We start from the raw sequence: 72,089 nt of genomic DNA, 5'->3' as shown, positions 1-72,089 counted from the left end.
GGTTCCAATAATGATGTAAAGAAGAAATAAAGCAATTTATCATTTAAGAGTAAGTATTTCAAAATGTAAATATTCAGACATCACTGAAGAACTAATAAAGTAATTGGAAGCTTACAGCTTACCAATAATGAATGTTTGGTTTAAGAAATAAAAGAAAATATTATAAAAATCTTAAACCAAATACATTTTATATACGAAACAGATAAAAGAGGGCATATGAAAGAAAGAACATACAATAAAATCTAGTGTTAGGAGAAGTAACAAGAAACCAAAATGTACCTGTATGCAACAAGACAAAGAAAATAACCAATAGTCCATGATAAGTTACAGACTGCCAAATTAAATTAAGATATATTATATTCTTTTGATTGATTAATAATGTCAATATACCCCTGCCAAGACTACCAGATTTTAGAATTTACTTTCAAAGTCTGTGAAGGTAATATCACTCAGAAATACATTCAGCTGCCAGTAACATCTCTGAAATAACCTTAACTTAAATCTGATAAAGGCCTCGCTCAAAAGGAATACCTAAAGTTAGAATGATCATCAGGAACCAGGCTTCTATATTTCTGCCATGCCACCTTTAACATATGGCTTTTATCCTCAAAATTGCCTCATTATTGCAAGATGATCACTGCAGATCCAACCATCAAGTCTGTGACCCAGGCATCAGGATAAAGAGAAGGGCAAGGACCAAGGTCACACATTCCAGCTGACTCAGCCTCCTTTAAAGTACTTTCCTGGAAGTCTCACCATGTGATACATGCTTACCACTCATGGACCACTCTCCTTGACTGCAAGAGAAAGGGGGAGATTCAGCTGCACATTTGGGCACATTGCTACACCCAACAATCTAGGAGTTTTACGGCTGAGGAAAAAAGGGGGAAATTCTGGGGCAAGAATAAAGAGATATCTAAAGATGAAATTTAGGAAGTTTTGCCTATGAAGAGCTAAGTAAAAAAGGGTAGTTCAAATTTTAAGACACTTTCAAGAAGACAGATAGTAAAGATCCACTTTATTTTTCAAAGCTTTTTGAATTGCTTTGTGTCTCATTTTAATATGACCAGCTCACACTGCCCTAAAGACAAGCTTCCTGTCCTGGGGCAATGATTGTCCCCCAAAAACATACAAATCAAATTCAGTTGAGAGCAATAAGATTCAAAGGCAAAGCTAAGGGGTATTTATTGTAATAGAAGGGGAAATGAACCAAAAGCAATAGTAAACAGAAAAGAAATTATACATTCTCCTCAGATAAAATTTCATACTGCGATTTCTCTCTGATTAAATCAGAAAAATGAAGATTTGGAAAATCATTTAATGAATTAGGGCTTCATATACACTCATTGGAAAAGACTCTGATGCTGGGAGGGATTGGGGGCAGGAGGAGAAGGGGACGACAGAGGATGAGATGGCTGGATGGCATCACTGACTCGAACTCTGGGAGTTGATGATGGACAGGGAGGCCTGGCGTGCTGCGATTCATGGGGTCACAAAGAGTCAGACCCGACTAAGCGACTGAACTGAACTGAACTGATACACCAAGAGTATAAGTAGTAGTTTTGGTTTGGTTTTCTGTTTTGTCATTTTTATATTGGCCTTCCTAACCCCCATCTTCTCATGCTGCCACAGGTTATCCAGGGGATGTTCCCAACCCAAGAATCGAACCTACATTTCCTGCATTGGCAGGCAGATTCTTTACCACTGAGCCACCAGGGAAGCCTGACAAAACGTCTAGTGGAAGGGACAATAAAAAGTATTTCCCTTTCTATTTAATGGATTATCACAGAGCAGAAAGAGAAAGTGAAGTTGTGTGGGCAGCAGTAGGAAGGACCTCTAGAGAGAGGAGAAAGAGCAGTAAAAGGAAGAGAAAAAAGCTCTCCAATTTCAGGCTCTGCTGTCTACCTACGTATACTTCCTGACTACTGTCTTTTCCTCGAGAAGACATCCCAGCCAATGCCTTGCCCTTTTCCCATTGAGTTTTCTATCTGGGATTTTCCACTGCTAACCAAAAATAAAAAGGAAAATTTGAGTTATACCAAAAATCCAAATGATGTGATTTTACTAGGATATTTACTCTATCTAGACTAAATATCTATTTTATCAATATAAATGCCTATATTACATTCAGTAGCATTTATTTTGTTCTAGCAAATAAGAATAATTCAGGGTTTATATTGTCTCTATAACCAGCAACATCCAACAGGTCAATTTGATTTTTCTTCACGTTCTTTGAGAAACATTCTTAGAATAAGATGGCTTATCTTTTTAATGTTTTAAATTTAAATTGTGTCTGAAAATTCCTTCCTTTAGCTCTTTACTCTAATATTTGGCATCTTCAGATTTTAGTCCCAGAGTTAGATCAGCCTGGAGAGTTTCTAATTTCTTGAACTCTCAGTTCTGGCCTGATTCCTACCCCCTGGGAAATATAATGCTACTTCTAGAATCTATCTAAACCACACAAGGACTGTTGTGTAAGGACATTTCAGTAATCAGAGTTTATGACTCAGAGCTTTAAAAAGTCTAAATTCTAGTATCTGTTCTTAAATTGTGTCCTGGTCAGAGTTTAAGCCTCCCAGTTTTCCCCCACTTCACGTTACAAAAACTAGATCCAAGAATTGATGAGACAAACTACATTTGCAAAGATAATGTTAGATTATGATAAGAAAATAGTTTACAGAAGACAAGAATAAACATAAGGGGAGAGAAAAGTTAATGAATATTTGGCAGTCATTTAGAAATTAACCCAATACTGAGTATCTACTATATGCCAAGTAATTTCACATATATTCTCCCATTTAATCATTAAAGTAACCTTGTGGCATAGGCACTATGTGACTCATTAAAAGGGAAAACTGAGGCTCAAAGTGGTTAAACACCTTGCCCAAGGGTCCCATCACTAATGAGCATTACAAGACTCTTAGTACAGAATTCTTTTCCCTGCCCACCTCTGTTGAAAAGACTAGTAATTCTACATTTGGCAATTTGTCATCTACTACCTATGATTCACTATTTAATACAAACCTTACTAAAATAAATTCATTTTTATTCTAGTACAAACAAAATATTACCTTGTCTAGAAAAGTAAAATTGCAAGGTTGTCCCTATTAGAATAGTCTAAGCAAAAACTGGGAAAGGTGGAATTTGTAGAGAGTTGATACCATTCCCTGGATTCTTTACAAACAAGAATAAACCCCTATCTAATGCAGACTACTCAATGCTGCCTCCTTTTAGTCTAAGTGGGGCCCTTTTACCGAGGAAGCTGCTAATATGGCATCAAGCTATTAATGGGAAAAGCATTTACTTTAGATTAAGAATAGTGTAAAGTAGAGCCGGGCCCTCTATGACTGACTATTAGGGATGTTAATTAAATATTTATAATGTCTAAATTAGCATAGTGAAAGCTCAATTCATCAATTTGTTCTGGTCTGTTTGTAAGGGGGAAAAAATAACTCCAAATGCCCCTGAAGAAAGATGCTATGTGAGTCAATAGGAGGATGACTGAACAATTTATTATGATTGTGGTAAACTTTTTATTTTGATTTTATTTAAAGATACTTGTTGCAGCACCTTATCTTAAAGACCATTTACCATAGTCAATATACTGGAGGGCCATGTATTATTCATTGTTATCCAATGAAAAATTTGCAAGGTGCTTCCATGCTGAATGTCTGATTGATTCATTGATTTCTTGATGGTTACTTCCAAAAAGCAAAGGCTAAGATCTTGAGAAGTGGGGCTGGAAGCCAGAAGCCCCAATTCCTTCCTTTATTACCAACTAGCCTGCTGAAAGACCTAGTTTTCCAAGCCTTTAGATGATATCTCGCTAATAGAACAGTTTTCAGGCTTCATGGTTAATAATTGAGAGGAATAGTTGGATCTTCCACTGAAAACTGCTAACTATGTGGCTGCTTCTCCTTCTGTCCGTGTAGGGAAGCCAGGAATATTAACACCTAAATGCCCATAGCCTGTGAATGCCTAATTAATGTCTTTTATGAATTCCATTCAATTAAAATTATTTTTAATCTCATTTTGTTATGAGAAAGTCCCCAAAGGAAAAGACCAACTGTCCGATCTATTTTCAACTGTAGATGAGGCTGGCTGCAGTGGAGACTTCATCACCAACATTTAAATGAAGTTGTGTGTGGCTGGCTTAAGCTCATCACCACTCACACACATTTGGGTAAATACACTTAAATATGGGTGGAAAGTTTGGAACTTTTTTTTAACAAATTCATTCTCCCCATACTGGCCCAGTAGTTAGTTCCCTGATCATACCTGATGAATGCACTTCTCCAAAACTAAAAACTAGAAAATAAAACTATTAAGACCTCATAGTTTGTTTTGGTTATAATGAACTGTTTTCCTTCTGTCTTGTAGGTTTTCTTCTCCAATTAAGAAGTGACCCGAAATACAATGTGACCCCTCTTTATATGGATGCATCTGATCACCCTCTTTCTTTCCTCCCTCAGACAAGCTGGCCTTCCCTAGAGGGTGGGCTGGAGTGAAAGGGTTAAAGGTTCTCTGGTCAAAATGACCCAACAGAAGGAGCCCGGCCCAGAGCTGAAATCTAAGTGCTAATGACCGCTGCCCTTCACCCCGCTGCTGTCCGCCGGCCGGACCTGAGGCCGGGTAGGGGCCGGGACTGGGGGTGGGCACAGTGTTCTGCATTTAACATTTGAACTTCTCCTATCCGAGGCAGCAGGCCGTTTTGTCCTGAGGTCGCTGACCCTGGCTCCCCCATCAGCTGCCCTGAAACCTTAATTGAATGACAGATGGTCATCTTCGGGGGCGCCAGAAGCTGCGGGCTGCCTGCCGCGCAGGGGCTACGGCCCCAGGCCCCAGCGGTCCTGCCCCGGCCCTGCCAACAAGGGGCGGGCAGCAGAGGCAGCAGGAGGCCCTCGGGAGCGGCGGGCTTGGTGGGTCTCGGCCAAAGGCGTGGCCCCGCGCCCCCTGAGGAAACAAGCGCCTAAGTGGTCGCACGGGCGAATAGCCGGTTCCTAGCGCCCTAACCAGCCTCCCAGGCCGAGCGCCCCAAACAGTGCAGGCCCTTATCTAGGCCTCGGGCCCCAGAAGGCAGCCGAGAAGGGACAAAACGTCTCAGTGTCGAAGGCCCGATTTCCAACAACCGCGGGCCCCAGGCGTCGAGGTCTGGAGTCCGTGCGGCCTAAGGCAAGCAGGCCAGCGTTCAAGCCCAAGATGCCCATCCCCAGGTGGGTCCACCCTCCTGAGCCGGCGAAAAGGCCCGGAAAAGACCGATCCCATACCGCGCGCGGCCTGCCCTGAGTCACCAAGAGCGCCTTCGGGCGAGCGCCATTCTCGGCCGGAGGCCACGCGAGCCGCGCCCATGTCCGAGCGCTGGTGCCCCAAAACCACCCCATTGCAAAGAGCTTTCAGGGCTCTAGGGTAATAGATGGGAGCCCCAAAAGGCTCCTGGAGGCACCAGAGTACAGCAGCGCTGCCTCAGCCGTTCGTCCGCGCCCTAGTGTCCTATTTCTTTAAAATAAAAGCTGCGAGCCCTACAATTACTGGGATTACAGTGAGCAGGTATTGATCTGCAGCCGGCATTGTAGGATCAAGCAGGCGGAGTGAGGCAAACATTGCCGCTCCCACCCCGTTGCCGCCGCCTAGGCCTGCAAAACGCTAAAAACCGTTTCTAAATGTTTGATTTCAAACGCACCATCAACACCTGCTGCAAAAGTACGACCACCACCGCCCCCCTCCCCGCCTGCACCTCACCTCCTCCCCTCCGCCCGTGGGCCTCCCAGGCCCGAGCCAACTACATCGCCACCTTAAGCCCCCTTTCCTTCCCCCCTTTCTTCCTTTATTTTTAATTACTGAGGGAAAATATACACATAAGCACACACACACACAAAAAGCCTCCCCGGCAGGCGCGAGCGGGGGTGTTGAGGAGGCAGGCGAAGGCGGTAATGCAACCCTAATGCACAGATAGCTGACATCAACTTCCGTCAGGCAGCTCCTGGAGATCGAACCTTTCGATTGTAACTGGGACAATTTGCATAGTGATTCCCTTTCAGAGCTTTCCCGGGTCCATAACAAGCCCCGGCAGCTATTCAAATGCAAGTTGCAACCCCAAATGCAAGACTTGCCGGACCAAAAAGAGCTTTCCGGCGCTCGGGAGAAGCGAGACCCGTGCTTTGGATGTCATCCTTCTCTCTTCTTTTTTCTCTCTTTCTCTTCTCGGGTTCCTGATTTAGCTGGGAGCTGTTTATTTATGGCTGCATATGTGTGCGTGAGAGAGACAGAGGGAGAATTGATCTTTTCCTGGACTTAAAGATGGAGCCGAAGGCGCTAGAGGGAATTTGGGTTTGTGCGCCTAGCTCAGACCGGGGCGCCGAAGGGGGCCGTTTGGCACGAAGCCCGAGGTCGCTCTTTTCCGCACCCCTCACCTCGCGACGTTTCAGGAATCTGAGGGGTCTTGAAGCGGCCTGGCTAACCCACCTCCCCGGGGCCGAGCTACCGAGAAAGGCTTCATGGAGGGAGCCATCCGGTCCCTGTCTTTAAAATGAGCGCAATAAAAGGTATCACCTGCGACTTGTGCGGATCACTTTTTCTTACTGACCACTGGTTCGGGGGCCGGAGCGGAGGGGAATTACAGTTTCCGGGGTGGGGGGTGGGGGGGGCTTATAGGATCCCGGGGAGGGGGGAATTAGGAGGCTAGAAGTTAGGCTCCCCAGTTTCCCGGTTTCTTTCTCGTTTGAAATTATGCAGATTGACTCTCGTTTCCTCCCTCCTAGGGGGCAAATCCTCAAACGCGAACCTGATCACTTGTCACAGAAGCAACTTGCCATGAAATCCGCTAATGCGCCGCGACTCGCCCACCCGGGTAAGCCTCTCTCACAGGCGCGTGCGGAGGTGGGTGTTGGGGACAGGCCGGGGCAGGGGCTCCAGGGGCCTGGCGTCGCTGGTCCACTGCTGAGCCTGTAGCCACGCAGACAGGGTAGGAACCGAGGGCGGAGGGCAGAAGCCGCGTCACGGTCAGGGAGCCGAGCGAGGGCGCCCCCCTCCCACCCTGCCCACCCAGCTCCGGCGCTAACAGGTCCTCCTGGCAAATGTAAAGTAGCAAATGAGGGCGGGGAGGAAGCCTCCCAAATAGGGTGTAAATATCCGGGCGTGCCAAGCGTGGCGGTGGGTACGCGAGCGCGCGTCTGCGGTCTATGAGCGGTTCTCCCGCGAAGCCGCGTGCGGCGGCAGAAATGCACCTGCATCTGTCCGAGTCGTAGAAATGGAGATAGCCAGGGTCACTGACCTGGGGAAAACCCCGAGTTAGAACTTGCCTACACTTCCCTAGGCTGGTTCCCGCTTTCTAAATCTCCCAGGTGGTTTGTTGTCTCTGCAAATCCAACACAAACCTGCTCAGGATTATCTCAGGCCACTGTCTTTGCAGCACTGACCATTATCTCGATGGAAGAACCAGCTTCTCTGGTCAGAAAGCATAAAGCGGCGGCTAAATTCGTGTTTTTCCCCACCCACCCACCCCGCCCTTTAATGGTGAGAAAATATAGGCTTCTCAAATCCGCAGAAGCAACCAAACACACATTTCCTAATGTTCTTTGTTTATATCGGTTCGGGTGCTGGAAGCTGTCTGACAACGAGCTTTTTCGTTGAGCCTGTTTTACGCAGAGCACTTGGGATATTGTTCAGTCTTGTATCTTAAATATATACATATATATAATGCTTTATGGATGGTTTTGCAATAGGTTTCTTAAGGAACAGATATGTTCCTAAGTGTTTAGGATTGAATGGTGAGAGAAGCTGCCTGGAAGGTATAAATAAACCCAATGCAAATTAAAAACACATTGAACAGAAGAAATGATTATGAATGAAGGTGAGGGCATTAACTAGTTTGGAAAAAAGCGATTTTAATGTCTGAATTTTCCAGATTTCATGGCCACAAATAACAAATTGAAAGGAATTTAGTCTATCCCTTTACTTGTGTTTTCTTCATACACAATGGAAGACCATAGGCCCCACTGGGTTTGTCTGTCAAGTGCACATTTATAAGCATTTCAATGGACAAATCAGATTTGGGATATTTTCCTACTTTTTCCGTAAACCACAACCAGTTTAGTTCTGATTGAAAACAATTTAAAATTAATTCAGGGTGTAGAAAAAAAGAAAAAATGTAAAATCCTGACAGTTAAACTATTACCAGATTCCAAGGGGTTAATTTGATATAAATAACCCACTTGCCTGTGAGCACAGAAGGTGGAAGTTAGAGGTCCTGGCAACAAAAAGACTCTGGTGGTAACAGAGCTTTGTGAGTCTGAGGGGGTCTGCAGAGGATCTCAGCCTAGCTTTGGGTTTGTTGCATCCCTCTTGCTCGCTTAAAACAGTAACTCAAGATGTAAGTAAAAGTGTTTTCATTTTTTATTGATCCCACTAACATCTTTCATTATCCAGCATGTAGCCACAGCAAATTATTGCTCATTTGATACCGAGAATTCTATTGACCATCGCTTTCGTTGGAGAGAGAATTCTAACTACTGGGCTCCTCTGTAGTCAGAGCTGAGGCTGAGAACATTCCTCGGCTAAAACCCAAGTAATTGAGCCCTCTGCCTCCAGGAATTGATGGAGATGTGTTCATTACATGAAGCCACGTGAATGTGCATAGAGATCTGCTTTTTACTCTGCCTGCCTTGCCCCCACTCATGCGAAAGGTCGGTCCCTTTGGAACAGATCTGCCTACTTGGAGAGCTGGGCATTCGTTAACCTCTCCTGGAGCCCTTCTGGCAACTTCTTTCCAACTCTGACCAGGGTTAGGGCAAGGGAAATGAGGAAACAAAAGCCTGCTCTTAAGGTCAGTCCTGTGCTTAAAACCACCCCAATGTAGACACCTATGGAAATCATTACCCACTCCCTCCCCCCAAAAATGACTCCTAAAATATCCAGATGAGTGACTTTATAGTCTGGATACAACTTTCTAAATTAAACTACCATCCCCTTCAACTCTCCTTGTCATCAAAGAGGTCTAAGTACTGGAAGAGGGAGCTCTGAGTTCAATGTCTGTTTTCTCTGGTTGGCAATGGGTGTCCAGCCCCGAGTGACAGGCCAGGCGATTCCCGTGCTCCCCGCCAGTGCACGAAGAAGGCGAACCCTGCCGCCTGAGCCCCCAAGCCCCCAGTGAAGGCCTGACCTTTGACCCTAGGGCTAGCAGCTTCGGAGTACTCATGGCTAAAGAGGGAGGAAGGTAGAGAAAAGAGGCTGGAGAGAGGGTCCGGGAGAAGAAAGGAGAGACCAGACTTGTTTCCCGAGAAGCTAGTGGCTGAATTGCCTTCACGCGGAAAGGAGTCCAGAGCTGCCCCCAAGCAAGCGCCAAGCGAGGTCTCAACCCTCGGGCTGCCTTCCCCCTTCCCAAGGTGGCTTCCTCAGATCTGCCTGTCCGGACCCAGGCACCCTTTCGGTCTCCCTTCGGGCGTCTCCATGAAAAGTGCCCCGATTCGAGGGTGCGCTGAACTGGCACCCCGGCAACGAAGAGAAAGACGTCAAGCCTGACAGCGAGCGGGGCCTGACCACCGCTAGCCCGCCGTCGGCGCCCAGCCGGGCTTGTCACATTTCCCAGTAGTACGTAATCCACGCCCGCTACACCGTAAGCCCTCCACCCCAAGAGGAGGCCAGGACGGTCTTGGAGAAGCTATGCCCGTGGGGACTCGGTAGAGGAGACGGTTTGGTTAGGTTTCATTTCCACAACCACCAGGTTTTCCACTAGGTTCCAGAACAAACGGAGAGCCAATTAATGCGTTTAAGAAATGAGTCGGCGCTTGCAGCCCGCCAAACGGCTCCAACTCCAAATCCGAAGGCGGATTTGGGGCTCTTAGGGACCGTCTAGGTAGTTATTTTCCTAATGGTGCTAAATGAGCGTAAAACTGTTCTCTCGGGGACCGCGCTCCATGAACCTTGTGCGTCTGAGAGCCACTCTTGTTCTAGAACAAGGTAGTAACGGGTTGGGAGCATGCTCTGAGCACGCGGGACTGTTGCCCAAGAGCAGCAGCCTAGAGATGAGAATAGATTCCAAGTGGGCTTTTAGGGGTTTTGAGATAGGGGAGGGGAATTTAAGCTGGGATTCATACAGTGGATTTTTTTCTTTGTTTTTCTTTTTGTTTTTAACGTAGATAGATAACCCCGGCAGTGGTGTAACCAGCGCGCGTGCCCAAAGCCGTCTTGTCCCTCGAATGCGCTCACCGCCGGCAACACTTGGAGAATCCAGCCCACAGTGGTTTCGAAAACCCCATTTTCCTGATTGCAGTTCAGACTCTGGAACCCCGAGAGCCTCCCCAAAGAGGGAGCCTGAATCGGGCCAAGTAGTGGGTCGGGGACACACACACACATACTCACGCACGCACCCACGCACGCACGCACAGGCACACAGAGGCAGAGCAGTGCTTCATAGGATCTAAGATCCAGAGTGGCTGGAAAGGGATCTGGGAGGCCACGGCTGAGGGAGCCAGCAAGGCCCTGGTGCTGCCCCTGCCAGAGCTGTGCAGCCACTGAAGCAGCCTGATCCTGATAGCTATTTTGGGGGGCGGGGGGGGGGGCGGAATCTGGAAGCCACGTTTGAGCTGAAGAAAGTAAGGGCAAGTGACAGATGATCAAGCATTTCTTTGAAATGAGGAAGAACTGAGAACTACCCAGGTGGCCTGGCATTAGGGCAAGCTGGACATTAGGAAACTACTCTCCTCAAACACAGAGAAGCACACATCCTCCGATTGCAAGCTCACCCATGCCAAGCAAGGGCCACTGCACCTCCTAACTGCTTTTTCGGCCTCCTCCAGGTTTTGCCAGGCAAATGAAACAAGAACTCAATAGTAAATTATTTTGTTGAGACCTCTGTCTTTTTATGAAAATAAAAGGCAACACTTTGTCATTTTTAATCATATAAGCAGACAATAAACCTAATCTTGATATTGATTTTTCCAGAATCAAGTGATTTTGTGCAGTGTCTGTTTTATTTCCTTTCTGAGGAAGAGGCGTTTGTTGGTAGATGGTGTGGCTCTAAGACTACACTCCAGTGGGCAGGTGCTTATCTGAAACATGTAGTTGATTGTGGACTTTGAAGCGAGATAGCTAAAATGGGGTTCTGCCTGGGTGGCAGGAAGTTTGGTTTTTGTCTAGTTATCGAGATAATGGTTTCAACCTCTGGTGCCCTAGGATAGGTTTAAGACTCAGCTGGTGCTTTTAGAAGTTATGGCCTCAGAGTTTCACTGCAATTTTTTTCAAAATAAAATCAAATAAATAAAAATAAAACCAACAACCCCAAAATCTTGATGTTATTGGTCCCAGACAGCACCGTGAGAAGCATTAGCAAGGAGAGCGCACTCTTGAAGCAGCCCCAAGTTTAGGAAAGGGGTTATGACCCTGAGCTGGCTGACCTTGGACAACTGCAAAAGCCCAGTAGAGAAGTGGCAAGGGATGCAGGTTCCTGCTAATGGGCTCAGAGACATGGATGATTTCTCTGAATTCTGGTGTTCTTTCTTTCCTTTGTCAAAAACAAAGTGATATTTGATGCGGATGCCAAATGGTGTTGGCACCTTTCATGTGAAAGTCTTGAGGTGCAGGGAGGTGGGCCTGGCCTCCACCTAGCTATAGAAGGAAGAGAAAGAGGGAGGGGATGAGGGGAGAAAGCTTCAGAGAAGAAAGGAATGAGTTGGAGAGAGGAAGGAAGAAAGGGGAAAAAAATGAAAAGAGGTGGAAAGGGAAATGAAACGGGAGGAAGAGAGTAAGATAGAAATAAAAGGGGGAAAGAGAAGTAACAAGGATGGTGAAGGAGAGGAAGAAAGGAAAAGAGGAAAAAACAGATTTCAAAAGACCTAATAAAAAAAAAAATTACCCCATCCCTCGGAGGGAATTGTTTGCTCTGTGGACTACGTGGGAATTTTCTCACAGCTCTGGGTAGTTTCTCCTCCTTCCTGAAATGCAGAACAAATTACAGTCGCCAGCATAAATTAAAATCCCCGAAACTCCCACTCCAATCCAAAAGGCTGGACTCAGGGCGCGCCGACCGCGGACCCACTGGCAATCCTACCATCCACCAACTCACCCCAGCAACCCCCTCCCCCGCCCCCTCAGTGAATGGCAGAGGTCACCACCACCCCACTCCACCACCCACCACCAATTTCCAAGGGCCTAGGACCCTGGCTAAGGGAAGGGGACTTGACGGTTCCATGCCCTGCGGAGGGGGATGGAACCTCGGGCCTTCGAGTGACCCTAAGGCTCTGACCTTTGCCGCGGTCCTCTGGGGTCAGCAGTTAACCTATCGCTCCCCGCCCTCTCCCCTTCCCGCCCTGGTCACTCAGCGGCCCCGGGCTAGGGAGAGTGCGTCAATATTTGGGACCAGCGTGGGGGAGGGAGCGGCGTCCAGGCAGGATTGCAGGAAGATGGAGCCCAAACCTGCGTGCTCATTCCGCTCCCCATACCCAGAAGACCCAGCCTCAAAGATCCCTCGCTTGCCCGGCGCTCAATGCCAAGGCCCAGCTAACCCCGTGCCTGATAAAGAACCCGCTAAGGCACGTAGGAAGAGAGTGGGCATCTTTCTCAGTTTTCCTGCCCCGTTTAGAGCAATTTATCTTCATTCAAAATGTTACACCCCCTTCAGACACCAGCCACCCACCCTTTTGCATTTGGGGAATTCAAAGAGCCTTGGGTGAGAGGGGGAGCAGTGTAGTCTTGTGTCCTCCTCAAGCCCGAAACCTTGGACTAGTCTCTGGGAGCAGCTGCCAAGAGAACTAGTGAAGAAATTGGGCCAAAGTCCATGCTACGGGGCCCAGCTGACCGCCTCACTGTCCCCTCCGGGACTACGGGAACCAGCCTAGCGCCTGCCCCATCCCACTTCCAAAAGCGCTTGCGACCGGCGCCCCTGAGGGCTCTCCCGGCGGGGACGGAGGGGAAAGCGGGCGGCAAACCGGAGGCTGCCGAGGCTGGCGGAGCGCCCCCAGCCCCCAGCTCACCGCTGCTTGGGGTTTTCGCGGTCTACCCAGCTGGAGCCGGGGCCGCCAGGAGCCGAGAGCGTTAGGTTCAAATGCATCAAGGCTCTGAAGTCATTTATCCGGTTTCATAAATAATTTTCTTATTACACTTAAGCCCGATTCCTGCCCCCTTCCCGTTTTTATTGCGGGGTTTCAGCGGCTAAAAAGTTTCTAAGTCGGGTGGGCCGTTGTTTTCCTTTTTCCATCATTAACATCATTAATATAAGCTATCAATAACCCTGTCGTTCGGAGCCGAGTTTCACGGTATTGATCCACGCGGCTATTCATCTCTGCCATGCAAGACACGGAATAATTTTCGCATTACAGTAGCTTGGATTTGCTTTTAATTCATATTTAAAGCTGCAACCGGCTCGGTGGAGCGCTCTGCGAAAGACTAGAGGCGCCTAATTAATAATAAGTTAGAAACGAAGGAAGGCACCGGCGAATAAATAATTAATACAGACATCTATGTCTCTTTGAATATTGCTCCTTTAAAAATTTAGACTTACCAGGACCATACTGTAAGTCTGCAATTTATATTGCAGGGATGATTTAAGAAAGCTATTTTTTTTTCCTTGAAATACAATACTAAATTATTTACAGTGTTTTTGCAAACCTAAGTTCCTTCATTAGCCAGCCCCTCGGGTTTGTTCCTTCCAGGTGGAAAACACCAATTTAAAAAAAAATAGTAATCAAAATAAGAATCACAATAAACTCCCAAGAACCACTGGCTATGATTAGTTTAAAGGTGGCAAGGGTGGGGGCAGATTGGCTGGAAGAGAGGCTTATGGGGTTTTCAGAGGAGCAAAGAGCTGCCTTGTGGGGGGCTTGAGGGGGAGGGGTTGTTAGAGAAAACAAAAAAATCTGAAGTCAGTGGCAGTGACTTGGGACATTCACTGGTACTGGAAGGAACAGTTTTAGGTAAACTCAGAGTTCTCAAGAGGACTCAGGAAGTGTCCCAGGTCCTCCCCCCTACAACTCCCCCTGGGAGGAGGGGGAAATAGAATTTTTAAAGAAAAACTATTGAAAGTCATTTCTGGATTCCAGGCTATCTGGGAGCTACCACTGGGCTAGGAAAGATAACAAAATTTAAGCAGGTCAAAGTGACTGAGAATCAGACAAGGGTTTGTGTGAGAGAGACTAGAATTTGTTTGCAATATTGTTAGCAATATTGATTTTTTTTTTGTTACTTGGATTAATGTATGTTAAACAGAGAAATACAGGCATTAGTCAAGTACATTGAAATCATCTATTGTTGAGAGCAACCTTTCTCAGGTGAGTGCCCGGAGACTCAGGACTGCGAAGCACTTCCAGGGGCTCAAGAGCATCCAGGTCCAGATAGGGGCATCCGGGAGCCCACAGGGGCTGTAGTGCAAAAAGAAGGCACCCTCAACCCCAGCTTGCCCTTCCTCCCGCTCCTTTTAGAATTACAGGCTTATTTAACCAACCTACTACCCAGGTATGTCAGGCTCAATCTCTAGCTGTATAGGTGACTCCAGAAATGTACACACAAGCTAAGTCACTTCAGTTGTGTCTGACTCTGCAACCTCATGAACTGCCAGGTTTCTCTGTCCATGGGATTTTCCAGGCAAGAATACTAGAGTGGGTTATCTGGAAAGGTGGAGGCATTCTTGACACCAAAAATTCTTCGCCAGCCCCAGGCATTTTCCCACAGCCTCCTAGACCGGCTCCCAGGTCTATTGGCCCTGGTGACCATCCCTACAACCCATTTGGGTTTCGACCTAAGGCTGGGAACTCCCACATCCCAGTCGGTGGCCTGAGGCCTGGCAGGGAGCACATTGGTGTTCCTATACGAGTACATACAGATGCATCCACACCAGTTAGACCTGAAAAAAAGATACAAACTGGGGAGAGAGACACCTGGAGACCTTCCCAGTCCTGGCTCTGGATCTTGGGTGCTGGCACAGCCCTGGGAAGTGTGCCTCTGAGACAGCAGACATCCCCCACATAACGGTCCCCAGTCATCCCCTCACCCCAACCCAACCGCAGGCCCACTCCCCACAGGCCCTGGCGCCTTGCCCCCTCTGCTCCCCTGCAGTTGGGGGGGAGGGGTTCTAAGACCACACACTCCGCTTTTTTTTTCTCATCCCCTCTCCTGCACCCTGGGTCACTGTATTTATGGAGCAAGACCCTGCGACATGAAGTTCCCAGCAAGTGAAGGTGAAGGTCTTTTACAAGCTGCACTCATGTTAAAGGGCTTGCAAAGGACCCCTTGGGCCTTGGATGGTTCAGAAGGGGGCAAAAGGGTTAGAGGGTAAGGAATGTAGGGGGAAAGACTTCTGGGCACTATTGTTCGGATGGTGCTGGGTCAGACACTGGCCCAGAGCCCAAGAGTCACACAGCCGAGGCTGGTTCTCCTGTCAGCCGCAAGGAGTGAGACGAAGGAATGAGAAGGGACGAAGGAATGAGAAGGCCAAAACTTGCCAGATGAACAGGGCCGGATGGGCAAAGAAAGAAGGGAACGTGTAGAAAGTGTGAAGGGGAAAGGAAAGATGAAGGTTGGGAGGGGAAAAGGCGGCTCAGCCTCAAGAAAACACATGGCCAGGCGCAACCCAGGCGGGAGGCACAGGCAAGGGATGCGGAGCCCAGAACACCAACACCGGCGTTTCATTTTTAAATCTTCTAGGTGTCTGCGGGTCAAATAAAGACAAGGGCAGTAACGATTATTCTGTTAAATCTATGGTACTTGACTTCGCAAACACTAATTGATTAGACACCAAAATGATTTGTTTAAAGAGTTTTCGTTCCCAAGTGCAGCTGCTCTCCAGTGGGTCGGCGTGATACTGCAAGGCTGCGGAGGAGCTCACCAAATGGGCCATGCTCCCGGCTGCAGAGGCTGCAATCAGCCCAGCGCTCTGGGGGCTAGTCCACACCCATCCATCTCAGATTCTGGGCTGGACTGCCATCCTCGACTTCCATCCTTCCTGTCCACCAGGTCCGAAGCTTGGTTTACCTGGAAATCATTGTGAGCCAACTTTGCCCTCTCTCCAGTCCTTTTGCTCAGAGTTGTCCTCACTTTGGGTCACTTTGATCTGCTCCAGTGAAAGGACCCCTTCTCCCTGTCCTCCCCAGTCTCCAGCCCTGTCGTTCTCTACATCAGGGGCTCATCGGCTAGCCTGGAATAGAGCCCCAGAAAGGAAGCACTGGAAGAGCAGTTACCACTGCCCCAAATCTGGTAAAGTCACTGCCACCCGCACCTGCAGCCCAGATAGGTCTCCTTTGTAATATACTTCAACAATACAAAGACTAGGAAAGAAAATCCACTGAAGGGTTGGCCAGAGAAGGTCACCTGCCCTAGAATCTGCTGGCTGCATCCATAGCAGGGTCTTGAAAACAGTATGTTCCACCTGGGAGCCTTGGACCCCATCCCAAGCCCCAGGGCATAAGGAAGCCCCTTTCTTGAAAGAGATCTTGAAAAGCCCTAGCCAAAATGGGCAGCCATTGGAATGAATTTAAGTCCAGGAAAAGCTGCCTCTGGCTTATCCAGTGGCCCAATTGCCCAAGAATGGGGAGAGGAACGTTGGACCACCTGGGCATCTCCTATAACCCAGAGTCTGCTGAGCTGGCAGGAGCTGTCAAAGAGCTCTACACCAGAGCATCTTCTCTTTGGGATTTGAAAAGTGTAGGTGGGAAATGCCACAAAGGAGAGAGTGAACTCACACTGTATATAGTGTGCAAAATATAATTTACATTACAAAGGAAAAAACTAACAACAGATGAATAAGAAGTATATGAAGGTCAAAGTTTGATGAAGAGGGCTAGAATAATTGATTAGCACTTCCTTGGCCCTCATAAAGTGGAGAGAAGCCACTGACTAAATTTTTTTAATGGTTGTCAATAGGGAATCACAGGCCACCCTCTTCTGAATTTTTCCTATTCTAAGCCAATAGCAATTTTCTGGATTAAAAAAAAAAAATTCTGCAGAGGTGGGAGGAAGACAGGAGAACCTGGCTAGAAGCACCCAGGATCAAATCCTTCACCAACAGTTATCAAGTGTCTAACTCTACCCGACACCAGAGAAATGGTTCCTCACCTAGAGTTTAATTCTAGACTTGCTACAGGCATCAGAAAGGCTGGTGAGTTACCAGCCTTGCCATGAAGCCCTGAATGAGGGAATCCACCCTGACACTCAGCTTTGCTGTTTGTGCTGTCTACAAACAGGAAGTAAACATTTAATGACTCAGAGGGGCTGGAAACAGTTCTTTGGAAAGGTACTGAAAACTGGGACTGAGTCATATGCCACATCTCTGTTACTCACAAAGAACACTAAAGTAGCAACTCTGAAACTGATAGAAGGTTCTCAAAGAACCTTGTGTGGCCAGCATTTGGAGGAAAGACTTTATTCTCATTCTCTTTTCTAAGCCTTCTGGGGTCACCAGGCAAGCTCTAGCCCACCTAGCATAGGAAGGACTTGACCTGCCTGACCACCACCAAGCAGCACTCCAACTACAAAATAAGTAGTCTGAAATCCTTGTTTCCACACTAAAAATATTGCCAGCAACAAGCATCCAGTCCATAGGCTTGTTTCCTTTTTTCCTGAATATATAAGTGTATGAAACAGAGTTGTGACTGACATTTTTTTTTTAAGTTCCTGCAGCTACTCAAAATCTAACCAACTAACAATGAGCCCTCCCCTCAAGCTTCTTGGCTATTATATAGAACTGTACACATCCTGTAATCACATACATTAAACCTATCAGGTAATTTCAAGAGACCCATCCTTGGGCTCTTTATTCCTCCATAGTGCACCGGATGGGTGCCAGGCTGGGCAGTGGGAGGTGGAAGGGCAGAGAGGGACAAAATGACAAGAAGCTATCCCAGTCCTCTGGTTCCCCCCATACACACATATGCACACGCACACACATAGATATGCATTCACCCTAACTAGGCCTAAGAGCACCCATCCCACCCAATATACATTCTTAGTAACAGGAAAGTTTTCCAAGACATTGAGTAAGAATAAAAATGTTTCTGAGAAATCACTGCAATTCAGTCAACTCCAGGAAAACGAAGGTTAAATAAAAGGCATAAATGACCAAGAAAAATTAAGGAGATTTCCTCCCCAAGCAAGTCCTGTACACACTTTAGTCCACCATATAAATACTTATCCAGATTTTTACTTTGGCTCCACCTTTAGGGACCAGCACTGAACCAGGCCACTCTTCATAAGGTGGGGGGAGGGAGAGTTAAGCTCACCTGATCCCAGCCCTCTTCAGGTAGACTCTAGAGCTTCAACCAGGAGCCTCAAAGGAGGAAAGGTTTCTAGGATCAAGTCCCTAATTAGTTACACAAAGAGAAAACCATGAACAATTTGTGCATTTGGTGGTATTTACTTCTTTCTTTTAACAAACTGCCTTTTGGGAACAGAGTTGTCATAAGGGCAAATCAATCACTTCAGGAGGATTAGAATGAAGGGGGAGAGGCAAAGGGGAGGCAAACGGTTTAGCTCAAAGTCTGCCTTCTATGTTAACCCATTGTTTGGTCTCATACGAGAGCTACATGCTCTGTGTTGTAACAAATGAGATCAGAAACATTAAGGAACCAATAATTCAGCTTGCCGCCAACATATTGTGATCCACTAGGCAGAAAATATGTTTTATGCTTGTATGTATGTATATATAAATAGACAGATGTAGATACGAGTAATTTTAAAATTAATTTTTGTTTTCTGAATTCCTTTTTGTCAGTCTGTGTTTCCCAAAGACCTTTTACCCTCTGGAGGTTTTAGATCCTAAATATTCATTGTTCAAGTTGATGCTAAGTCCACAGAGATGGACCCCCATAGGCACTGTTTGGACAAAACAGGAGTGTCTGTGGTGATGAAACCAACCAGGTTAACCTATCTCTGAACAGGACAGCTTTCAAAGAAGTCAGCTAGAGTGAACCCACTGGTCTTGACCTACCTTGATCTTCATGTTTCCTGGGCTGTGGTAGGGACCTGGGCAAAGAGGTTGGCCTGCTTATGCTTAGCTGGTGGGACGTCTCCCCACCTCCTCCCCCACCCCATGGATAGGCCAGCCCAAGCTTTTGTCTAAGGGACTCAGCCACCACCACTATCACCACCGAACCAACCTGAGCTTTCCTAGGGTCTGGGAACATTCCCAGGAGAGACACTGGTGGTGGGCTCTGATCGGAACATACGGTTGGAGTTTGGCTCTGCTCAGGTCACAAACACTTTATTTCATATCCCAACCCAGATAGACACCCAGGCTCTGAGTTGTTCCCCCATTGTGAGCACCACTCGCCCGGGGCTGAGGCTCGGCACTGACCGGGTCGTAACTGCCAAGGGCCTGACAATGGGCACATCTGTCCTTTCTCTGAGGGATGAAAGCACCTAAGCGGACACGCTCTGCCTTTTGTTACGGACTTTTTTTTCTTTCTTTTGTAAATGAAAGAAAGCCGGCATGTGGCAGCCGGGAATACGTCCCATACTGGGGGCTTCCCCACGCGTCCCCAGCCAGGCCCAAGGACCAGGTTCGATTCCGGATTGGAGCGCGATTGTGGAAAGCGAACAATTACTCCCGAAGCTGAATTGATTTTCAAATCTGGAGGCTTCTCGCAGGGACGCCGGGAAGAGTGCGTCCCTACGGGCCAAGCAGAGACCGGCGCGCCTGATCCACCCTGAGGGCGTCAGTCCTTCCGCAAGCAGCGGCCTCTGGGTGCTTTACCAGGAGAGCCATGAAGAAGCCGCAGAAACAGCACGAACCTCTGCGGCCCCATCAGAACCCACGAGTTAACATAGGAACCCATCCAGGGCACTTATCACACACACACACACACACACACACACACACACGCCAGTCATTCACGAAGCGGCGCACCGCTTATTATCAGCTGAACCGGAGAAGGACCCAGGCGGCTGAGGACGGAGAGGTATGGCCCGGCCGGGACTCTTGGCACTAAGCGCGCCTCTTCGCAGAGCATGGAAGAGGAAGGGTGGGCAAAGTATTAGGGATCACAGAGATTGTCGGCTGAACAGCCACTGGGTTAACCAAGGCCTTTAAAATATTTGCTCCCCTCCCCGGCAAAAGGTCAAACACCTGAAGCTGGGGAGAACGTGGACTCTCAGAGGCCCTCCCGGGAAACAGGCCAGGGTGGAAGAAGTGATGACACCAGCTGAGGCTCCTGGGTAACCTTCACCGGGAGGCAGCAACTGGATAGAGGGGCGATGGCTCTCTAGGCATCGTGCGCCACTCGGGATGCGAGCCCAGCAAGTGCGGCCGGGGACTGGGAGGAGAGCCCACCCAAGGCAGGGAGCCAAGGGGGACCCAAGTTTCCCGGCGCGGGGTAGCAACCCCAGGTCGCGCTCTACGTTAGACACTCGCACGCGCCCGCCGCTTCCCCGCCACCCGGCGCCGCTGGTAAGGCGTGGAGGCCCCCCACCTTCATTTGTACGGGGACGTCACCGACCGAGAGCGCGGGGACCGAGGGGGCGGGGCCGATTGGCGCGCCTGCGCGCTGCGCCCGGCTGGCGGGAGGGTGGGCCGCGGCGGCGGCGGCGGCGGCGGAACAGCGGCCACAGAGTCTGCAACAGTAACCGAGCCATGGCTGGAGCTGGCCAGCGGCACGGACAGGCAGCAGCCGCGGAAGGCGCGCGGGCTGCGTCAGGGGAGCCGGGGGCCTCACAATTCTAGGAAGGAGAGGGGCGAGAGGGGGCCAGGGGCGGGAGGGCTGGGGGCACCGCGCTCGCCCAACGGCGCAGATCCTTTTTGGAAATTAATATTTAAAAAAAAAAAAAAAGAGGACGCAGAGGGGAAGGTGGGGACAAGAGGGAAGGCGAGACACACTGAGAGGGAGACAGAGCCCCACAGTGAGAGGAAGGAAGGAAGGCAACAGTCACCAGCAGCCGATGTGAAAACCGGACTGCGTGCGCCCTTCGCCGCCTCTGCCCGGCCTCATCGATGTTGTGTCCGCCGCCCGCTCGCCCAGATCACGATGAACGCGCAGCTGACCATGGAGGCAATCGGGGAACTGCACGGGGTGAGCCATGAGCCGGTGCCGGCCCCTGCCGACTTGCTGGGCGGCAGCCCCCACGCGCGAAGCTCGGTGGCGCACCGCGGCAGCCACCTGCCCCCGGCGCACCCGCGCTCCATGGGCATGGCGTCCTTGCTGGACGGCGGCGGCGGGAGTGGCGATTACCACCACCACCACCGGGCCCCCGAGCACAGCCTGGCCGGCCCCCTGCACCCCACCATGACCATGGCCTGCGAGACTCCCCCAGGTATGAGCATGCCCACCACCTACACCACCTTAACCCCTCTGCAGCCGCTGCCGCCCATCTCCACCGTCTCGGACAAGTTCCCCCACCATCACCATCACCACCACCACCACCACCACCCGCACCACCACCAGCGCCTGGCAGGCAACGTGAGCGGTAGCTTCACACTCATGCGGGACGAGCGCGGGCTGGCCTCCATGAATAACCTCTATACCCCCTACCACAAGGACGTGGCCGGCATGGGCCAGAGCCTCTCGCCCCTTTCCGGCTCCGGTCTGGGCGGCATCCACAACTCCCAGCAAGGGCTCCCACACTATGCCCACCCGGGTGCCGCCATGCCCACCGACAAAATGCTCACCCCCAACGGCTTCGAAGCCCACCACCCGGCCATGCTCGGTCGTCACGGGGAGCAGCACCTCACGCCCACTTCGGCAGGCATGGTTCCCATCAACGGCCTTCCTCCACACCACCCCCACGCCCACCTGAACGCCCAGGGCCACGGGCAACTCCTGGGCACGGCCCGGGAGCCCAACCCTTCGGTAACCGGTGCGCAGGTCAGCAATGGAAGTAATTCAGGGCAGATGGAAGAGATCAATACCAAAGAGGTGGCGCAGCGTATCACCACCGAGCTCAAGCGCTACAGCATCCCACAGGCCATCTTCGCGCAGAGGGTGCTCTGCCGTTCCCAAGGGACCCTCTCGGACCTGCTACGCAACCCCAAACCCTGGAGCAAACTCAAGTCCGGCCGGGAGACCTTCAGGAGAATGTGGAAGTGGCTGCAGGAGCCGGAGTTCCAGCGTATGTCTGCGCTCCGCTTAGCAGGTGAGCGGCCAAGTTGTTAGGCGCGAGAGCAGATAAGGTATTGGGGAAGCTAAAGGGACCCAAGGAGGCAGGGAACGACAGCCTTCTGTGCACGCTTCATCCCGTCCTTCTTTCACCGAGAGGGGGGTTCCTAGGCCTGGAAGAGCCAGAGCGTGGCTCTCGGGAGCAGACAGCCCCTTCCAGGACTCAGTGCATTGGGCTGTGGAAGGTTCCGGGAACTGAGCGGCGCGGCCTGGGTGATTGCGGGGGCGCATTTGTGCTGGGAGACAGCGCAGGAAGCTCGAACAACCATAGGAGGAGAGAAATCCCCACACCTGGATGGATACGATTTGTGCGTCGCTTCTGGGTTTCGCACTCGGGTTCCGGGAGAGAGAGGCGAAGCGTGCGTGAAACTGCGCGCAGATGCTGCCAACCAGTATCCTTGGCACATACCTGGGCGCTGCGCTGGAGCGTGCAGGAGCTGCCTGCCAATGTTTATCTGAACTCGCTGCGTTGACTCCCCCCTCAGGCGCTCACTCTAGTGGCACGGAGAAGGGCAGGGGTCTGGGGAGTGGGGAGCGCACTCTGGGAGTTCCAGCAAATGGTTAGGGAACCGCGGCGGTGGGTGTGAGGCGCAGATGCTTCCTAACATTTAGCATGCACTTTGCGCGGGTGACCGACTGTTGAGACGGAGGCAGACCGTGCCAAGGTCCAGGTGAGGGCGGCCAAGGAACAAGGGAGCTTCTAGCTGAGCCCAGAGACCGCTTTCGTTGCCGATTCGCTTAGTACTTCTCATTTAGTTTTATTCTTCCACATGAATTTTCGTCTGAATCCCCATGCAGGGGGTGGGAGTGTGAGAGGAAAAAAAAAAAAAAAAGTCTTCGAGCAAAGGTCCCCTGGCCCCAAACCCCGAGGCACTAGTGTTTCTGAGTTGGGCGGGAAGGTCTCGGTGGCATTGCATACACACAGCGCCCAGCTCCCCCAGCCTCTCTAGGCCAAGGATACGGCGAAGGCTCTGGCCAGCCGACTGGCGGAGGGGACAAGTGACGCCAGCCTGAATCACACGGGGGACTTCAAGCAGATTCAGCCACCCTCTAGGACGGAGGACAAGCGGAGAGGTAGAGCCAAGGGGAGCCGAGGGTGGACTCGGTTTGATGAGACCGGGGCTGAGTTGATTGACTCTTGGGTACATACTGCCGCTCCCCACCCCATCTTAGCCCGGCGCCCTCGCCAGAGTCCTGGCGAAGAAAAAGGTAAAAGCCGGAATGAGGGTTTGTTAATTAACTGATCGTTCTCCATTAATTCGTCCCTGGAGTACGAGAGACAGTCAATCCGCTCAGAGCCGGGGGCACTGAGCCGTTTCACAGTCTAAAATCAAAGCGAGAGGCCAGAGCCCCCTCCCCCACATCGTGCGGGCCAATGAGAAGCTAGAGGGGAGCAGGTGCCGGCGTCCCCGCGAGCCTGCGACTAGAGCCGGAGAGGACTCAAAGCACTCCTGGCGTGTGAGCTCTTGTGGCCTGGCTAAAGCGCCTCGCCGCCTGAGCCTCTGCCCCCGCCAGGTTTTCCAGCCCAACCCCGCGCTCGTAGGCTCCAAGCAAAGTCCCCAGGAGGACTCATGTAGCCTTCGCCCAGAAGCCTGGAGAGGCTGGGGTAAGGGGACGGGAGGGCAAGAAAGAGCTTGACCGGGTACCCTCTGGGGCTCCCGCAATTCCATTCTGTAGTTGTGTGTGCAGCCACCAGATCACCCCCCTATCTCATGGGTTGACCGAGACCCCAGGACAGTTGAAGTTCTAGAAGGAATGGCCGAAAAGGCTATTCGTCTCCCTGACTGCTTCGCCTCTACGGGAGCCCGAGGTAGTGCCTTTTCACACGCGCGCACGCCAGGCCAGCCTCGAGTCGTGCTTCAGGACCTTTTACCCAGGCAGTGTACACACAAGCCTCACTTAGTGGGGTTAAGGGAATGCAAGGAGAGAAAGCCGTCCCCTCAGGAAAACTCGCTCCACACCCCCTACCTCGTGAAGGCGCTTCTTCAGGACTTCAACGACTCTCTTTCCCCAGGGCCTCCCATCTCCCCCTCGAAAGACTGACTGAGAAGTTAGGTTCAGAGACGTCCCAGAGCCCTGGCAACACGCCCTAGAGCTCTGTCCTGCAGGAGCATCCTCTGACTTCCTTGCGTGGGCAGGCCTGGGGAGGTGCGGGCGGCGTACCCACCAGGGCTCTCGGGACCCAAGTTATCGAAGGGGCCGCTGCCTGGCACCCAGCAGCCCGTGGTGAGTCGGGGCGCGTGGCCTTATCCTCGGTGAGGTGGGGGTGGGGAAGGAAAATCGGAGACTTCGGCGGAACAGGCGTTTGGCGCCAAACCCCCAGCGAACTCTGCATCCTAAGACCCGGATGGAGAGTCGTCTCTTCCATTTTCCTTTATTTAACTTCATTAAAGGGGTGGGGCTGGCTGGGATGAGCGTGCTTGCGGAGCCAGCCGGGATCAATCCAGGAAGAACCACGACTTGTTTTTAAGACACCAACTAACAGTGAACCGTCCTGTTAACATTTCTTTTACGGAAAATAAAAGGGGGGGGAGGCAGATTTCTGGGCCGTTCAAATGATCTCTTGTAGGTTCTGACTGCAGGTGACCTAAAACAGATTGCAGGACATGTTGGCCCCAGCTGTGGGACATCGCCGCCCCCCTCCCCGCTGCCAGCTGCGTCCGATGCACAGAGGAAGGTGCCACTTGCAGCTCTCCTCGCCTTTACATTCAAAGACCCCCCCGACACACACACTCGTTTCTACCCCATTCCAGGCAAGGCCCATCGAGGTCGGTTCCTTGGCTGGGTGGCGGGAGAGTCGCTTTTTCGTGCCCCTCCTGGTACCCCAGGTTCCGGGCAGGTGGCAGACTGTTTGGAGAGACGCTTTCTCTTCACGAAATTACATCGGCTAGTGGAAGACAAGAATCAGGAGGAAATTTTCACCAAATTAACTACCTTTAAAAAATCAATATATTTTTCCCCTCAATGTAGTACTTGCTGCTGCCCCATTTAAGTGCAGTGCATAGGTTCACGTTGCGTCTCCTCCCAGGTGGGGAGAGTGGGCTGGGCTGTGCGGGTGGGTGGTCGCCCGCCTCTGACGTGGTCGCCTATTAAGACGGGAGGAGATTAGTTTCCAATTAAAGATTCCAGAAGACTCTGGCCACATTAGGGGAGCTGCCAGTGCAATAAGTGGCTGCAAGTGCACACCCACCAGTGGGCAGGGCCGCCCTGAGGCACCTGTGAAGGTGGAGGTGAGGAAACCTCCAAACTGCAGCACCCGGGAGCCACACGGGTCTGCAGCACCCAGGACTGCTCCTATTTCCAGGCTGGCACTTGCCTCAGGGCCACCTGGAGAAGGGCAGGGGTGGGGGTGAGGAGGTGGCAGTCTGGCCAGAAGGTGGCCATGAGAAAAGTCTCCCCTAGGCCAACCTGGGCCATGTTTGCCATAAGTGGCCTTGCGGTCTGGTTGATTGATAACTGGCCCCCGCACAAGTCCATTTGCTTTTTGTTAATATTTATCCCAGCGGGTGACACTTCAACTGTCCCCTCATTTCCCTGGACCAGGGGAGCCAAGCAGAAGGAGTGCGGATGCTGGGCTCTGGGAACCCCACTTCCCGAATCCTCGAAGACTCTGGGCCGGGAGAAAAGCCAGGACTGGGCCTAAGGAATGCAGGAACAGAAGGGTTCCTGGGCCCAAGAGTAGGAGGAGAAGGTGCCAGATAGACTAGTTCCCCTCATGCCCGGGCCCATGTCTCAGCGCCGCGGGTCTCCGGCAGTGCAGCTGCTCCCAGCCGGCTGTGGCGCGAACAAAGGGCCCGTGGGGCGCAGAGGACCGAGTCAGCCTCGCAGCCTGGGGGCTAGGAGGGCTGGCTGCCGGGCAGGAGGGCCTCTTCCGAACCTTTCTTATAGCCTCCTCCCAGCGTGGCCTGGCGGGCAGCCAGTTATCAGGCAGAGGCAGAGTCCCCTCACCAACTCAGGCCCATCGGTCGCCTTGCTCCCGGGGAGTTGGTTTGGGACCCCCTGACACAGCCAAACAGGTCTGGCTCTGGAGTCCAATCACCAGACAGCTTTGCGTGCACCTTTCTCCCAGCCCATGTCTGAGTCCTAGAGGCCGTGTGATAATAGTTCTCCCTTGCGGTCCCCACTAGGGAGCACAAACTCCAGGGAGGAGAGGAGGGAACGCATGGAGTTAAGTGTGCATGTGGTGAAGATCACAACAGATAGTTTAACTAGCTGGTCGTTCTGTGGTGACCTGGTGTCGGGGCATTGAGCACAGCCGCCAGAGACAATAAACCCTGCAGCCTGTTCCTAGGGCGGTTGGCTCTCCCACCAGCGGGCACAGCCCCAAGTCAGAGGGCGATCAGGGTCAATAGAAACCCAATCCTGCCGTAGCTGTTTTGTACCTGACACTTGGGACGGTCTGTGCCAACAACAGCAAGGTTGTGTTATAGCAGCAGAGAGACTCAAATCCCAGGCTGCATCTTTATCTTCAAGCTTCCAGCGCTCAGTGCCAGGTGGGGAGCTGAACTCCTGCCCTCGCTGATGCCCTCGATCTGGACTCACCTTCCCCCAGTAGCTTAGGGGATCGTACTGTGCTCCAGACTGTGCTCCGGTAAGTGCGCGCGCCCCCTGCGGGCCGCAGAGCCAGGCACCCAGTAAACCTCAGTGCCTCAATCCAATGGGAAGAGAAGAGGCTTTGTTTTAGAACGCTGATGTGATTTTCAACCGATAACTGTTTTGATTGGTAGAGTGTAGTGGAGGGAGGAAAGGATACTTAGTGCATCTGTCTTGGTCCTACCCACTTCCTGGGTATGACCCCACTGGTGAGACAAAATCACCATTCCCCCAAATTATACTCCAACTCTAACCTCTCCAAACAAGATAGCATGTTTGGAATTTATATCCAAATTATACTTCTGCTGGCATGTTGAGAATATCAGGGTCACAGTAGAGAAGGTGACCCTGGCAGTCTGAAATCAGAGATTGGGGCTCAGGGTGTAGTGAAGGGAGAGTGGATTAGCGTTCCCTTTGTTTTGTTGTTTCGCCTTCCAGCTAACTGATGGGAGTTGGAAGGCTGCCCTGAGGCTTTGAGCTTGAAGCTCTTTGTTTGCTGTCTGGTGGGGTGCATGAGGGAAGCTTGGAGGCCTGGCAGCCTGAAGCCCCAGTGTGGCGTCAGGACCCTGGACAGGGCCCAGCCAGGCCTGTCGTCTGGGTTTCTCTTGCCCTTAAAAAGTGGCTAAGATGGCTTTGAAGAGTTATGGTGAGGAAACAAAAATTAATAGCTAATATTTCAAAGTTTATGAGAAGTCATGAGACCCTACCAGTAGTATCCATGAGCACAATCAAGTAATAATGGAAAAGATCAAACCTATCCTCATCAATCAGGTGGTTGATCTTTTCTTCCCTCCCCAGCAGCTTTCTGCATGCATCTGAGTGCATACACACACCTGCTTATACAATCGGAATTTAAGTCCCTATGGGTGTGACAGGGGTTGGATCATTAAGCTAAAACGTTCAATTCAGTCCCTTTGATCCGTGCTAGGGAAAATCTATAGTCATCTCTAATCTATGAGGTCTTTAAGGAGGTTGTTACATGAGCTGTTTTGATGTCATCATTTCCACACTCATGGCAAATTCAGCTAATCAAACAGATGCTGCTACCCAAAGTTCTCAGAAGAAAGAGTTCTTGCAGAGTATATCGGTAAAATTTATTCTTGATTTCCTTATAAGAAAGAAAATCCTCAAGTCTAGTGAAAGTGGGTAATTAAAAAGGAGGTTCTTGGGTGTCTTGCTCCTCAAAATACATAGTTAGAAGCCTTGCCCTTCAAGTAACAGTGCTCAGTGCTCTTTGTAAACTTCATATATTGGAATAGTTAAACACCAGTTTAATATTTTGAGTCAACCAAGGAGTTTAGATGGACAGGATGAGAAATTTCTAATTTCATTTCAGTCCCCATAAAAACAGAAGTTTCCACACTCTTGGCAAATTTGAATGGTCCTCAATCTAGGGTACCAACAGAAGGAGGGTCTTATTGAAGTCATAATAGTTAAAGTATAGATTTCCTATAACTTGGGATAAAGGATTCAACAAGTATTAATTAAATACTATTTTCATTTTGTTTGTATTTAAATAAGATGACTAAGCACCTTTGAGAGAAGTCATTTCCTGAAAAGTGTCGGCCTTATAGAGTTTAGTAAAAAGGAAAAACCTGATTTCTAATGTGAATTAATTTAATGCATAATCATACATTCCTGTCTTCTATCAATAGATTTGCATAGATTTTTACTTTAACACAAGTATGCTAATATGAATGAAGCTTAATTTTATTCTGAAATTGTAGAATTGGCTTAGATGACCAGGCCAATCACAGGACAATCTGATTATTTTGATACAAACATATAAATTTGTTTTACCACAGGGTCTGACTATAGAAACATCCACATTGTGTTCCTCCCCAAAGATGTAACATGATCATAAAGCTGAAACAAATTAGCTTCCAGAAATTTTCCTCTCCTTTAGGTGAGATAGTTTGATAAGATAACACAGAACAAGATCCTGAAGTTCAACCCACAGATTTGTCTTAGCAAGTGATAAGGAAGTCAATTGATTAGGAAGGAGTTTGTGTCCATTGTGTACCTATTATTGGTCAGGAACTCTGCTGGGCACATATGTGTTGTGCTTAGCTGCTCAGTCATGTCTGACTCTTTGTGACCCCATGGACTATAGCCCGCCAGGCTCTTCTGTCCATGGGGATTCTCCAGGCAAGAATACTGGAGTGAGTTGCCATGGGGATCTCCAGGGGATCTTCCCAGCCCAGGGATCAAACCCAGTTCTCCCATATTATAGGCAGATTCTTTACCGTCTGAGCCACCATTTAATTCTCCCTGTATGAGTGGCTCCCAAATCTTGCTATACTTTGAACTTATTTAGGGATCTTTTCAAAAATTATTCCTGGCTAAAATCTCAAATATTCAGGGTGTTAGTAGTATAGGGCATGACCTGGGCACTGTGATTTTTAAGAGCTCTGATGTGATTTTAATGTGTAGCAAAGTTTAGGAGCCACTAGTTTATGGGGTAGTTACCATTATTTTCCGGCTTCTCTGTTCAATGAGGTTGAATTACTTAACTGTGGTAACAGAGCTGGAAATCACTGAGGCCCTGTGCACAACTTTCTCAACTCAAAGCCCAGAAGCCCCTTACCCTCCACCCTGTGCCTCAGTTATAGGTTCAAGTTCACCAGGTCAGTGGACCAAGAATGTGGAAATGTCTGATCCCCTGTCATAAACACCAACCTGGAAAGTCTCTGCATAATAAAGGCCTTGAAAGTAGAGAATGTGTGTCTTCCCTCTGGGATGCTCAAAGAGAGATACTTGTGGAAACTTCTTTCTTTTTTTTATTAAGACTTATAAGAGAGATCTTTTATTGCTCCTTTGAAGAAAGGGAATGTGAGGCAGTAACAGAGCTAGCCATGGAACTCTAGTCTCCTTATCCATTTGTTCACTTAAACAATTATTGATGGGCAAGACCCATCTCATTAGATGTGTTCTGTGGGTAGGACTGGTCCACGGGGACCCAGCCTGGAGGAGGGCCCAAAGGCCCAAACCTCCCATACTTTCTGGCATTGGTGTTCTGATCCGCACTTGCACAACAATTATATTTCTTGGCTTCACATCAGTTCCTGTCTTGCTATTCCAAAGCTTGCCTGTTACTCATGTTTTAGGACTCTGCACTAAAAAATAATAAATTGACTTAAACTCTATATATATGTTGGCAGTCGTCCAGAGGGTAACTTACAGTTTCCCTCAACCACTGCGAGCTTCCAGTTATCCGAGTGTTTCTCATCTCCCTTTGCATTCGCCATAGGGTCCTCAGAATCGACAGTTTCTGAAATCGCTGCTTTCTTTTTTGCATCTGGTGATGACCTCATAGTCCCAAAGAGAGGTTATCAAAGGAACATAATAAACTCTATTCTTTTCGCTTTCTTTCCTGTTGTCTTCTAAAACAGATCAATGGGGGAAATTAAATAAATAAATGAGTGAAACGCGCCACCTAGTGAATCCTGTGCTCACTGCAGGTGAAGTGCGTGAGAGGAGTGGCTAGCGCGATTCAAGTATTGATGGAGTCACAAAAATCGTTCATTAAGGCAATTTAATCTTTGCTATTAAATGTCCTTTCAATTCATTTGGGGTAATTAAGATGCAGTTAAAGTGGTTAAATTCTAATTACTTATGCTAGACAAAGACATATTTGTCACACTAATGCGGTTAACTAAGGACTCAGAAAGAAAGTTAACATTTACTTCAAATGATGCAACTGGAAAAATCAGTTCCTCTTTTCATCATTAATCCAGTGAGCTGGGTGATTATGTAATGGCACTACAAGCTCATTAAACAGGGGAAGTGCTGATTAAAATGACTGCTGGGAGGAAAACCTGATCCAGGAGTACCAAAGTACCCTTTGGTCAGCATTCTTAGCAAAATTACTTGAAGGCCTCTCTCTTCAAGCTCCCCTCCCCCAAAGTAATAAGCAGCTCCTGAGTTTTATCCTAACATCAAAAGAGGGATGCTTCTTGGAAAGCTTTTATTGCCAGCCTGCAGACACTGTTAAACCAAAAGATATTTTCAAATGGTAAATGGATTCTTGGGGTAGAGAAGATCAAGGCAAGGGAGGTGGGGGAGAGGGGATCTCTGAAGTAAACAACTCGGGAATGAAAATTTCCACTTCAGGTTTTCAAAGCCACTACATATACACCCTTCCTACTAAGTAGTCCTTCTCCCTTCCCCAGTTGCTTTTGACTACCTCTTATGTGAGAGCAGATTCCTTTACACACACCATGCTTGTTATGCACACTCTGAAGAGCATAACAGCTGCATAACAGCTTCAGCTGCAAATTGATCTCTTTTCAGAGTTTTTCTACATCTGCATGTAAAGGCATCTAAGATTATACACCATCAGCTTACTGGGACTATATTGTATGGATATGTGTAATATCCATAAATAGGTCCTAGCCTCCTACAACAGCTTAATTCTGAATACTCAGAAGAGGAGGATGAATTGAAATTTCACTGCATTTGAAATTTGTCTGGGGCTTCCCTGGTGGCTCAGATGATAAACAGTCTGCCTACAATGCAGGAGACCTGGGTTCTATCCTTGGGTCAGGAAGATTGCCTGGAGAAGGGAATGGCTACCCACTCTGGTATTCTTGTCTGGAGACTTCCATCAACAGAGAATCCTGGTGGGCTACAGTCCATGAGGTCGTGAAGAGTCAGGCATGACTGAGCAACCAACACTTTTTCACTGTTTTTCACTTCCTCACAAAATGGCTTCTTAAGCCCAAACCTATATTTTGCCTGGGGGGATGATCCAAGGATGAAGATGACAAGTCAAAAAATTGGATATTAATTTCCCTGGGAGATTGGTATCTTTAAAAACTGTTAAATTTGCCTATTGAAAACCATTATTACGGAGATTGCATCTTTCCCCTATTTATCCCATTGAAATTCAGTATTATTTCTGTTTAGTTCACAAGGAAAGGACCTGAAAATATCAAATTCATCAGTCACTTACATCAAAGAACTACCTTTTAAAAGTAAATTGGCAGTTATTTAAGTATTTACAAAGTCATTTTTAATTTAATAGATTTCTACACCATTTTAAATTACTAAACCAAATAAACACATTTAAAAACAAAACAAAAAAAAAAAGGCCTAGACTAAGAATTGAGAGCCCCTGAGACAGGTTCTTATACTAATTAGCTCTGAGAGCTTGTCAAGTCATTTAACCTTTCTGGGCCTCAGTCTCCTTAAATGTAGAATGAAGTATTTGCCCTTAGGGTCCTTCAAGATCCATGTTCTATGATTGATTGACTTCTGTGATGACTGTGTCTCTTATCTCAATTTAGTGCTGTGTCCCAAAGTCGGGATTCAACAAGGTGTAAGTCCCTGGGGCCCATCTCTTGGGCAGAGTCTCAGATCAGGCTCTTCTATTAGATGGCCAAGAAGAAACACCTGTCCAGTCAGGGGCACTGCATTCTGGTACAAAAATGCTGCCACTTAAGGATACAATTCCTGGGTCCTAACAATACAAGTGGTTGGTGAGGATACAGATCACCGGGAATTCATGCCCTGCTGGTTGCTTCAAAAGATCATTTGGATTATAAACCTGAACCCATACCTGGACCAGGTCTACTCCTTGGTGTATACCCTAGATAAGCTGACAGATGCTCTTGAAGACGAGTACGAGGATGGTTTGTAACAGCACTATTTCTAAGGGCAAACAACCAGAAACATCCCAAAAGTCCACTGATGAGGAACGCAGGAATAAACTGTGATATATTCATATTAATGCAGGAGTATATTGTGATGAAAATGAATGAGCCGCAGGTATACACCACAGCATAGTTGAGTCTTAAGAACAATGTTAATTTTTTTTTTTTTAAGAACAAGCTACAAATGGTCACACCAGAACAATACTGTTTTTACAAGGCTCAAAAGCAAGCAATGCTAAACAACTTACTGTTTAGAGATATATAAGTATGTGGTAAAAACTAATAATAAAATCAAGTTCCTAAGAGTGGTTACCTCCAATAGGAGAAGGTCAAAGATGGGAGGAGAGAACACCTTTGTAGCTTCCCAAACAGTAGTTGTTCTGGTTCTTTTGTCATGTCTAACTTCACCTGTGTTCATTTTGTTCCTGGGCTTCCTATCTTAAATATATATGATTCGTAAGAGGTAAATATTATGTAATTTTAACTTTTAGGAGGAAAAATATTATTTCTGTCTGGTTCCCCAACCCAAACAACTTGGACCAAACAAACCCCAGGACATTTTAGTTGTTATTTACACAGTTCTTAGTCCTGTACTAAATGTCAGCCCTCTTAGGAATTAGATTTAGCCAGTTATGGACAGGGCATAAGATGTGGAAGAGGAAACCTCACTAGACCTGGAGAGAGTGGTTCTTTCTTTATTCGTTTGAGCACCAGCATAACAACACTGTGCTCAATACTGGGGATGGTGTGTACAGCAGACATTTTTGGAACTCATAGTCGAGTGGGGAAGAGAGACAAATAGCTGTTTCTTGGTTGCATTTTTGTGCCAAAACAAAAGGTTTGGAATGTGATGAAAGGATAGTTTTGAAGATCTAGGGGAAAAATAATTGGACTTGGTCAGAAATAGAGAAAGAGTTTTTCAGGCAGAGGGAACAACAGCATCTGTGCACAGCCTGGCTGGAACCCCTTTGCAGAAGATTTAGCAGAGGTGAGTTATTATATAACCGGAAGCTTGTTTCTTCCCCAGCACAACTGAGAGACACAGTACCTTTCTATCAATAACAAAAGTGTTCTCCAAGGCTGTAGTTTTTTGTAGTGGGGAGGGGTGGATGGAGGGTTTCATATTCCTCATATCAGGTTGGCGGCTGGCAGAGAAGTGGGAAGAAAATACATGCCGATTAAAAAGTTTTTCAGGGGATTCTAACTCCAAATTGAGAATTAAACATTGATATTGAGCATTACTATATATAAAATAAACAAGGATCTAATGTATATAGCACAGGGAACTATATTCAATATCTTCTAATAACCTATAGTGGAAAAGAATCTGAAAAAGAATATATATTATATATATGTGTGTGTGTGTATATATGTATGTATGTATGTGTGTGTGTATATATGTATTTAACTGATTCACTTTGGTGTACATCAGAAACTAACACAACATTGTAAATCAACTATAGTTTAAAAAAAGAGTATTGATATTGAGACTTTAAGAGTAAATGACTTTATTTTTGCCCCTCTATTATTTATTTTACCCCTTTTCTGGAATGACATATATAATTCTATAGTTATATATATTTTAATGACACATAATATTATTATATAACACGTATTATATTAATATCATTTTATGATATTTTATCTCTTTTGAGATCAAAAGTTCACTCAAAAGTTCAATATTCCTATTGGAATGTTATGTCCATACTTTCGTCTGTCTGAAAAACTCTTACTGTTCACTGGGTCCTTACTACCCAGTGTGGTTCTTGGCACAACAGCAGAACTTGTAAGAAGTGCAGACTCTCAGGTTCCCCCCTGGACCTACTGAATCTGAACTTGCATCTTGACAAGATCCCCAGAAGATTCACATGCACATTCAAGTCACCAAGGGTTACATTACATCGTTCAGTAGGTCCATTTTCCTTCGTTAGCCCTCATGCTATTGGAGCACATGTGTGCAAGTTCAGTTCAGTTGCTAAGTCACGTCCGACTCTTTGCAGCCCCTTGGACTGCAGCAGTCTTCCCCGTCCATCACCAGCTCCCTGGAGGTTGCTCAAGCTCATGTCCATTGAGTTGGTGATGCCATCCATCCATCTCATCCTCTGTCGTCCCCTTCTCCTCCTGCCTTCAATCTTTCCCAGCATCAGGGCCTTTTCTTATGTGCAAGATGCTGGGCTAAGTGCTGGGGCCCAAAAGTCATATCCTATAGGAGCTCACAGAAGGACGAGTATGGGTAAAGAATTACTTACCGTGCCCCTGATGATTGCTGGGGTAGGTAGGAGTACAGTTCTGTGGGAGCAGGGAGGACACTGGAAAGAAGACTGGAAAGGGAGGACATAGTTGCGTGTCTGTCCAGTCCAAGGGACTGGAGTTGGTGACAGCAGGAGCTGAAGGAAGTTGTGGCCTCTACTGGCGTGAAGTTGTCAGGCTTGTGCTTTTGAAAGCCATCCTAGTGTGAACCAATAAGAGAAGCAGCAGCAGCAGGGCAGTAACTAGGAGGGGTGGCAATAGATGATGAGGGTCAGACTGTATGCCACTGTCAGCAGAGGTAGAGAAAATATATGTTTCTTTTCAGGGTTTTCTTTTTCCATTATAGGTTACTGTAAGACATTGAATATAGATCCCCATGTTATACAGCGTGTCTTTACTGTTTATCTATTTTATATATAGTACTGTGTATCTATTAACCCCAAACTCCTAATTTATCCCCCTCATACTGTTATTCCCTTTGGTAACCATAAATTTGTTTGCTATGTCTGTGAGTCGATTTCTGTTTTGTAAACAAGTTCATTTGTATCATTTTTTTTAGATTCTACATATAAGCAATATTATATATTTTTCTTTCTCTGATTTATTTCACTTAATATATCTCTAGGTCCATCCAAATGGCATTATTTCCTTCTTGTTTATGGCTGAGTAATGTTCCATTATATATATGTACTACATGTTATTAGACACTTAGGCAGCTTCTGTGTCTTAGCTGTTGTAAATAGTACTGCATTGAACATAGGAGTGCATGTATCTTTTCAAAACAGAGTCTCCTCTGCATATATGCCTAGGAGTGGGACTGCAGGATTACATAGTAACTGTATTTTTAGTTTTTTAAGGAACCCCCATACTGTTCTCTATAGTGGCTGTACCCACATACATTCCCACTGAGAGTATAGGAGGGTTCCTTTTCCTGCACACCCTCTCCAGCAATATTATTTATAGACTTCTTAATGATCATCTAATGCTTTTAAAACATAACTTCTTTGTACAAGTATTACTACTAATCAAGAAAAAAGGTGACAAGAATCACCCATAAGCATAGGTAATCCTCATTTTTGTGAATATCCTTCCAATCTTTTCTCAATGGGATGATCCATACATACTTTGTTACAATTTTTAAAATTAAAATCCCTTGTTACCAAATTTATGATAGAACATTTGAAAATACATGGAAGAATAATGGAGACAAGAAAAAAATCCCTCGTAATTCCGTCATCCCTGCCCTCTCCCAAATACCTTATGCCTGGCATGCTGCAATTCATTGGGTCGCAAAGAGTCGGACACGACTGAGCGACTGAATTGAACTGAGCTGAGCACTTACTCATTTAGCAGATTTGTATAGCTAGGATATTTACAGTTTGCAAGACGGCAAAGAGTCAAAGCCCTCCCCCTACTCCTGGAACAGTTTGGGTCAGAAAACATTCTGCACATTGTGTTTTACAGCTATGCTATAATTTAACCAACCCCCTATTTGTGGATACTTAGGTGGTTCCATAAATTGATTGGGCAAACATAAATTTTATGACTAATATTTTAGAAGTATCATAATTTATACAACCTCTCCAACAACCTTTCCTGTCATTGGACATTTCAAAGATTTCAGGTTTTTTATTTTATTTTGTTTGTGCTATTAGAAATCGATCACATAACAGTCAGCAATATTATATGTAAAACTTTTGTGAATATTGTCCTTTTTCAAAAATAATTTTTCTCTAATAACTTTGAATAATATGAAACACTATAAACAATATAACAGAATCAAATCATCCATAATTCTGTAACCCAGAAATGATACCCATCTATATCTTGGTTTGTTTTCCTCTAGGTTTTAAAAGTACATAAATAAAGTACATTTTTAATTTTAATTTTTCACAAAATTAAGTTCATAAAGTGTTAACAATCAAACTTATCTCAATGTAAATATTAATCAAAAGCATGATTTAAGATTTTATTTGAAAATTTCAAATTTTTCAAACGATACAAAAATAGAATAGTACAAAGAGCATATACCATTTACCCACCAGCTGACTAATTGTTAACACTTTATCCCATTTGCGTTATCATTTGTGCACCTATGCTCTCTATCTGTCTGCCAATTTCTCTCAGTCTCTCTTTCTCTCACTCTCTCATATGCACAGAAATGTTTTCATTAGCCATTTCAGAATATATTACATACATCATGGCCCCTCACTCCTTTGTACTTAGGAATGTATTTCCAAGAGTACAGATGTTTCCTCTGTAGCCACAGTTCACTTTTTTGTCCACTGATAAAATTATGCAAATATCCTACTACTCATCAAAATTCCCCCCAGATTTAGCAACTATTGATTCTTGCCTGACCTACTCTTCATTGCTACGGCTTCAAAATGATTTTCCATCTCCAGTTTCCTGCCTTGTTTGACAGTCAGCTCTCGGCTTTCTTCTGTGAGCAAGAGCCCCTTCTCTCTCATTTACTTACCCATTTTTTACTGGTGTGGATTCACACATTCCTTCTTTCCCAGTGGTTTCTAATTCAGTTCTGTACATACCTGTTTTGGTACTCTCAAGCTTTCTCAGATTTGACAATGAGAACCCCTTTAATTTGGCTCATGTGTTCTTATGACATGCTTCTGTCTTTTCCTTCTCCTTCTCGTCCTCCTTCTCCCTATCTTTTTTTTTCCTTTAAACTTTATGGCATTCTTTATTATAAGATGTTCCAAGTCCTAGAGTCTACCTCTTCTTTGATAAGCCATGGTTTATTGTGGTGAGGAGTGGTGTTAGAGACCAAGAAGGCCTGGGTACTAAATGTGCTCATGGCTACCAGGGTGATTTTGTTTTCCAGCCCTCACAGAAAAATCCAGGGGGAAAAAATGTATGTATATTTATGCACACACACCACACAAACATACATACGTACTCATACATACATAATATACATGTGCACCTAAACCCAAATGGCACAGTGGCTAGTGCAGGAGGTGCAAGAGACGTGGGTTCGATCCCTGGGTCAGGAAGATCCCTTGGATGAGGAAATGGCAACCCACTCCAGTATTCTTGCTTGGGAAATCGCATGGTCAGAGGAGCCTGACAGGCACAGTCCTTGGGTCGCATAGAGTCAGACACAGCTGAGTGAGCATGAAAGCATACACATAAACATTCTTACATACATATTTTTAAAATCATGAATTTGCACCTCCCCATCTAACTGTAATATGTCCCCATAGGATTTTTTCTTGCCTACCCACATTCCGTAACTGTATGTCCCTTCCTCTACAGTGAGAACTCTGTTACCCAATAACTTATCCACCCCACCAACCCACATGCACAGTTACTCATTTGCTCAATCCTGTGATACATCCAAAATAATTTCAAACTTGCTTTACCCATACCCATAAAATAAATAAACCTGCTAAAAAATTTTTCTGTAGTATTCATTTGCAGTTCTTCTCCCATACATATGCCCCAACATCATTGGGAACTTGTTAGAAATCCTACTGGGAAAGAGCTTAGTAATCTTGAGTTCTTACAAGCTCTCCAAGTGATTCTAAAGCATGTTAAAGTCTGAGAAGCCCTGTCTGAAATATGTGGAACAGGTTTATAATAGGTTTATGTGTACGTACCTTTGTACCAACATGTTATTGTATACAATAATACTTTAAAAATACCCTAAATGTAACAAACATAAATGGAGAAAGCAATGGCAGCCCACTCCAGTACTCTTGCCTGGGAAATCCCACGGATGGAGGAGCCTGATGGGCTGCCGTCTATGGGGTTGCGCAGAGTCGGACACGACTGAAGCGACTTAGCAGCAGCAGCAGCAACCATAAAACAGGTCCAGTGAAGACTCATCAGGGTCCTTTTGTCAGCGTGGGTGTGGAAGTGTGATATAAAAGAAGATAAGCCCCCAGTTCTTTGTTTCTGCTCCTTTGCCAGCCTGGTGTATAATCAGGAGGAAGAGGAAGGTACGGGTGTGAAGTACCCTCATTTTCCAGAGGGAGTGCTCTTCAGCTCCACAGTTGCCGCCCCTCTGCCCTTCAGCATTAGGAAGTTCTATCAGTTAATGACAGAATCTCCTCCAACTTTATTCCAGACTACCTGGGAACCCTGGGAAGATGTCTGTTTGTGAGTCCTATTCTCTCGGAGAATCTAATTCAGTAGGGCTAGGGTAGGGTTCTGGAATGTGCCTTTTGAACAAGCCTCCCCTTCATGCTCCCAGGTGGTGCTGATCTATTTGACCCACACCTTACAGTTTCTGCTCTGGACCCTAGACCCTGATCACCCAGAGGACCATCCTGGACCAGTGACTGAGGAGTGAGCAACTGGGAACTTGTTAAATGTGCAGAACCTCAGACTCTGCCCTGACCAGCCAGATCAGAATCTTCATCTTAATAAGATGTCCAAATGACTCAAGTTTATGCACTCAAGTGTGAGAAGCACTGATTTAGAATAGTGGTTCTCAGCCTTAGCTACGTGTTAGAATCACCTGGGGACTTTCAAAGGATTGTGTCTTGGATGGCTCCCCATTTGCTATGGGCCCACATCCAACTTATTTATCCAACAAGGATGCTGAGTATGCCAAATTAGTAATCTGAAGTCTACTCTGACAGAACTCATTGTTTCCTAGTGAGAGGGATGGGTAGGTAATAAGTAATTTTCTGGGGAGCTCTGTGGGCACAGGAGACTACAGTTCTCCCTAGATGAGACAGGGGATGGAGAAGCCTTGATAGAAAGTGAGATGCTAAAAAAAAAAAAAAAAAAGAAAGTGAGATGCTTGAGCTAAGCCTTGAGTTAGGGAAAAGAAAGAAGACATTCTGAGTGAGGAAACAGCTTGAGCAAAGGAATAGAAGTGTGAACATCCATTGTAGATTTAGGACTGACTTCTGAGTAATGTGACTTAGTATGGATGGTGGCTGGGCAGCTGTGGGAAGTGAGGTGAGCACAGTGGTTGGGATCAGAACATCAGGGTCCTTGAATCTCATGATGAAGCAGCCACCAAGGGCTTTCTCTCAGGCTTTCTGAGACCCTTGTAAGACCAACTGTATGATACATGTGTCATTGGAAGAAGAGCATTTTCAACTGACTCTGCAGATGACTTTCTAGAAATGAAAACAAAGAAAACCACTAATTTAAAATTAAGAAATGTCTGATGACCAAGCGAAAAGTCAAAATTGTAGGCTATGTTTGAAGGAGTTCCATTTTATAACTTTCAATTGCTATGAATATTTTGAAGTGTTATATATGGCTATTAATTAAAGAAATGGGATCGATAAGCTAAGACTTACAATTCACAATGGGCCTGCATGAGATAATAATGCATAATAAGCATGTAATTCATCAGGTCTGCCATTTGTTGTGACCGTTTTGCAGAATCAACATCATAACTAGGGCATCGATATCACATATTTCCAATTATCGGGGCCCAAACTATTGAGGGGCTCCACCAGTTACTGTCAGCAGCTGTACATTTCAGTCGATTCTATTCCATCCCTCCCAGGCTCAGCCAGCCTCTGCTCTCCTTTGGTCATAAAGTCCAACCTCTTGGGCTACAGCTCTGGAGCCTTCTTTAGAGAAGAGAAATTGATGGAAGTATTTTGGAGGACTCCAGGCAGCAAATGGGTGGGAAGGCAGGTCTGTGTCTTGAACAGCTCAGTTATAGAAGCAAACAGGGTGGAGAGGTGAGAGGGTTGGGCAACTTTTCCAACCTGAGTTTGGTGCAGCAGATCTCTCTTGACTTTAGCTGCTCTCCATCTTTCCTTTGCTTTGGATCAGCTCAGGTTTCTTCTGCTTCCTCTCAGAGCCAATATCCACACCGAGACAGCCTCTAGTGTTCTTCTGTGCCCCTACTGAGACTAGACTCACTCTGGCCCCTCTCCCAGGCCAGTGTGGGTCTTGCATCCCCTTCGCTGCCTGGGCTTCCTTCATCTCAACTTGCATGCAACCCACTTTCCTGGGTGGGCCAGTGCAGTCCTTTCTGCCAGACCCATCTGGCTGATAACAGGCCTGCTCCCTGCCTAGCCACCTGCTTCTGCTCCACTCACCAAGGCTCTGGGTTCCCTAGGCTCCCCTCACCAGCTACTCCTTCCCTATTTAACCATCCTGGGGAAAGATTTCATGATGTGTCCACTGTGTTGCATCTGCTTCCAGGGCACAGTGGAGTTGGAGGTCCCCAGGTTAACCAGCTGTGTGCCCATAGGCAAGTTACCTCACCTCTTTAACAGTGTTTCTTCACTTACAGAAAAAGACATACTATCCATTTCTACCTCCCCTGAGTTTTGTGGGATCACATGGGAAGGTTTAATGAAGGTGTTTTAAGCACTGTAAAGCATGGTACAGGGGTCAGGTACAGTGATCATCCTTGACTAGGAACATCTGCTCTTTCCATGTTTGTATTAGGTGTTTCATACGCATGCCTAGAAGAGTTTCCATAGGTGCTTGAGCTACCCACCAAGTCATAGACACCAGCAAAGCTCACCTGCGTCCAGCAGGTTGTACTGGCCCCATCTCCCTCCCCTGGGCATCATCATTACCAAATAGTCCATGCAGGTGTTCCCTTCCCGTGTAAACGCTGCCCCTTGGCTGTATCAGTCAGAACTCACTGGAGTTGCTTTTCAGATTGTACTTTATACTGTGGGAAGGGTAAATTTGCTGCTTAAGAGCTGTCCCATCCCCAGAACAGCGAAGGGCTTGGCTTATAAAAAAATATGCACAGGACAATAACATAACACAAAGCAAAGCAGATAACATGATGACCCAGCACTCCTGCAGTCTGAGCTCTGATCCTGCAGTTGTGTGGCCCACCCACTGACTCTCTGATCTCCACAAGGTGGATGCCGGCCTGTTAAATGGGCTCAGGAACCTCCCATATTCACCTCCATAGTTGCCCCATTCTTGTCTTTTTGAAAAATGTTTATTGGAGTATAGTTGATTTACCATGTTGTTACCCATTCTTGTCTTACTGAAGTCTCTTCTATTTGCATGCTTCCTCCTCAAACGTGTATTGTCTTGTAGAGTTTACTTTAAAAGCAGCTTCAGCTTTCAAGAGACAGTGTTTGGGGGCTCAGTACACATGAACAGCAATGCCACCATCCCTGTTAGTCCAGGAGAGGTTTCCTCTCCATAGCAGGTGGGCAGTGAGAGCAGAGGGCTCACTCTGTATGTGTGCCCAGCTACTTCTTTCTTAAATAGTTTTACTAAGAAATAAGGGCTTCCCAGGTGGCGCTAGTGGTAAAGAACCCACCTGCCAATGCAGGAGACATAAAAGACCTGGGTTCGATCCCTAGGTCAGGAAGACCCCCTGGAGGAGGGTATGGAAACCCACTCTAGTATTCTTGCCTGGAGAATCCCATGGATGGAGGAGCCTGGAGAACCACAGTCCACAGGGTTGCAGAGAATCAGGCATGACTGAAGTGACTTAGCATGCACGCACTAAAAAATAATTTACATACTATACAATTTACCCATTTAAAGGGTGTAAGTCAGTAGTTTTTAGTACACTCACAGAACTATGCAACCTTCAGCACAATTTTAGAACCTTTTTATCTCCTCCCCAAAAAGCAAGCCTGTACCCATTAGCAGACCCTTGCATTCCACGCCCCTCACTACCTACTCAGCCACAGGCAACCACCCACTACTTTCAGTCCCTATGGATTTGCCCATTCTGGTCCCACTGCTTTTTTATCCCTTTTCCTACCCATGAAGTCCCAAGCTCCCCTGAGCAGGACGTGCAAGGAAATCCCTGCTGACTCGGTCAGGAATCTGGGTGGAATTTCAGTGTGTGCTTTTGCGCTCCCCGTACACCCTGCTGGTCCTGGAGACCCTGGAGCAGGAGAGAAGCAGCTGCCCGGACCCTCCTCCAGCTCCAGGCCAGGCCTTCCCTGAGTGATGTGGGACATGGCAGCCTCACCTGTTCAAGAGCACTTGGCTCTGCAGGTTGTAGTTTTCAGCTCTGTCAGCAGCCTTCAGGGGGAAAACATTGCATTTCCAACAGGCCCCTGATAAAGTGCCACACTGACTAGAGGTGACAGTGCAGTTTCATGGTGCCCTGGAATCCCAGGCCTTCCCCTTTCTGCTCCCTGGCCCACCTCCCCTCAATCACGATAGGATAGCAGACTCTTGAGCAGTTGTATGGAGGCGGAAAGTACATGGCTATAGTATAAGGACCCTCAGGGTAAAAGCCAGGTGTGACTGGGGAGCTGTAGGCGTACAGTCTCCTTCCTCAGTCCCATAGAGGCAGATCACCAAACAAGTCAGATTTGGATCAGCCAAGCCTGCTTCTGTCTTGGCACCCCTCAAGTCCTTTCATCCTGCCTCTCTAGAGGTCTCCATCCAAACATTGAGGTCAAAACTGTTCTCTCCTCAAGTTGCGTCCCAAATTTCCTATTAAATGTCATACCTCACCGAGCTATCGCTAAAATTAAATAACGTCTCTAAAGCGAGAGACACACAGCTTATCCTTCACCTGACTCCATCCTCATCTTATTCTAGCGGATACTGTGGCTTCTTGGTCACTTGTCCGTTTGTACATCTACAACCCCCACCAAACACACACCGTTCTCCATAGTCCTCCTTAGTGTAACTAAGATAAGTGAAAGTTTTCTAGAAGACCTTTCCAAATTGTCTTTACAGCTTATGAAGTGCAGCTCTCTGGTCCCACCTAGTGATGCTGTTCACTGGGCACACACGTCTCAGTCCCTTTCCCACCCCATCTGCAGGTGCTCAGCCCAGAGGTCTTCCCTCCCTACCGCCTGCCAGGAGGGAGAAGATGGTGCTGGCACGGGGATATTCTGAGACTGGAGGGGAGGGTGTCAGGGAGGGGGCCAGCTAGAGTGAACACTTCAACCCTCTCACTTCTCCAAGTGCCCACTTAGGACATAGAAATCTGAACTGTATGTTTTCTCTCTGGAGTGATATTGAAAGCTCTTTACACACGTCAAGTCATAGGGCTACACCCAGAAGGAACTGTAAAGTTTTTAGTCAAATTCCTTCATTATTATACAGTTAAGGAACGTGGACTAGCCTAGTTAAGGGATTTAACCCAGCCATTCAACGAATTAATGACAGAGCCAGAACCTAAAACTTTCAACAACTAGAGCGGTGCTCCTTTCAGAACCTTCCTCCCTTATAGACTGAGAATATAATGGACACCCTTAGTCTACTTGGATCCTTGGTGTACTTTCCATAAGTTCACACTGAAACATCCACTAGTGCCCCCAAGAAGACAGCCTCTTCTATCTATTGATAAATAAATGAATTTATTAAATAAATAAATATTTATTTGGCTGCACCGGGTCTTAGTTGCAGCGTATGAACTCTTAGTTGTGGCATGCAGGATCTAGTTCCCTGACCACAGTCGAACCTGGGCCACTTGCCTTTGGAGCCCAGAGTCTTAGCCACTGGACCACCAAGGAAGTGGTGGTCCTCTTTAATCCACAAATCTGTGCTATGTGAAGCAGCCAACTCTGGGACAGATATACCAAGAACCTCAAGAAGCAAATTCAGACAATTTTCCTACAATTTTAATGAAAAATAGAAAGTGGCAAAAATATAAAGTACCTGTTGTTCAAGGGCTCAGAATGCTTAACTGTTCACAGGGTCTGTGGTTGTTGCTGTTGTCATTTTCATCTCGAAAGCTCATAAGTCTGAAGCCACTGTGAAGAATATGAGTTTGTATTAGATCACCTTCATTCAAATCGACATGGATCCGGACTATTTGCAAAACTGGATGGTGTCCCTGCAGAGCCATTACCTTCTCTTTTTGAGAAGCCAAAAGGATGGAGAAGATAAAATGGAAGAGTTGCCATAGTGGCTATATATTCTAAAAGACAGAGTAAGGTTACCTTGGAAATTTTTTAACAGATAATATAAGACTTTGGACACCAGGAGAGATACTGCATGGGTTTACTCATTGACTCACAGGGCTTTAAAGCCTGCAGGGGCCTTAGAACTCTGCCTACTCATTGAAAGGATGCAGAAAAAGAGATCAAGTGATGTGCCCAAGCTTATACCACAGGCTAGAGACAGAGCGAAGACCCAAACCTGCTGTGTAAATTCAGTGTTTACACTTGCATCTTGATCAGAGAAGAAAAGATCAGAGAATTAATTTGTAAACACCTAGAATATCTCCTAAGCATTTGTCGTTTTAACAGTCATTTCAACAATCAGATCTTGTGTGCATGCTAAGCTGCTTCAGTCATGTCCTACTCTGTGCAGTCTCATGGACTGTAGCCTGTTAGGCTCCTCTGTCCATGGGATTCTCCAGGCAAGAATATTGGAGCGAGTTGCCATACCCTCCTCCAAGGGATCTTCCTGACCCAGGGATCAAACCCTTGACCCGCATCTCTTACGTCTCATGCATTGGCAGGTGGGTTCTTTACCACTAGTGCCACCTGGGAAGCCCATAGCTTATCTTATCTAATGCTTATTCTAATCCTGAGAGGAAAGAAGGCCATTGTCCTCTACCTTGCAGCTGGGTATACTTGCCCAAGATCACACATCTATCAGTGGCCACAGAGCTGGGACTTGAGCTTGTGTCCCGTAAGCTCAGGTTCATTTAAGAAGTTGTATTATAATTCTGTCTGGCTTTATAAATGTCTCTCAAGCCCACATGTCTGTACCTATGTATTTTTTTGAATATGGCACAGCAGATCTTTTTTTGTTGTAATTGTTAAATTAAACTATAGTTGATTTACAATATTGTGTTATTTTCAGGTGTACAGCAATGTGCCTACTTATTCCCAAACAAATTCTTGGCAGACTTTTGCACAGCTCAGTCAGCAGTTTAGATGTTGTAAAGTCCTTTGTTTCGTTATATCAGGAAAATGGATATGTTGACACACAAATGCTTGGGTGACAGCTGATTCTAGGATGTCACTGTATACCAGGTTTTATAAAGTATATTCTAAGACAGGGCTTCTTCAACTCTGTATAGTGAAGTTTGTCTCTAATTTCCATATGTTCTGGACCAATAGTTTTGATAATACAATAAAAAATGTATTACTAGAACAATAATCACAGAATGTTGGAGCAATGTCAAACTGCCATAAAACTTTCTAATTGTTTATTCTCAATTTTCTGATCTTGCTACAGGTCAGTAACAGTTTACAGACCAGCATGGGTCTGGCAACCAGATTTTGAGAGACATGGTTCTAAGCAACACCATTCCTGAGAGAATCTCTGAGTAAAGAATTGCTTAATCAAATAAGTTTGAGAGCCCCCATAAGCTAGAAACCATCAGTGCATATTAGCATGTTTAATCTGAGAAGTCCTGCATTAAGAAGCTTGCTTAATCATTAACTCAGCATTTCCCAAACTGCCTGACCTCAAAACTCATTGTTCATGGAATGCCTTTCAACATCTTTCAGAATTCATATTTCTTGAAATACCCTTGGTTCTCTCTTGCCAACTCTGGGCAAAGCATAGACCCCAGGCATGCCTGAGATGAAAGCTTGTCCTTTGCCCACGTCCTCATGCATTGCCTTTAAAAAAAGCAATTCTTTATAATCTTGTGATACACAAAATCACTCTCTGCCTTTTACTATCTTCCACACCTGGTTCTGTCTCCCACACAGTACTGACTGTAGGTGACCTGGCTCCCAGAGAAGATCAAAGTCACCTGAGACAGCCCCATTACACTTGGCCACTGCATCCTGCACACATATCTACTTGCCCGCCTTCATGGAGGTGACTTGGGATGAGTCTTCTTTCTCTTCAGTACTGCCTTTTGCATGTAATAGGAATCTTCTTCCCTTTAGTCCAGTTCTGTGATAACTACTCTATTTTTAGTGAAAACTATATACCCACACAAAAATATAATTTTCCTATAAAACAACACAATACTGTTCCCTAAGCAGTGGTTCCTATTGTCAGACTTTATTCCCACTTTCTCATTCTCTCTCTTTGTCCACTGCACACTTTTATGGACCAGTTGCTGGTTTTCAACCTCATATTAGGTAATCTCTGGAGCTTCCCTGCTGGCTCAATGGTAAAGAATCTAACTGCCAGTGCAGGAGATGCGGGTTTGATCCCTGGGTCAGAAAGATACCCTAGAGAAGAAAATGGCAACCCACTCCAATATTCTTGCCTGGGAAATCCCATAGACAGAGGAGCCTGGCAGGCTACAGTCCATAGGGTCGCAAAAGAGTCAGACACAACTGAGCTGCTAAACAACAACAACAACAACAACAAAATGTACCCTGACATGAGTTCCATGGAAATGCCAAAACATTGCTCTCATTTATATTCTCTTAACAGGTCTTACAACTATAATTCTATACACTCTTCCAGAAGCATGATTTTGTTTCTGTGGGCTGCTTCTCCTGGGCACCTCATTGAGGTTACACACTGACCTTCAACAAGCTTTAGTCCACTCTTCACTCTGTAGATATCTCTACTTTCTTATTCGGCCACTCCAACTTCTGTACAAAGCTCTTTCCAGATATAACCACACACATTTAATCACAGTCACCCCATCCAGTACCCATATGAGTACTGAGCTCCCCTTATATCCAAGCACTATGGCAGCCTGCCTTGGAGAGACAGAATGAGTTGGCCAGGCTCCTTGCCCCAGGAGAATCCCACTTCCCAGGTTCTGACATAGTGACATTTGCAACGCTTGAAAGCTCAGGGCAGGAACTTCCAAACTGCATTTCCCCAGAATTAGTATTGCATAAGACATAGACGGACAGTCTCTACCAAACAGAGTTCTGGAATTAAATAAATTTGAGAAACATAATTATATGTGCTAAACACATATTATGCATTTTGAAGAAGAGGCTATGTATAGTAGGTTTTTCTGAAAGTACTTGGCCTGCAAGCCATCTTTTCAAGTAACTCATGTTTGAGACAATATCATGCCTCTGATGCCATTTGGGAAAGGGTGCTCTGGAGTAGCTTCAGCCAAGTCCTTCCAAGTGCTAAGGACCACACTGAAGTCATTCAGTTACCCTGTGTGTGTGCATGCTAAGTCGCTTCAGTCGTGTCCGACTCTGTGTGACCCTATGGACCTAGCCCGCCAGGCTCCTCTGTCCATGGGAATTCTGCAGGCAAAAATTCTGGAGTGGGTTGCCATGCCCGCCTACAGGGAATCTTCCAGACCCAGGGATCAAACCCAAGTCTCTTATGTCTCCTGCACTGGCAGGTGTGTTCTCTACCACTAGTGCCACCTGGAAAGCCCTCAGTTACCCTAGTTAGGTTGAAAATAGATATCTCTTTGTGATTTCCCTTAGTTCTGCCTTTTGAATGATAAATAAGTAGAATCTGCACCCGATGCTCAGTTATTTATTTCTATATAGGTATGTGTTCTGTGTAATTTAGTCCACTCTTCACTATACAGAGCTCTCTACTTTCTTACTCAGCCACTCCAGCTTCTGCACAGGGAAGTGTCTAGAGCCCTAACGACTCCCAGTCTATATTCCTAACGCAGACCTCTCCCCTGAGCTCCAGGCCCCATGTATTCTGCCATCTGCTGGACAGCCACCTATTGGAGATCTTTAACAGGATGTCCAACATGCACTTCAGATGGATTTGTCCCTCATAGAAGTGACAACTGCTTTCATAAAACTCATTCCTCCGTCTGCATTCCTCATGGCCGCCTTACTACCATCCAATCAGAAGCCTAGGAGATGTTCTGAACTCCATCCTCCCAGCAGCGTTGTTGTTACTAATTCCTCTTGGTTCTCCCTTCCAAGAAGCTCTTAAATTTGCTTCCTATTTTCCATCTTCAACTGCCATTGTCTATCTTGGGGTCCTCATAACACTGATTTTCTAATTGGCTTCTGTCTTAGGCCAAGTTTTCTGAGAAACAGACTCAGACTTGCATGCAGAAAGAGGGCTATGGAGATTAATCCTTTTTGAGGAGGGAAGGGTGTGGAGGAAGTACAACCAGGCAGATGGAGTTGAACTTTAACGTGGTTGCAAAAATAGCCTCATCCCATCCTACAGGGTACTCTGGAGCTGGATAATGCTTCAAAGTTGTCCCTACTAGATGCAAGGGTTTGGTGTGGGAGAGCCTTAAACCAATTCATTCCACTGTCTTCAACCTCTGCCCTCATACTCCCATCCCCTACTCCCCCAAACCCCCCTGCTGGATGTGTCTAGCCCCTCAGCTTCTCTCTGGGATGGCATAACCTTTGGCCAAGGGCAGTTCCCAGCATGGATCTCAGCTGAGAGTCACCAGCTTCTTCCAACAGATGCAAGAATGAGTGTCCTAAAGGAGGTCAAAGTAGCACATGTCAGCATTCATGTCCTGAAGTGCTGCTTTCCACCTCACCCCCCCCCCAACAACACTGCCAGAGGGGGGTTTCTAAACTAAAATTCAATCGCACAGCAGCCTTACTCAAAACCTTACCTACAAGATAATTCATATCTGATCTCGGTCTATGTGTGAAGCCTTGTCCCCCACAGCTTTCTTCCTTGCATGCAGTCTTGCTCCACCACCAATCTACTAACACTTACTTATCAGTCCTTCACAAGTGCTGTTCCCCCTGCTGGGAATGACTTTTTCCCACTTTTCTCACTAGCAAACTCCTATTCATCCTTTAGGGCCTAGCATAAGTATCCTTCTTGTGTGATGCCTTCTTTAATATCCTCAAGCAGAGATAATATCCTGTAGGCTCTTGTCATACTCCTGCAGTTATTAGGTTACATAACTGTTAGATTGACTTCCTTAAGAGAAAGGCTTGTGTTATATTCGTTTTTGAATGTAAGTGAATGAATCAACCAGCCATGTGCATCAGTATTATGTAAAGCTGTGTCTATTTGGGTTGACACAAACTAACTAGACTTGACTTTAGTCTAGTCAGCTTTTTTTTCCAGGGACTTAATCTGGTTGTCCAGTGAAGGCTGTGGGTTCCCTGAGGGGAGGGACTCTCTCACTTAGTTCAGTATATACAGCTCAATGCTCTGAGGGAGTTGGGTGTTTAATAAATCTTTCCCATTATGTAGATGCTTTCTGTCATGGTGGGCAAAGGACATAGCCAGTGATCTATGGAATGTGTTATAAAAGGTACCAGAAGACGTGACTAGCCTAAAATCTCTCTTTCATAACCGAGGACATAAAAGAGAGACCTCCCATCATGTCCAGGCTTCCCAGGTGGCTCACTGGTAAAGAATCTGCCTCCCAATGCAGGAGGCATGGGTTCGGTCCCTGGGTATGAACAATCTCCTGGAATAAGAAATGGCAACCCACCCTAGTATTCTTGCCTGGGAAATCCCATGGACAGAGGAGCCTGGTGGGCTATAGTCCATGGGGTCGCAAAAGAGTCAGACATGACTTAGCATCTAAACAACAATCCCTCATGTCCATTCTGAAATTCTTGTTCGTATATTTCCTAATATACTGGACCTGTGGTCCCTGGAGTGAGGCAAATGCACTCTGGGGCCTGAGTAAGCTGATTCAACTGTAGAAGAGAATTTCTATATCTATTTATGTTATTTTACCCCTTTAAAATTTTCTATATTTTGTGTTTGCTTTATAATGTCTGTAACACAGTTGTATAGTAACACATGCATATCGTGTACAAAGAAATAATATAAAGGAATGTAATACTCAAAGCATTCTTTACTAAATAGCACATAATTAAAAAAAAAAAACTTGGAGACTCCCAGATTGCACTCTGAAGACTGGAGGCTTTTTCAACCTGTACCCAATAGCTTTTTAGCTGCTCTGATTGCTCAACTGATTTGTGCTAAATGGACACCTAAAGCTTTTGGGGAATCCACCTTGTGGAACAGCAGGGTACAAAAGGTAGGGGCAGGCTGGAGGGCAGAGCTAACTGGGGAGAGCACAGAGGCTGCACCTAGCCAGAGGCGGTGAACCACCTAATAAGGAATTAGGAGCCTGGAATACAAAAAGACGGGAGAGGGAGCAGGGGACAGCAGTAGGTAGGGCAGCCGGCCACAGCGATAGGAAAGAGAGGTAGGCCCCATCTCCACCGGGAAGACGCCCTGTCTGCCTTTTGCTGTGGTGGGAGTGTACACCTTACAGTGTGTACTAGCAGCTGTGAAGATAACCGAGGCTGCTCCGGAACCTCTACACTGGGTGGGTGGCAGGGGGGTGGGGGTGGGAGTGGGGGAGGTGGCAGGAAGGGGGAGGAGGTGCAGGAAGGAGGAGGAGGTGCAGCAAGGGGCCGGAAACTGACTGGGATTACAGCACCAACCCTTGCTTAAAGGTAAATTAGCATAGCCGGAGAGCACTGTTTTTACTTCAGTTGTGTGGTTGTGGGGATGGCTGCAGGGATTCATTGATGGGGGAGGTGGGCGGGAGAAGGAGGGGAGGGCATCGTTAGCAATTCAGAGCCCCTTTGGCAGGTCGAAGCCACTGAGCCAAGTTAGCTGAGAAACCAGAGTATGGCATCTGAGGTGAGGAGACCCCGATCCAGCACCAAACCCTGGGGACCTGAGGACCACATTGGGATGATGCACCAGAATAGCTGTAGCAGCCACGAGGCAGCTTCATGATATAGGAGCTGCCTGTATGGGCATGGGCAGGAAATGGGCCTTCTCGGTGGGAGATGAGGCGAGGGAAGAGGGCAACTCCAACAGCAAGATTCTTGTGAAGAACAAAAAGGAGGCACAGGGACACCCCAAAGTTGAACATGGCTAATGTCACGGTTTAGCCCCAGTGATGATGAAGTGCGCTTCATCCCTGCTCCCCAAGTCCTGATTCCACCAAAGAATCAGTGGAAAACTGTTTGATGGGCATGGTAGGACACTACGGAGTTTTCTTACATACTAACTCTTTCCTAGTTTGTTTCCTAGGACACAGAAACAATCAGAAGGGGAACAAAGGCAATACCTTTTTATTTGGCTTTTAGACCCTCAATTTGGTTCTTAGTATTCCACTAGCAGCAGACCGTAGATGCTTTGAGGGCAACACCCACTTCTAGGTGATAAGACTTTGTGTTTGTGAAGCCCTCTAGTTAACGTTAACTTTTACATACTATTTCATATATTCTTACCACAACCCAGTAAGGTAGATGTTCTTATATCTACTTTACAGATAGTGATAAAAAAAAAAGTTCAAATAATAAGTTCATCTATCTAAAACCCAACATTCCACAGATGAGTAATCAAGGTCCATACTCTGTTAATTGATTTACCACCAACAAAACACAGACACTCGTCAAAGCCAGGACCCGTGCCCACTACTCACAAAATTCTATCTCCTCATCATTCTCCATGTCTTTGTTACACTTCCCTCCCAGCCCATGATGGTGCTAAAACTAGAGGTCAGCAGATAGAAAGTGGCCGTGAGGAATGCCTAACAGATTGAATGGGCTGGGCCTTTCTACTCTCAAGTCTCCCAGCTGGTCTGTTCTAACAGCCTCTGTGTCTCTTTGCAGCATGCAAAAGGAAAGAGCAAGAACACGGGAAGGATAGAGGCAACACACCCAAAAAGCCCAGGTTGGTCTTCACAGATGTCCAGCGTCGAACTCTACACGCAATATTCAAGGAAAATAAGCGTCCATCCAAAGAATTGCAAATCACCATTTCCCAGCAGCTGGGGTTGGAGCTGAGCACCGTCAGCAACTTCTTCATGAATGCGAGGAGGAGGAGTCTGGACAAGTGGCAGGACGAGGGCGGCTCCAATTCAGGCAACTCATCTTCATCAAGCACTTGTACCAAAGCATGAAGGAATAACCACGAACTGAAACCTCGGTGGAAAAGCTTTAAATAAAAAGAAAAAATTTTTAAAGACCAGGACCTCAAGATAGCAGGTTTATACTTAGAAATATTTGAAGAAAAAAAAAAAGTGTTATTTATAGTCCAAAGAAACCAAAGACATAGCTCACCTGCATTCTAACTTTGTTCGGAGACACACACTTCAGCCGGGTGACAACTTGGCAAGAAAAATTATGAGCGGGAAGGCACCACTGGATCTCACAGCTTCAGTCCGTGATCATCCTCGCTGTGCTTGGCTGTCTTGTGGTTTGGAGCATAGTGATTTTGAGCCATTGAGTGGACACCTTTAAGATCAGACTTTCTCATCCACTCCACCGCGCCATGAAGGTGTATGGTGTCTCAGTACTGTGTGTGGGTGTGTGCGTGAATACACCCACACGTACACATGCACACCACCACCACCACTACCACCACCAGTGGTTAGGGACTTAGGCAGGGCTGGTCTTCAGGAAGGGTTGTGCTGTAGGAGTGCAACCAACATAGTGTGGGGTTGTCTGAGTTCATGGGATTAGGAGCTTGATTTTGCTCAACTAGCCTAGCGTTTGAACCTGCCAGGCCCACAACCTAAATGCAGATTCAAACCCAGCAAAGAAATTTGAATGACACCTAAACCAGTGCATTCTCTTTGTTTGTTAAGGAATGTTCAGATATTTTTTAAGAAATGAAACAAGAGTCCATCCATTAAAGAAAGAAAATCACCTAGGTACCAAAGAACACACTTAATATTATAGTGCAGGTATTTTATTGCAATGATTTTAATAACCAAAGCTATTTTTACACAAGATACTATGTAAAGTTATACGTATGAACTGATCTAGCTGTAATACACATACCACGTAGAATCATGACTATTGTTTATGACTCTTGAAGCATTTGAAATATTAATTTTCAGAACTGGCAAGAAAGAATGTAGCTTCAGGGAAGCAATTTATATCATAACAGAGAGGTCAGTGCAGTATACACGTACATCCATATGGCACATTCCCTTTTGGGATCTATAAATGTCACTTAAGTAAACATATAGACATGACTCCATGCTCTGTTCATAGCTGAGAAAACCTGGTGATTCTTCCGAAGTAGGACCCATTTGCAAACTTAGAAAACTTAAGTTTTACAGGACAGGTAGCTAAACTAGAAAATTTGTTCAGTCATTCTTTTTGGTAAAATGCCACTGAATGAAGCATCCCATACTTAGGTAAATTTGACTAAAATTTGCCTTATGCATTTGACACCAAATACCTATTTAAAATACTTTACAAACACACAAAATAAACAGAACAACTTTATTATTAAAATGAACTATCTAGTTCATTATATCCTGAAAATATAATCGAGCTGATTTGATTGCCATTCTCAGACATTTTGTGACTTGGACACCAATAAAAATAACAGATGCAACCAAGAGATTGTGGAACTGCATAGAGAAAGCAAGAATTCTAGTGGAAGGTAAGACCTTGGGTTCCATAGGTATTAAGCTATCTATTTCACTAAGCATAGCCTCCAAAACATACTACATTCTTTCTTGCTACCGCATTAAGCTGGAAATTTTATAACATAGATTCCACTCTCTAACAGGGACAGGTTAAAAACTAGACCTGAAAATTTTCCAAATACAAAATTTTAAATTTCTATTTTTTCAGATCACTTAAACCAGGGCTATAGAAATCAAGGCAAAAAAAAAAAAAAATTAACAAACCCACCCAAGGTAATACAGTTGTTCTAGTAGTACCCAAGTGAATCACTTGGTTCCCAGAAAAATTCTCTCGGGATCAGTTGAACTGTAACCATGTAAGTGGATACCTTAGGTTAAAGAATTGGGTACTCTTAATCACCACACCTAACTAGAAATATAAAATTAAATACTATCTCAATAATAAGCTATTTATTGAGACTCATTTAAATGCTAAATTAAAAATTGAACCATTTTGACACAAAACCTAACTTCTTAGGATCAAATATGAGCATCTTGTCCAGGTCTAGAAGAGGCAGGCACCTGGAGAGATGAACCCACAAGCCATCTGTGTCTGCCTCATGTCTGCTGTGGGATGAGAAAAGGAAACCAAGACATACTTCTCCTTGGATGAAACTGTGCATTTGCCTTGACACATTTTGTCTTTGTCTTTTTTTTCAATCTCACCCCAAATTCCATCTTTAAATTCCCCCTTCTAAATATGGCACAATTATAGTTCAGCTATTAAAAGAAACCATTTAAATGGCCATCCTTTCAGATTTGCTAAAAATATAATCTTGTCAATGACCTAAGTGAAAAAGAAAAAACTGATGAACATTTTTTTCTCTCTCCAGAAAAAGAGGGGGGCTATACAATACAATATATTTATCACTTAGGAGGGAAGAAAGCCTTTTTTATTTAAAACGTGAGAATTTTAAATGCAGGGAAATTCAAGCTGTGTCTACACACAACCTTACCAAATTCAATACCCCAGGAAAAACGAAAGTTGAATTCAGACAACCATGTCTTTCGCTTTATTATTTTCCCTATGTTACCCACTCAGATTAGTTGGTTACATTTTTGACCAACACGATTTACATTTTCAACCAATTATTTTGGTACTGTGTAGACACAGTCTCAAGGAATATTGCTACACTTTTAATATTCCCACCACAATATTTTGTTTTGTTTGGTCAAGCCTCGTGGCATTTGGGATCTTAGTTCCTCAGCTAGGGATCGAGCCGATGCCCCCAGCAATGAAAGCATGAAGTCCTAACCACTGGATGGCCATGGATTTCCCCATAATTTTTTTTTTTTAATAACCAGTGATCTTATTTGCTAACACCAAAGATAATTTTCATACCAGCATTGAATTTGCACCCATTATGCAATTTCAGGGCCTAGAGATATATTTTCTCATAAACAGATGCACAAATCAGAGCCTGAAAAGCAGTTTTTTTACTTGACTATTTAGGCATACTCACAAGCTTTGCTTTTTAGAAATCCTAATGGACAAACTCAGCTTCTCACAAGCAATACATGTATTACATCATGTATGACTGATTCCTTCTTGCTTCTGACTTGGCACATAGAAAATGCTTCCATTATTCCTGTTTAGGCTGGCGTTAATTTACGTCTCAATGTCTTCACCTACCACACTCAACAGTGCTGTTTGTTCACCTATCATTTCTCAGTCCTTTAGTGAAATCACCTAAAAAGATACCGCACTCTTTTCTTTGTATGCATATGTATTCCAAAACTATATTTCAAATAGCATGTTTTGGGTTTGGTTTTTTTTTTTTGGTGGAAAGGAAGTTAGACTGTTTTTGGCCATAAATCATTCAGGTCCTCTCATGACTAGAAGCTTCCCTGAAAAAGGGCCAAGAGAAAGAGTGGGAATTATGATGTCTGGACACCCCAAGAGCCCAGATGTCAGTAAATGTTCAGGTAAAAGAATTCTTTTTGTCAAGCACTGAGTATTCCAGTTCCTGGATACAGCTGGAATAGACAACCCCCACCCCCCAAAAGAAAAAAAAAAAAAAAAAAGAAAATGTGTGGGGAAATTTAGAAGTTCCAACTGAACATGTCACTCACTCTACCCCCAAAAAGCATAATTAATTTTCCAGGAAAAAAAAAAGTAAAGCTCTATATTACTTTCAGATTCATGCCATTCCTATTGCTACCCCAGGTGAATGACCGGTCTTTGCAGGTTAAATGCAGACTTTGCTATACCAAAGAGTCCTAGGACATTTTCACACGAGCTATAAAGACATTTTCCCTAAGAAAGGGCCTCCCTTCTTTGTACATAAAGGATGAAAACTATGCATTTAGCAAACAAAGAGAAAGCACTTCTCCCTTTCCTATCTAGTTTAGGGTGCATTCAAACACCAGAGGCAGTTTTGAGACTCGATTGGCCTTCTGGATTATTCTTGTGGTGTGGTTAGCTTTACAGTACATTTGGTAACTATTTACTAAATAGTAAGGACAAAGAAGCAGAAGGTAAGAAATAGCTACTTCCACTTGTAAAAAAAAAAAAATGTGTAAAGATCTACTATTTATAGTGTGAACCAAAGACGCTACCTCACTCGATTTCCATTGGTGATTTTAATCACATTGATGATACCAAAGAATACCAAAGATATTTTCGTGCACGGCCTTGGTCTGCAGAGGGAACTCCTCCCCTCCCCCCTCCCCCACCGCCTCTCCCCGCCTCACTCTTCACTCTGTGTAAACTTGTCTTCATTCTTAATAATAACGATACGATAATGACAACAAGAACATTAGGAAATACTACTCTTACTACTGCTAGTTCTACTTGTAAATCTCTAGGCAAACATGTTGCAAACTTTGTAAACTCCTAGGACGAGTGCCTTGCTTGAACCAAAGTGTTAAACCGCTGTTGACCTCTCTCACCTTATACTCTTTGAATACCTCAGCCTCTTAGAAAGGCCACTAATGAAAAAAAAAAAAAAAAAGGAATAATTAATCACCGTGGTGCTTTTTCCGTGCAACCATGCAATGAAACTTTCTTTGATACCAAAGGATGACTTTTTTCCCCCAATTTCTTGCTGATAAACCAAAGCTCCTCCTCCTGGTTCCCTCTCAAAGCTCCCCCAACTTCACCGAGTCCCTTTCCCAGGCAGGCCGTGCATCACTTTTACCAATTCCTCCAAATACCTCATAGTATAAAGTTTTAGGGTTATGTTGTATAGAGAGTCTATGTGATAAGGCAGAACTTACTAGTTTGATAATTGTTAAGGTTACTTTTAAAAAAAAACTTTATAATTCTTATTTATTTTGTAGTTTGTATGTTTGGGATGTCCCCCACCCCACCCCCACTTTGGTTTGGGGTTTATTTTCTCAGAAGAACTGCTCTGTTGCTCAAGGAAGACTTAATTTCTGAAAATGTTCCCCAGGTGGGTGAAGGGTTGTGTAAAAATGCAAGAATGGAATAAGAAATGATTTTCGTTCTGACGGTTACTTATGAAGTTTTTGTGTTTTCGTAGTAAATTTGTTTCCACAGGGTAAAGAAGTATATATAATCTTTTTTTGTGAAACTGGTTCCTATTTTTCTCTATAATGTGCTGTGATTTTTTTTAATTTAAATTACATTTTATATGAGCTTATTTAATCACTGTGTTAATTTATGACTGTGTAGTTTTTAAAATGTATATAGTAGAATGGAAATGGCCAAAGCTTTATGTTACAATCTTTTTGTTCTCTATGCTAAGATTAGCTGAAGGCAAGAACTTCTCTTAACTGCAGGGTGTATCTTCAGCTTTTCTTAGCAGGCACTTCAATGTGTGTTGTGAACACTGCCAGGCTCCCCCCTCAAAAAATCTGTACATGCCAAAATGGATGTTTCAAGGTAGTCTTTTCTGTCACTTAGAAGAAAGGCATTGTTCGTGTTCTTCCTTTTATCAATTTTTTTTTTCTTTAAGAAAAGGTTGCTTTGCAGGTTAGACCTGAAATCCCAAAGAATTTAAGACTTATTTAATGTTTCAAAGCACCGGCATTTGTGAGATATTTTGCCACTTAAAAAAAAAAAAAAAAAAAAATTTGCCCAGGTATGAGAAGTAAAAAGTGTAAAAACTCGAAGAGACAAGCTAACTTGAATTTGGAAATCCTCTTAAGTGTCACCAAGTTTCTGAAGTGCTTCAAGGCAGCGGGCAGGGCTTGGAGACAGTTCCTTTCGCAGACCTAAGAGTTCATCACAGGTCCGTGACCTTGGACAGAAAGTCAGGCTAAGTAGCAGCAGACCTGGCCCCTGCCTGTCCAGCCAACCTGCAGAAGAAGCAAAACACGATTGCTGAACTCCAATCAGAAATCAAATTTAAGAAAAATGTTTCAAAGATAGATTCCACCTCATTTTTTTTTTCTTGGCATCTACTACCCACAATTACCCTTTTCCCTCCCCAAACCACCACCCCCAACAAAAATTAGAATTCTCAAATGCCACAGTCCCAGGGGTGAATGAACCTCAGACTTGTTTGAATTTGTCTCTTCTCATTGGTCATCTTCCCACTAGCTTTCTTGCCCATGCTAAAGATGGTCCCTGCCCCAAACCCCCTTAATCAAGGCTGTTCAGACACTTGGCCCTGCTTCAGATCAGCACACACAGAGAATTCTCAGCTGACCAGAGCGTCCTCAGAAGACCCGGTGCCCACTATTTTGTTTAATTTTGCTAAGTAAGTTGCTTCAACTACATGACATAAATCCATAGATGTAAATACTTTTTCTCCTAATACAAGAATTTTACCTTATTTTCTTTTGCAGGGGTGTTTGGTGGGGGGGGGGAGGAAAGGGAGGGTTTAGACTTTGGGTCAAATGTTACATTTTCTTAGAAACATTTTTATACTTGTTATGTATTTTAATAGGGCAATAAATCTGCTCTGAGTTGCAGGATCATTCAGTGCTCTATTGGTAAGCATTGATTAATTATTTGTTTTTAATACAAGTGCTGTGTAGTGAGTTACAGAAAGCCCAGGAAAATGGTTGAGGGAGCTGACTTTCACCGTCACCAATGAAACGCTGAACAGAGTTGTATTCATAAGTCGTATTTTCTGTTTCTGTGTTAGTCTCAATTTTTTGTGGTATGTTCTGCATTTATTACATAATCATCATGGGCTCATTTGACATTTGCCGTCTGAACCAAGTGACAAGAATTTTTTAACAAAATAAACTTTAAAACATTGTCTTCCACTTGCTTCGGTAGTTGTCTTCATATCTCCCTGAGTTTCTCGTCCCTTCTAAAGTCAGCCCATCTGTCACTCATGTAGACCTGTCCCTTCTCCCTCTTTTATTTTCAGTAACTTTGACCTTAGCTCATGTTTGAGTGTGACTCAGTTTCCCTGTTCAAGTTAGCTTGATGGTTTATTATGTAAGGAGGGTGCCTAAGACAATCATCAGGTAAAAAAAAAAAAATTTAAATTAAAAAAAAAAAAAAAAGATCAGTAGAGTAGAATATCTTCCAAGAGCAGAGGGAGTTCTTCCTTAGTAATGAAAAAAAAAAAAAAGGTAAATACATAACTAATTAATTTTAAAACCTAACCATGAGGGGCTTAGAAGATTTTTGATAAAAGACAAATGTTGCTGTCATTTTCTTTGTCAATTAGAAAGCAGTGGTAGTTTCTACGTTGCATCTACATTTCAGACTAAATGATTATTGTACCCAGTTATGGTTGTTTGCTAATATTTTGTCTCTCTCTCTTTCTCTCTGTCCAATGCTTCTTCTGTATTTTTGTGTGTAGCAACAAAAAGTGTAATGCATTAGGCATTTCCTGGTTTGTTTATGAGTATCTCCTGTACTGCATTAAGGTTTCTTTCATTTTTTTTTTAAGCTTCGCTACTGTTCTCACTTTATGCCGTGCAATATCATCTGCTGTGTTTGCTAAGCAAAAAAGAAAAAAAGAAAAAAAAGCAAGTGATGATGCCATCATGCTTTTCAGTGTTAAAATGTTTCAGCATTTATGTAGTCACCAAAATGTAGTAAATAAAATGTTGGATTTTCCAGCACTTTAAATTTAGACAATTCTTGCCTTCTTTTGTTTTTATTCTCTCTGCAATCCTCAGTGAGTAGCTTGTGGGTTTTCTTCGGAGGAAGGGTGAAGTTAAGGGGACAACATGCTTGAAAACTCAAGCCAGTGCCATGACCTAAAGAAAAATTAAGGGGAAGAAAAGAAAGAAAGAAAGAGGTGTTCTCTACTGGAGCAGAAAATTTTTTTAAATGGAAGCAGGACAATTTATTTGTAGATGTTATCCATTTATATTAACCTAATTGACCCTCAGAAGACATGAAAATTATTATTAGAGAGCATGGTCTTTAAAAGTCCTCTCTGATAAAATAACGTGTGTGTATGTGTGCATGTGTCATATATGTGTGGAGCTAGGGGAGGGCTGAGAAATTAAGATCCTTATATTTTATGATAGAATATACTGATATAGAGTCATAGAATATACTGATTGATTAAGAGGCCTGGCTCAGGAAAAACAGAAACTGAGTTTGAATTTCTGCTATACTGATTACTAGCTATGTGACTTTGAGCAGATAATTTAATTGTTTAACTTCCCTAAATCTCAGCTTCCTCATCTATAAAATGGGAATAAATATCTATATTACAATGTTGCTGTGAGGACTAGAAATTTGAAGTAAGTAAAGCTTAGCATAGTGTCTGGCATATGACAAATCTTCAGTAAATCTTACCTATTTTCATTATTATTAGTAAATTTATCTTAAAATGCAGATTTTTTTCCAATTTAAGGAAAACACTAATTTCTAACTCAGTTTAAAAAGATTTTTTAATATAGTTCAGTCACTCAGTTGTGTCCGACTCTTTGCAACCCCACGAACCGCAGCACGCTAGGCCTCCCTGTCCATCACCAACTCCTGGAGTCCACCCAGACCCACGTACGTCAAGTCGATGATGCCATCCAACCATCTCATCCTCTGACGTCCCCTTCTCCTCCTGCCCTCAATCTTTCCCAGCATCAGAGTCTTTTCCAATGAGTCAGCTCTTCACATGAGGTGGCCAAAGTATTGGAGTTTCAGCCTCAACATCAGTCTTTCCAATGAACACCCAGGACTGATCTCCTTTAGGATGGACTGGTTGGATTTCCTTGCAGTCCAAGGGACTCTCAAGAGTTTTCTCCAACACCACAGTTCAAAAGCATCAATTATTTGGCACTCAGCTTTCCATATAGTCCAACTCTCACATCCATACATGACCACTGGAAAAACCATAACCTTGACTCGACAGACCTTTGTTGACAAAGTAATGTCTCTGCTTTTTAATATGCTATCTAGTTTGGTCATAACTTTCCTTCCAAGGAGTAAGCGTCTTTTAATTTCATGGCTGCAATCACCATCTACAGTGATTTTGGAGCCCAGAAAAATAAAGTCAGCCACTGTTTCCACTGTTTCCCCGTCTATCTGTCATGAAGTAATGGGACCGGATGCCATGATCTTAGTTTTCTGAATGTTGAGCTTTAAGCCAACTTTTCCACTCTCCTCTTTCACTTTCATCAAGAGGCTCTTTAGTTCTTCACTTTCTGCCATAAGGGTGCTGTCATCTGCATATCTGAGGTTATTGATATTTCTCCCGGCAATCTTGATTCCAGCTTGTGCTTCCTCAGTTTCTCATGATGTACTCTGCATTTAAGTTAAATAAGCAAGGTGACAATATACAGCCTTGACATACTCCTTTTCCTATTTGGAACCAGTCTGTTGTATTTGTTGACATGATCCCAGTAATTATGTTATATTCTCCAAAGGTGGGGGTGGGGAGAAGCTGTAGAATAAAATGTGAGTGAGGGGGCCCTCTCAAGTGGTCCAGTGGGTTGACCCTGGATAGGTCTCTATTAGTTCAGTTCAGTCGCTCAGTTGTGTTCAACTCTTTGCGACCCCATGGACTGCAGCACGCCAGGCCTCCCTGTCCATTACTAACTCCTGGAGTTTACTCAAACTTATGTCCATTAAGTCAGTGATGCCAATCAACCATCTCATCCTGTGTCATCCCTTCTCCTCCTGTCTTCAATCTTTTCCAGCATCAAGGTCTTTTCAGATGAGTCAGTTCTTTGCATTAAGTGGCCAAAGTATTGGAGTTTCAGCTTCAGTATCAATCCTTCCAATGAATATTCAGGACAGATTCCTTTCAGATGGACTGGTTGGATCTCCTTGCAGTCCAAGGGGTCTCAAAAGTCTTCTCCAACACCACAGTTCAAAAGCATCAATTCTTTGGTGCTCAGCTTTCTTTATAGTCCAACTCTCACATCCATACATGACTACTGGATAAACCATGGCTTTGACTAGATGGACCTTTGCTGGCAAAGTAATGTCTCTGCTTTTTAATATGCTGTCTAGGTTGGTCATAAATTTTCTTCCAAAGAGCAAGCTTCTTTTAATTTCATGGCTGCAGTCATCATCTGCAGTGATTTTGGAGCCCCCAAAAATAAAGCCTCTCACTGTTTCCACTGTTTTCCCATCTATTTGCCATGAAGTGATGGGACCAGATGTCCTGATCTTAGTTTTCTGAATGTTGAGTTTTAAACCAACTTTTTCACTTTCATCAAGAGGCTGTTTATTTCTTCTTCACTTTCTGCGTAAAGGTGGTGTCATCTGCATATCTGAAGTTATTGGTATTTCTCCCGGCCTTGAGAACTCCATGAACAGTATAAAAAGGCAAAAAGATAGGACACTGAAATATGAACTCCCCAGGTCAGTAGGTGCCCAATATACTACTGGAGATCAGTGGAGAAATAATTGCAGAAAGAATGAAGAGATGGAGCCAAAACAACAACAACTGGTTATGGATGTGACTGGTTATCGAAGTAAAGTCTGATGCTGTAAAAAGCAATATTGCATAAGAACAATGTTAGGTCCATGAATCAAGGCAAATTCGAAGTGGTCAAACAGAAGATGGCAAGAGTGAACATCGACATTTTAGGAATCAGCAAACTAAAATGGACTGGAATGGGTCAATTTAACTCAGATGACAATTATATCTACTACTGTGGACAAGAATCCCTTAGAAGAAATGGAGTAGCCATCATAGTTAATGAAAAAGTCTGAAATGTAGTCCTTGGATGCAGTCTCAAAAACGATAGAATGATCTCTGTTCATTTCCAAGGCAAACCATTCAATATCCCAGTAATCTAAGTCTATTCCCTGACCAGTAATGCTGAAGAAACTGAAGTTGAACGGTTCTGAAGACCTACAAGACCTTCTAGAACTAACACCAAAAAAAAGATGTCCTTTTCATTACAGAGGACTGGAATGCAAAGGTAGGAAGTCAAGAGATACCTGGAGTAACAGGCAAATTTGGCCTTGGAGTACAGAATGGAGGAGGGCAAAGGCTAACAGAGTTTTGCCAAGAGAGTGCACTGGTCATAGCAAACACCCTCTTCCAACAACACAAGAGAAGACTACACATGGACATCACCAGATGGTCAACACCGAAATCAGATTGATTATAGTCTTTGCAGCCAAAGATGAGGAAACTCTATACAGTCAGGAAAAAAAAAAAAAAAAAAGACCAGGAGCTGACTGTGTGGCTCAGATCCTGAACTCCTTATTGCCAAATTCAGACTTAAATTGAAGAAAGTAGGAAAAACCACTAGACAATTCAGGTATGACTTAAATCATATCCCTTACGATTATACAGTAGAAGTGAGAAATAAATTCAAGGGATTAGATCTGATAGACAGAGTAACTGAACAACTATGGACGAAGGTTCATGACATTGTATAGGAAGCAGGAATCAAGACCATCCCCAAGAAAATAGGCCTCTATCTTAATATCTAAGTACCAAGATACCAGAAAGGAAAGAAGAATTATCCATTGGGTAGCAGTTTTTGAGGGGTGAGTTGACTTTGAGCCTTACAGAGGATGGGGAGACTCCTGGAAGCATCTCAAACACCATTCCCTAAAGGCTTCAACTGTAGATTCTGTAAGAGACTGGAGTTAATTTGGGGAGATTTGGAAAGCTCCACAGAGAGGACTTGGGAGGATTAAGATCCCATTGGGGCTTCCCAGGTGGTTAGTGGTAAAGAATCCGCCTGCAATGCCGGAGATGCAAGAGACATGGATTTGATCCCTGGGTTGGGAAGATCCCTTGGAGGAGGAAATGGCAACCCAATCCTCTGTCCAATACTGGACAGAGGAGCCTTGCAAAGTACAGTCCATGAGGTCGCTGAGACGGACACTACTGAGCAACTGAGTATGCACTCATGAGGAAGGGTTACAAATAAAGCCCAGGGGAAGGAAGCCAGAAGAAATATGGAAGCCTCCAGATGGGGTCAGTATTTCTCTTCTATTTCATTAAAGTGCTGAAAACAATGTGTGTACATACTCCTTACTGATGGCAAACATAATTTATAAATTTTAATTAGTTTCAATTCCTTCTAAAGCAGTTTTTCCTATTTCTCCCCTCCTGGGCAGGTCCTCACTTCCCGTGATTACACTTGTGCAGAGAATGATGCCTCGGTATGTATGCATGGGCACAAAGGAGGTGATGGGAGAGAATGCACCTTGCTCTTTTCCCAGCTGTTTAGATATCCAAGTTCATGAAGCTCCTCAGTTCAGTTCAGTTCAGTCACTCAGTCGTGTCCGACTCTTTGTGACCCCATGAATCGCAGCACGTCAGGCCTCCCTGTCCATCACCAACTCCCGGAGTTCACTCAGACTCACGTCCATCGAGTCAGTGATGCCATCCAGCCATCTCATCCTCTGTCGTCCCCTTTTCCTCCTGCCCCCAATCCCTCCCAGCATCAGAGTCTTTTCCAGTGAGTCAACTCTTCTCATGAGGTGGCCAAAGTACTGGAGTTTCATAGGTACCCTCAAAAACTCAAAGAGATCTATCTTTTCTAGACACACTATAATAAAACTGTCAAAAATCAAAGACAAAGAGAACATCTTAAAAAAGGAAGAGAGGAAAAAAAAAGGAAGAGAAAAGCTTGTAACTTACAAGGGAGACTTCAAAAGACTATCAGCAGATTTTTCCACAGAAACCTTCCAGATCAGGAGAGAATAGGGTGATATATTCCAAAGTGCTGAAAGAAAAAATGTCAGTCAAAAACATAGTATCCAGTAAAGCCATTCCTTCATAAGTAGAGAGATAAAGAGACAAACAAAAGCTAAAGGAGTTCATTACCTCTACATCTGCCTTATAAGAGATGCTGAAAGGCATTTTTTAAGCTGAAGTGAAAAGATGCTGTTGTTGTTCAGTTGCCCAGTCATGCCCAACTCTTTGTGATCTCATGGACTGCAGCATGCCTCTCTGTCCTTCACCATCTCCTGAAGTTTGCCCAAGTTCATGTCCATTGCATTGGTGATGCCATCCAGCCATCTCATTCTCTGACACCCTCTTCTCCTTCTGCCCTCAATCTTTCCCAGCATCAGGGACTTTTCCAATGAGTCAGCTGTTCACATCAGATGACCAAAATACTGGAATTTCAGCTTCAGCATCAGTACTTCCAACAAGTATTCAGAGTTGGTTTCCTTTAAGATTGATTGGTTTGATCTCCTTGGTGTCCAAGGGACTCTCAGGAGTCTTCTCCAGCACCACAGTTTGAAGGCATCGATTCTTCTACTCTCTGCCTTCTTTATGGTCCAGCTCTCAAAATCATACATGACCACTGGGAAGACTATAGTCTTGACTATATGGACCTTTGTCAGCAGAGTAATGTCTCTGCTTTTCAACACACTGTCTAGGTTTGTCATAGCTTTCCTGCCAAGAAGAAAACATCTGATTCCATGGCTGCAGCCACCATCCACAGTGATTGTAGAGCCCTAAGAGGGAATCAGTCACTACTTCCACCTTTTCCCCTCTATTTGCCATGAAATAATAGTGCCAGATGCCATGATCTTGGTTTTTTTGATATTTAGTTTTAAACTGGCTCTTTCACCCTCCTCCTTCACCCTCATCAAGAGGCTCTTTTCACTTTCTGCCATTAGAGTGATATCATCCACGTATCTGAGGTTGTTGATGTTTCTTCCACCTATCTTGATTCTGGCTTGTAACTTATCTAGCCCGGCATTTCTCATGATGTGCTCAGCGTACAGATTAAACAAACAGGGTGAGAGCAGACAGCTCTGTTGTACTCTTTTCTCTATCTTAAACCAATCAGTCGTTCCATACAGGGTTCTAACTGCTGCTTCTTGACCTGCATACAGGTTTCTCAGGAGACAGGTAAGATGGTCTGGTATTCCCATCTCTTTATGTTCTTTCCATAGTTTGTTATGATCAACACAGGGGCTTTGACGTAGTCGATGAAACAGAGGTAGATATTTTTCTGGAATTCTCTAGCTTTCTCTATGATTCAGCAGATGTTGACAATTTGATCTCTGATTCCTCTTCCTTTTCTAAACCCAACTTGGACATTTAGCAGTTCTCAGTTTGCATAATGCTAATTAATGTGAAGACATATGAAAACACAACACACCAGTAGAGGTAAGTATATATTCAAGTTTAGAATACTATAATATATAATATGATGGCAGGTTAACCAGTTACCTCTAGTATAGATGTTAAAAGACAAAAGTATTAGAAATAACTAGGGACTTCCCTGGTGGTCCAGCGGGTAGGACTACATGCTCCCAATGTAGGGGGCCCAGGTTCAATTAGAGAACCTGATCCCACATGCTACATCATTAATCATTGGGGAAGTGCAAATCCAACCCATCAAGGAACTATTACTTCATGCCCACTAGAGTGGCTATTTACTAAAAAAGATAATAGCGAGTGTTGGCAAGGATGCAGAGAAATTGAAATGGTCATACATTACCAGTAGGGATTTACGGTACAGCTACTTCAGAAAACAAATTGTCAGTTCTACAAACTGTAAGTCATAGAGTTACCTTTTGATCCAGAAATTCTACTAGTAGGTATATAACCAGAAGAACTGAAAACATATGTTCACCCAAAAGGCTGTACACAAATGCTCATAACATCATTAATCATAACAGCAAAAAAGTGGAAGCAACCCAAATGTTCATTACCTGGCTAAGTGAATAAACAGTTTGTATTATGTTCATATATTGAGCTGTTATTCAGCTATAAAAAGAACTGGTGCATGCTACAACATGGGCGGATTTCAAAAATGCTATGCTAAGTGAAAGAAAACAGACGCAAAAGGCCGAATATTGTACGATCCCATTTACACGAAATGTCCAGAATAAACAAGTCCACAGAAGAAAAAAGTGGATTAGTGGTTGCCAGGGCCTGAAGGGACAGAGAAATGTGAAATGACTGATGATGGCTGAGGGGTTTCTTTTGCGGGGAAGGGGGCGGGCGGTGATTAAAATGTTCTAGACTTAGACAATGGTGATAGTTTCACAATCTTGTTAAAATGTGAAAAGCCACTGAACTGTACAATATAAAAGGATAAATTTTATGTGAATTATATCTTAATTATGCTATTACTTTTTAAACAGTAAGACATGCTGAAGGGTATAGGAGACGACTTTAAAAGAGCTCCCAAAGGTTTCAGTTTGAACAATTTGAACGGCAAAATAAATAATGAGTATTGGATTATAACCCATACAATAAAATAAATATTTACCAGTTCATACTAACATAAATATATAAGTGAATAAATAAATGAGAAGGAGGGACAGCCTTTACTACAGTAGAATTTCAGTTTAAAAAAATGTAAAAGGAGAAACTGAATTAATCACCACTAGGCAAACATCACCATAATAAGTGCTGCAGGCAACAACTATTGATGAATGGTAAAATCGGTAAAAGATAAGAAATCGGATATGTGCAAAATCTCAAAGTATCTCCATAGAAGATGCTTACTAATTACAGAGGGGAAAGATAGTAACTTTAGAGCAGAGAAACCTGATAGCTCCTTAACCGAGAGATCAAAGTTAGCATTAGTGAAAGGTGAAAAAGTGGAAACATCAGTTGCTCAATCGTCAGACTCTTGCGACCCCATGGACCCCGCCAGGTTCCTCTGTCCATGGAAATCTCCAGGCAAGAAAACTAGAATGTGTTGTCATTTCCTTCTCCAGGGGATCTTCCTAACCTAGGGATCGAACCCAGGTCTCCTGCATTTCCGGTAGATTCTTTACGGTCTGAGTCGCCTATAAATAACACACATCAACATCAGTATACTATCCGAAATAAATTTCTTCAATCTAATCATGAGACAGTATCAGACAAACTGAGGAACATTATAGAAAATTAACTGACTAGTACTCTTCAAAAGTGTTAAGGTCAAGAAAGACTGAAGAATTGTCACTATTGGAGGAGACTAGGAGACATGACAATGTGAGCTCTTGGACTGAATTCTGGGCAAGAAAAAAGATATTAGTGGGAAAACAGTCAAAGTTCAAATAAGTCTTTAGAGTAGCTAAAAGTATTGTGTCTACATTAATTTCCTGGATTCAGTAATTGCACTATGGTTATGTAAAATGTGAATATCAGGCATAGCTGGATAAAGGGTAAACAGGACTCCCTGTAATGTTTGTGCAACTTTTCTACGTGTCTAAAATTATTTCAATGTAAAAAGTTTAAACTATTTGATTTAAACAACTATGTCCAAATTCATTTTTGTCTTAAAGTCCAGTTGTGGGTTCCTTCTTCGCTTCATAGGTTGCTAACAGAATAGTGTGAAAAGCAGCAGCCCAGTCACTTACAGCGAAGCACTTTGACTTGGAAACTTTGTTGTTTTGTTCAGTCGCTCAGTCGTGTCTGACACTGCGACCACATGGACTATAGCACACCAGGCTTCGCTGTCCTTCACTATCTCCCAGAGTCTGCTCAAACTCATATCCATTGAGTTGATGATGCCATCCAACCATTTCATCCGTCACCCCCTTTTCCTCCTGCCCTCAGTCTTTCCTGGCATCAGGGTCTTTTCCAATGAGTCAGCTCTTCTTATCAGCTGGCCAGAGTATTGGAGCTTCTGCTTCAACATCAGTCCTTCCAAAGTGTAATCAGAGTTGATTTCCTTTAGCATTGACTGATTTGATCTCCTTGCTGTTCAAGGGACTCTCAAAAGTCTTCTACAGCACCACAATTTAAAAACATCAGTTCTTCAGTGCTCAGCCTCACATATGACTACTGGAAAAACCATAGCTTTGATAGAGGGACCTTTGTTGGCAACGTGATGTCTCCTGCTTTTGAATATACTGTCTAGGTTTGTCATAGCTTTTCTTCCAAGGAGCAAGTGTCTCTTAATTTAATGGCTGTATTCACCATCTATAGTGATTTTGAAACCCAAGAAAATAAAGTTTGTTACTGTTTCCATTTTTTCCCCATCTGTTTGCCATGCAGCAATGGGACCAGATGCTATGATCTTCGTTTTTTTGAATGTTGAATTTTAAGCCAGCTTTTTCACTCTCTTGTTTCACCTTCATCAAGAGGTTCTTCAGTTCCTCTTCACTTTCTGCCATTAGTGTGGTGTCATCTGCATATCTGAGGTTGCTGATATTTCTCCCGGCAATCTTGATTCCAGCTTGTGCTTCATCCAGTCCAGCATTTCTCATGATGTACTCTTCATAAAGTTAAATAAGCAGGGTGACAATATACAGCCTTGATGTACTCCTTTCCCAATTTGGAACCAGTCTGTTTTTCCATGTTCAGTTCTAACTGTTGCTTCTTAACCTGCATACAGGTTTCTCAGGAGGCAGGTAAGGTGGTCTGGTATTCCCATCTCTTTAAGAATTTGCACAATTTGTTGTGATCCACACAGTCAAAGGCTTTAGTGTACTCAATGAGACAGAAGTAGATGTTTTCCTGGAATTCCCTTGCTTTTGCTGTGATCCAACAGATACTGGCGATTTGATCTCTGCTTTCACTGCCTTTTCGAAATCCAGCTTGTACATTTGGAAATTCTCATTCAACCTACTGTTGAAGCCTAACTTGAAGGATTTTGAGCATTACTTTGCTAGCGTGTGAAATGAGTGCAACTGTGCAGTAGTTTGAGCATTCTTTGGCACTGCCCTCCTTTGAGATCGGAATGAAAACTGACCTTTTCCAGTCCTGTGGCCACTGCTAAGTTTTCCAAATTTGCTGGCATGTTGAGTGCAGCACTTTCACAGCATCATCTTTTAGGATTTGAAATTGCTTAACTGAAATTCCATCACCTCCACTAGCTTTATTTGTAATAATGCTTCCTAAGGTCCACTTGACTTCACACTCCAAGATGTCTGGCTCTAGGTGAGTGACCATACCATTGTGGTTGTATGGGTCATTAAGACCTTTTTTGTAGAGTTCTTCTGTGTATTCTTGCCACCTCTTCTTAATATCTTCTGCTTCTGTTAGGTCCATACCATTTCTGTCCTTTATTGTGCCCATCTTTGCATGAAATCTTCCCTTGGTATCTCTAATTTTCTTGAAGAGATCTCTAGTCTTTCCCATTCTACTGTTTTCCTCTATTTCTTTGCACTGATCACTGAGGAAGGCTTTCTTATCTCTCCTTGCTATTCTTTGGAACTCTTCACTCAGATAAGTATATTTTTCCTTTTCTCCTTTGCCTTTCACTTCTTTTCTCAGCTATTTTTAAGGCCTCCTCAGACAACCATTTTGCCTTTTTTTAATTTCTTTTTCTTGGAGATGGTTTTGATCACTACCTCTTGTACAATGTTATGAACCTATCAGACCTAATCCCTTGAATCTATTTGTCCCTTCCACTGTATAATCATAAGGGGTTTGATTTAGGTCATGCCTGAATGGCCTGGTGGTTGAGAACCCAAGGTTTTAACATTTTCCAGGCTGCAACTCCTTAGTTATATACCATTTTGCCAGCAGGTGGCAGCACTTGATTAGTTTCTCATCAGTGAAACCCAAGAAGAGAGATGAGCTTAACGAGGTAGGTGAAGCAGTGAGATGTCCTGGAGAATAGGGGATAAAGGTGACATTGTCATTATTTGATATACGTCACTCTAGGGTGATGCCATTATTTATGAACACTTAAGTGATGAGGCATAGAGGAAAGAACTTGTAAACAGTGATCTAAGGCCCCAGCCTGCTCCCACCCCAGCCTGGGGCATCAGGAAGGAGCCCTGGGCACTGCCTCCACCAGGTGCTAATGCCACATTTGAGAGACTTTTAAAGAAACTATAAATCAGTAACAGTATAAAAGTTTAATAGTTTTTAAATAAGACTGTTACCAAATGTCTTGCTGGTTTTTCTGAGAACAGTGGGGCTAGGAGGAACTCCACTCACTTCTCTTTTTCTCTCTGCTGTCTTCTCTCCCAAACCCCAGAACCACTCCCATCATCAAAAACCTGACCTCAGTGTCTCAGCCATCTTTGGTAGCTGTGAACCCCAAGCAGGCAGGAGACACCACAGCCAGCGAGTGCTAGAATTAGAACTTCAAGCCAAGACTTTGATGAGTCCAATCCCCCTTCCATGGGGCAGAGGAAACCCATCCTAAATTCCTGCCTTTCATCTGTGCCAGTGAGGGCTCCCAGGTGACAGGGGTGGGATGATTTCTGGTTCTGGGTACCAAGGAGTCCCTGATGAAGTTCAGGCATGCTAACTAAGATGAACCTCCCCATAATGGTTAAGACATATAAGATATGGTTATTTCTGATTTGGGTTTGGGGTTTTTTTTAATTTTGTTTTTGGTTGGTTGGTTTTCAGTGTTTTTGGCCAAGCCACACAGCTTGCAGAATTTTTGTTTTGATCTGCAGCCCCTGCAGTGGAGGGCTTCCCAGGTGGTGCTAGTGGTGAAGAATCCACTTGCCAGTGCAGGAGACTTGGGTTCAATCCCTGGGTCAGGAAGATCCTCTGCAGGAGGGCATAGCAACCCACTCCAGTGTTCTTGCCTGGAGAATCCCATGTATAGAGGAGCCTGGTGGGCTACAGTCCATGGGTCACGAAGAGTCAGACACAACAGAAGCAACCTGGCACACCCCTGCAGTGGAAGCTCAGAGTCTTCATCACTGGACTGCCAGGGAATTCCCTAAAATATGTATTTTAATGATGCATTGTATTCTGATTTTCTGAACCTGGGAATGTTTGTTCCTTGTTCCACTACTGACCCTGACTTAACTTTTCTTTACCCCACTGCAGTGGAAGGATAATTGTTGTGAAACATAGAGCCCGAAACTTGTGACCAGACCTTACTGGTACTTCTGAAGCTTATCCCAGAGAGACTTCAGTCACTAGGCCCAAAACCAAAAAAACAAAAGAAGTCTATTTAAAGATGCCCTTTCTACCACTCCTAATCCATAACCTCCTGCTAATGGACAGATGAGCACTATGCTGCCTGTCCAGTGAACACTTACCACCTGGCGTCCTAACCGCCCCCCCCCCAGCCCCTCAACAAAGCAGCAGGGTAGAAGGATGTGTGGGAGAACGCGGCCTTCAGAGCCAGCAGGGATCCTGGCCTGAGAGGTGTTAGGACTGACAGGGAGGAACTTCAGGAATCAGCCGCAGCAGGAGA

At 44.9% G+C, this 72,089-nt stretch overlaps 1 protein-coding gene across 1 annotated transcript; it reads left to right on the top strand.

The window, feature by feature from the left end:
* The first annotated feature begins 20,671 nt into the window (after nucleotides 1-20,671).
* On the top strand, nucleotides 20,672-53,939 carry ONECUT1 (one cut homeobox 1). Its single transcript, XM_040226551.1, has 2 exons — nucleotides 20,672-22,044; nucleotides 51,904-53,939. Exons 1-2 carry the CDS (start codon nucleotides 20,940-20,942, stop codon nucleotides 52,191-52,193), a joined length of 1,395 nt encoding a protein of 464 aa, XP_040082485.1. The 5' UTR covers nucleotides 20,672-20,939; the 3' UTR covers nucleotides 52,194-53,939.
* Nucleotides 53,940-72,089: the final 18,150 nt, after the last annotated feature.

Source organism: Oryx dammah, unplaced genomic scaffold, assembly GCF_014754425.2.
Source record: "Oryx dammah isolate SB20612 unplaced genomic scaffold, SCBI_Odam_1.1 HiC_scaffold_26, whole genome shotgun sequence".
Lineage (NCBI taxonomy): Eukaryota > Metazoa > Chordata > Mammalia > Artiodactyla > Bovidae > Oryx > Oryx dammah.
Note: the sequence above shows the minus strand (reverse complement) of the source record. Positions and strands in the feature narration are given on the sequence as shown.

Coding starts and splice junctions, on each gene's coding strand:
- ONECUT1 (XM_040226551.1), top strand. CDS start 20,940: ATGAACGCGCAGCTGACCATGGAGGCAATCGGGGAACTGCACGGGGTG. Junction 22,045..51,903: donor GTCTGCGCTCCGCTTAGCAG/GTGAGCGGCCAA, acceptor GTCTCTTTGCAG/CATGCAAAAGGAAAGAGCAA.